Source organism: Zea mays, chromosome 4, assembly GCF_902167145.1.
Source record: "Zea mays cultivar B73 chromosome 4, Zm-B73-REFERENCE-NAM-5.0, whole genome shotgun sequence".
NCBI classification, from domain to species: Eukaryota; Viridiplantae; Streptophyta; class Magnoliopsida; order Poales; family Poaceae; genus Zea; species Zea mays.
The window spans coordinates 158,054,636-158,126,724 of NC_050099.1; the positions used below are offsets into that span (position 1 = coordinate 158,054,636).

At 45.5% G+C, this 72,089-nt stretch overlaps 1 protein-coding gene across 1 annotated transcript; it reads left to right on the forward strand.

Annotated features, from left to right (window-relative positions):
• Positions 1-35,966: 35,966 nt before the first annotated feature.
• LOC100285829 (cys2/His2 zinc-finger transcription factor) lies at positions 35,967-37,312 on the forward strand. The gene has a single exon (NM_001372337.1). The coding sequence runs from the start codon at positions 36,040-36,042 to the stop codon at positions 37,057-37,059; it is 1,020 nt and encodes a 339-aa protein (NP_001359266.1). The 5' UTR covers positions 35,967-36,039; the 3' UTR covers positions 37,060-37,312.
• Positions 37,313-72,089: the final 34,777 nt, after the last annotated feature.

The window sequence follows — 72,089 nt, forward strand, 5'->3', positions numbered from 1 at the left end:
CGAGGGCGACGTCCAACAAGCTTTGTGCAAGCGCGCTGGTGTCGTCCGCTTGCTCGAGATTGGCGTGTCGCGGGAAGACGGCGCTCGTCTTCGTCTCAAGCGCGGAGTCGATACCCGGTGCGCCCCCCGTTGGGGTGCCGACGCTGTCGACTCGCTCGACAGCCGACGAGGCGCTGCCTCCTGCTTGGCCTTGGTTGCCCTGCCTTCCCCTCCGCCGACGGGGAAGAAGGCGGGACGAGCTCGAAGGTTGTTCTTCCGCCACGCGGGGAAGACGTCGTCGATTCTGTCGCCGGCGGGTGGGCTGTCGGTCGCCATTGTCGTTGTCGCGCGGCGGTGGAAGGAGTATCATGTCGTAGCTGCCGTCGAAGGACATGAACTCAAGACTCCCGAAACGGAGCACCGTCCCGGGTTGGAGAGGTTGTCGGAGACTGCCCATCTGGAGCTTGACGGGAAGATGTTCGTCAACACGCAGCAGGCCCCTACCTGGCGCGCCAACTGTCGACGTTTTGAGACCGGGGGGTCCCTTGGGCCGACGAGTGAGTGTCGCCGCGTGCCCCAGCCCAGATGGGTCGAGCGAGGGCGAGCGCGAAGGGGGGAGAGCGAGGCGGCCGGAGACCGGCGTGAGAGAGGTGGGAATCCCGCGGCCTTCGTGTTCGTCCCGCGCCCAGGTCAGGTGCGCTTGCAGTAGGGGGTTACAAGCGTCCACGCGGGAGAGGGAGCGAGCGGCCCCAAGCGAGCGCCTGTCTCGTCCTCGTCCCCGCGCGGCCAACCCTCTCTAAGAGGGCCCTGGTCCTTCCTTTTATAGGCATAAGGAGAGGATCCAGGTGTACAATGGGGGGTGTAGCAGAGTGCTACGTGTCTAGCGGGGGAGAGCTAGTGCCCTAAGTACATGCCGTCGTGGCAGCCGGAGAGATTTTGGCACCCAGCTGGTGTGATGCCGTGGCCGTCGGAGGAGCGATGGAGCCTGACGGTGGGACAGCTGTCGGAGCGGTTGGGTCCTTGCTGACGTCCTCTTGCTTCCGTAAGGGGGCTGAGAGCCGCCGTTGTCACAGAGCATGCGGGGCGCCATCATTGCCTATCTGGCGGAGCTAGCCAGATGGGACGCCGGTCTTGTTCCCTGCGGCCCGAGTCAGCTCGGGGTAGGGTGATGATGGCGCCTCCTGTTGACGTGGCTGGCCTGCGCCCTAGGTTGGGCGACGTGGAGGCTCCTCCGAAGCCGAGGTCGAGTCTGTCTTCCGTGGCCGAGGTCGAGTCCGAGCCCCTGGGTCGGGCGAGGCGGAGGCCGTCGGCTGAGGCCGGGGCGGAGTCCGAGCCCTGGGGTCGGGCGAAGCGGAGTTCGTCGTCTTCTGGGGCTGAGCCCGAGTCCGAGCCCTGGGTCGGGCGGAGCGGAGTTCATCGTCTTCCGGGGCTTGGCCCGAGTCCGAGCCCTGGGTCGGGCGGAGCGGAGTTCGCCGTCTTCCGGGACTTAGCCCGAGTCCGAGCCCTGGGTCGGGGGGAGCGGAGTTCGCCGTCTTCCGGTACTTAGCCCGAGTCCGAGCCCTGGGTCGGGCGGAGCGGAGTTCGCCGTCTTCCGGGACTTAGCCCGAGTCCGAGCCCTGGGTCGGGCGGAGCGGAGTTCGCCGTCTTCCGGGACTTAGCCCGAGTCCGAGCCCTGGGTCGGGCGGAGCGGAGTTCGCCGTCTTCCGGGACTTAGCCCGAGTCCGAGCCCTGGGACGGGCGAATCGGAGCTTCGTATGGTGCCTTCGACCGGGCCTGACTGCCTGTCAGTCTCACTCTGTCAAGTGGCACCGCAGTCGGAGTGGCGCAAGCGGCGCTGTCCTTCTGTCAGGCCGGTCAGTGGAGCGGCGAAGTGACGGCGGTCACTTCGGCTCTGCCGGCTGGGGGGCGCGTGTCAGGATAAAGGTGTCAGGCCACCTTTGCATTAAATGCTCCTGCGATTTGGTCGGTTGGCGCGACGATTTGGTCAGGGTTGCTTCTTAGCGAAGGCAGGGCCTCGGGCGAGCCGGAAATATGTTCGCCGTTGGAGGGGGGCCTCGGGCGAGACGGCAATCCTCCGGGGTCGGCTGCCCTTGTCCGAGGCTAGGCTCGGGCGAGGCGTGATCGAGTCGCTCGAATGGACTGATCCCTGACTTAATCGCACTCATCAGGCCTTTGCAGCTTTATGCTGATGGGGGTTACCAGCTGAGAATTAGGAGCCTTGAGGGTACCCCTAATTATGGTCCCCGACAATAGCAATGCATGCAAGTAGCTTTTTATGTGGACGTCAAGGTCATGCAACATGTATGTGTATTTGTTTACACATGCATCCACAAGCGCCCTAGCTATTTAAACAAATCAGAACGCCTCTACAACGCGTCGGAGGCTACAAATTTCCCATAAATTCCGGTTGAATTAATAAACTTTGGCACGTTTTAATTTATATGCTTGTTCCATGTTATTTATTTTATTTTTTTCCTGTTGCAAATAATATATAGAATAAATCATGTTTTGATTTACAATTTCTATCATGATTAATTATTTCCTGTCGCAAATAATTAGTAGAAAATGCATGCATAAATAAGGGGAAATACATTTTATATCTCATGTGTTATGTGCATGCATTAATTTTATTGTTTACTTTTTTGCTTTTATTTCCCATAGTAGATATTTAGCAGAAAATTTATTAAAATGCATGTGAGAGTTATGTTACATATTTTGTATCGTTGTAAATATTTGTATTATATTGAGCTTTTGGACTCATATCAAGCGATTAAATTGTATAGTGGATACTTGGACGCACCGATGAGGTTGCGTTATTAATCGGCTGCGTTTTGGCATTGACTACACCCTGGCAACACGACGCAGTATTTGTGTTGTATGAACTTGGCAGCGTCATGTGATTGCTATGTCACACTCTCATTTAATCGGACCGCTCCCGTTGAGTCGGACCGCCATCACCGAGTCGCGTATTTTTCGCATGTCAGTAGGCATTGTCCATCCGCCGTGATCATCGAGTCACAATTGCGTCTGTTGCGCACATTGCGTGGACTTATCGTGTACCCCGATTACCGAGCCATAATTATGCCTGTTGCGCTTATTACGAAGGCTTGTTATGTTGTCGTCCGCCTGATGGCCACACACGCGTCGACACCGGTCACCGGACGCTAGAGCTTGTACTCGTGTGTGTGGATTGTGGTGGTTGTTCAAGCCCCTAAGTCACATTATGTGCAATCTTCATAAACAATTTTGTTTGGCTCTATATCTTGTTTGATTGTATTGTGTGGCATCATATATTTATATATATCGCCAAGTGGCCATAACAACTATATCAAATCTAGAAAATTAAATTGAAATATAATTAAACACAGATAAATTAATTTTATACTCTCTCCTCATGCATAAAGTTTTACCCGAAGTAACCCGAAGATATATATATATATATAATGCATGAAAATCTTTTTGGCGTAAAAGACTTCACAAAATGGGATTCTATTAGTAAGCAAAAAAGACCTTACCAAATGAATAAAGGCTAGAAATCTCAGTCATATGCTCAACTAGATGTTCGCACATTGATATTTACCGCTGAACAACATAAAGCGAACTTCGAGATAAATGACTAGTACCCTAGCAACACGAAGTTGCGAGTACATTGAAAAGTTACTCTGAGAAAAATTTCACTATGTTGGTGTGAAAAACCATTGTGTGTTCCCATTGAACCACATTACTCGTCCAGTCTAGGACCCCTATGCTTGTGTTGCATACATCTCTTAGAATTGTAAATACTTATAGTCGCTGAATTGGCTTGGTATAGTCCTTGATTGGTATGGTATACTTTTAGGCCAAATGGTAAAGGTCAGTCCTGAATGGACATATACCTAGAGTTTATGTAACAAAACTACATTGAAGTCCACCTTTTTAAATGCTTACCATAATCTATCTCAGATATACCAGGAGTAAGGAGAGTAGAAAATAGCCATGAAAGCTCACATCACCACAGAGCTTGAAGCGAAATTGGGCATTCTGTCATTGGTCCTTGGCACCAAAAGATCCATAATTCTTGACCACTAAGCTGTCGGTGATGATAATTTGTGATAGAAAATTAAGATCTTATGGAGACCAATTGTATTCTCCCTAGTCCTGATGACTCCTTCATATGAGAGTAGTACTATCCGTTGTTGAAGACTAGTCCCAGACGGGTATTGGTTTTTTGCTCTTGCCTAGCAGTTATCACCATTTTCTTAGTCTTAGGAATCGTGTAGTTTTTCTCAGATAAAATGAATTATTAGCCTTGTATGTTCTATTCCAAAGCTTCTCTTTTTGCTGAACAATGAAGAGATTGAAATAATGCTTTATAGAACAAATTTGTGTATAATATGAGGAGAAAAGTTTGCCCTGTTGGCAGCTTACACAACAAATATTTGACCGTTGTTATAAGTTCTCTCTCAAAATTATAATACCTAAAAATATTGCATAGATCGATACCCAATTTCAAAACGGTATGAGTAATTGGGTAAACCATAGGCAATGATAAAAACGAGCTGGACTATACATCTCTGTATATAGAAATCTCTGCTTGGCAGCATTGGCCTGATGCCATGCACTTTAGCACCATTATCTACGCACATATTCTCCTATGTGCTTAAAAGCACAATGCAACCAGTGACTGTCCTTGTGAGCGCTAGACCCTGATTGTCATTTTACTTGTTGATATGAAGTCAACTACTAACTCCAAACGACGAATGATATGCATGAGCCCTTGAAGGGCCCTTATGGATAACATAGTGTTGCGCATATCAGTCTAAATTTTATTGATTGACTGTGTATTTGGTAATAATAACAGTAAGTTTGCAGAATTATAGCCACAAAGCAACTTTTTGTTGCGTGTCTTACTAAAAGTTGAGACTAATCCTTCATGTTGAAGGACAAATATGTAGTATTCATGCCACTACATTAATCTAAGTCCAAAACTCACTTCATAAAACCCATATATGTAATGTGCGTAAGATTTCCCAAATAAATCACCACAATAGCATACATTGGCCACAATTGGATGATTGTGGTTGAGGATTTTATATGTATGCTTTTAGAACATCTCGGCATTAGGGGGAGGAATGCCCATCTAGTGTAATGCCTCAATATTCTATAAACGCACAAAAGCCAAACTAAACCTGTCGTTCAGTGTGTACTCCTGTGTATATGGAGTTTGCCAAAAATTGTTGAGGAGTAACCAAATATGTTTGAATGCTTCTACCTGATGTAGATGTGGATATACCCGAAATTAATATCATACCCACATTTGACTTATTGGCATTTGATCTATTCCGCAGGGGACGCCTGCGAATATGATCCATCGGCCTTAGTCAAAGCATATGTTCTGATTGCATATTCATGTGGTCTGTAATATGCAAGCGCGGGGTAGCAACAGACAGACGCAACATTTGGATGGGGTCTTGAGCTGAGACCGAGTGTTCCTTGGGGGATGCCTGTTATGAAGGTCTTCAAATTAATGAAGTTTCAGGTACGATAAAGTGATCTTCGTTACGACGGTCTTTTACAGATAGTAGTTTCGATGTCGAAGCTCATGCGAAGTACCTACCTCAGGATGTCCGAAGCATGCGACCGTGAGACAAAGGTGGAATCAAACGGTGTGTGCAGCATGGCACCAGAAGGAAAGGTCCATAATACCCTTGCTATGGTCAATAGACTACATGTATATGGTATACTGTCTCCAACCACGTTTTCTATATCCATCCTCTATATCTGTCTTTTACAGTTTTCTCTAAAAGATTCCATCCCCTATATCTCCTTCCTCTCCAACAATGTCCTCTAGATCAAGACCTTTATACGCAAATACGTATATTAGAGACTGTCGGAGAGGAAATTCTCCGGCCAGGTGGCAGAATGCACCCGCCCTAAATCCTAAGATGAGGAGGGGCCTAAGCGTTTTGCTTGTTAGGTAGAAACGGGAAGAACACAAGAACACACAAGGATTTAGAGTGATTCGGGCCACCGAAGCGTAATACCCTACTCCACTGTGTGATGTATTGAGCTTGTATGAACTTATGAGTGAGTGTAAGTGTCCTTGAGTTGTAACGTTGCGTGCCTCCCCTTTTATAGCTCAAGGGGGCACACACAAGGGTGCTGAGCCCCGACATGCGGGCCCAGGAATATAACAGATGTAATACTTGGAGCAACTAATGCTCGTCGCCAGTGCAATCTCCTTGCGCCCTAATATCCGCGGTCTGTGCAGCATTGGCGTGCAGCAGAAGCTTCCATGGAAACGTACGAGTGATGATGAGCACACCATATGCCGTAGCACGGGCGTACTGCCTGCCACCGGAGTGGACGGGCACGCCACCTGCAGGATGGCCTGGTTGCCGCCCGTCAGCAGAGTGGACATGACTCATTTAATGCTGAGGCGGCACATCGCTTGTCAGCAGAGTAGATAGGGTGCATTTAATGTTGAGGCGGCACATCACCTGCCAGTTTGATAGGCGGCGCGCTTCGTCCGCAATAAATGCGGAAGACACGCGGCCCAGAGGCCTTATGTCAGGCTCCGCCCGTTGGCTTACGTCACGAGCAGCTGGCTACGTGGCAGCATCGGGTCTCCGCCTGAGCGGGGAGCAGTGGCGTACTCGATATGGTCCGGACACGTGTCGGCTCCGGACCCTCGCCTGGCCTTGGTCAAGGCCTGGGTATTCTTTGTCCCGGAATCCCGGGACCTTTCTGTGAGTGGCCCGGACCCTACACAGGGGGTCCAAGCACGCCCGTGGAGGTTCTGGACCTTGCCCGGAGGTCCGGTCCGTACGTCCAGTGGTCCGGTACTTTCCCATGGGGGTCCAGACCCTCTGTTGATATCCTGGAATATATCGTCTTATCAGGCCACGTGGCGGCCCTGGAGCTGTCCACGTGGTGGGGTCGAGTGCTGTTCACCACGCGACTAGAGATAGCCGCACGTGCACCGTGTCTTCATACTGTAGTAAGGGGTACCCCTGATTCAGGGTACCAACAGTGGCCCCCGGGCCCGCCTCAGGGGAGGAAACGAGCCTGCAGGTGGGGCTAAAGCTTGATTGGTGATTGGCGCGCTGCTTCTGTGTGCTTGCTGACGTAATTACTGCCAGTCCACCTACGGTCACGCCAACTGTGACGCCTGTCCCCGTAGCTGTCTGACCTGTGGCCTCCGCACTTGATGGTTTGGCTGGGCCACGCAGGGTGCCTCGATACCGCTGCATTGGTTTTGAAAATTCACCTTCTCTGTCTTCTGTCGCGGCCCCGATGAGACGCGGTACTGGCACGAGCGGTGGTTCGACTTCTCTACACCCAGAAACCGACACCCAGGGAGGATTGAAAGGGAAATGTGCCTTTGGGCCATTTCTAAGTATTTTGGTGATTGAGTGCAAACACAAGTGCTTAAATGTGAAAATATGCCCATGGATGAACAAAGTGCAAATCACAAAGTAAGGTATGTTTCTAAGCCTTAGTACATTGGTTTTGTGTACTAATATTCTTGTCTAAGTGTTAGAAACAGAAAGAAGAAGAGAAGAGAAGACTTGGCTGTGTACAGTCAAGAGGCTGTTTCGGTCTGGGGCACCGGACTGTCCGGTGGTGCACCGGACAGTGTCCGGTGGTGCACCGGACAGTGTCCGGTGCGCCAGGCTGCCCCAGCCGAAGAGGCCGCTCTCGGGTTTGTCTCCGGCGACTTCGGCTAAAATTCACCGGACTGTCCGGTGTGCACCGGACTGTCCGGTGAGCCAACGGTCGGCCGGGCCAACGGTCGGCCGCGCGATCGGCGCGCGACACATGGCCGAGCCAACGGTCGGAAGGAAGCACCGGACTGTCCGGTGTGCACCGGACTGTCCGGTGCGCCAGATCTGCAACGGTCGGCAACGGTCGGCTTCGCTTTTTATGGAAAGAAATCGGGCACCGGACAGTGTCCGGTGTGCACCGGACTGTCCGGTGCGCCCGACGACAGAAGGCAAGATCAGCCTTCCAGATTTGCTCTCAACGGCTCCTAGCTGCCTTGGGGCTATAAAAGGGACCCCTAGGCGCATGGAGGAGTCACCCAAGCAACACCAAGCATTCCTACAACCTTTCTAAGCACCAAGACATTGATCTAGCGCATTCGATTCATTGTGATAGCATATAGAGCTCTTGTGGAGTTGTGTACTCTTTGAGTTGTGTTGCGAGCTCTTATTGCTGCTTGTGTGCGTGTTGCTCTGATCTTTTGAAGTCTTGTGTGCGTGGCTCATTCCCTCCCTTGCTCCGTGATTCTCTGTGAACATCTTTTGTAAGGGCGAGAGGCTCCAAGTTGTGGAGATTCCTCGCAAACGGGATTGAGAAAAGAAAAGCAAGAACACCGTGGTATTCAAGTTGATCATTGGATCACTTGAGAGGAGTTGAGTGCAACTCTCGTCCGTTGGGACGCCACAACGTGGAAGTAGGCAAGTTTTGTACTTGGCCGAACCACGGGATAAATCTCTGTGTCTTCTCTGTGATTGTCATATTGTGCAAGATCTCCTCTCTAGCCACTTGGCCATAATTGTGCTAACACTTAACAAGTTTTTGTGGCTTAAGTTTTGAAGTTTTACAGGATCACCTATTCACCCCCCCCTCCCCCCTCTAGGTGCTCTCAATTGGTATCAGAGCCAGGTTGGCCCAGTGCATTCTCAAGACAAATCTCGGCTCACAATGTGTGAGGGGGAGATTGTTGGGAATAGTCCCACATTGTCTGGTGAGAGTGTGAAAGCATGGTTTATAAGGTTGAGGGTGCAACCCCTATAAGGCTAGCTTTTTGGGGGGAGTGTTGGCCCAAGAGACCTAAAAGCCCGCTGCTATACGTGCGGGCGCGTGTGTCGCGGCCCGACAGCCTGGGTGGGCGCGCCGTTTGTGCGGGCGGCCCCGACGGACACGCCGTGTGTCGGCGGTCCGGTTCCAACAAGGATGACTTGTGGGCCCGGGCCCCCGTGTCAGAGACTGGGCTGTTGGTTTTGGCGGAGGTGAAGGGACGTACTACCGCGGGCGGCGGCTTGCTCCTCCGTGGCGATTCGCCTTCTTTGCACTCGGAGGCCGACACCCCAGGAGTATGACTCGTGGGCCCGGGCCCCCATGTCAGGGGCTGGCCCGTTGCTTTCGACGGAGATGAAGAGGCGCAGCAGTTCACTCCTCACGTGGCGGTTCGCCTTCTTCGCACACGGAGACCGACGCCCAAGGGGCATGACTCGTGGGCCCGGGCCCCGTGCCAGAGGCTGGGTCACCTTGGCGTGCGTCGGGCGAGATCTTCTGCGGCGTCTCAGGGCGTCAGTGGGGGAATATTTCTTTAAAAAGGGATTCCCCCGAGCGCGGTAGCCATTCTCATTACTCGCAACACCCTTTCGCCCTCGAGTTCTCCGCGCTCTTCTGCCGCCGCAGCCGCCATGGCCTTGCTAGACCCTCCCGAGTGCTTCCAGCCCGGGGTGGCACTCAACTTGGTGCGCAACCTGCTCGGATGGGGTGTGCCGGCGTTCACCGGAAGGATCTGTGTCAGTGCCTCTTCCCCCGACAATCTCCCCATCTGGGAGCTCGTGCTCTTCGTCTCCAACCTCCCCTGCGGGTTGGCGTTGCCGATCTCGTCTTTCTTCTTGCTGCTGCTGGAGGAGTTCGGCCTCCAACCTCAGCACTTCACGCCCTACTTCATCTTTCAGGCGGCCATCATCGCCTACCTCTGCAAGATGTCTGTGGGGGCGACGCTTCTTCCTCCAGCATTCGGTTTCAAGGATGTTCATCTGCCTTGCGGAGGTGGAGAGCGATCTGAGCTATGGCTCCATCTTTCGCGTGAGCTTCACCAGCATCCATTGTACACCACCATGATCTGGTCTAGCTCCAACTCCATGGGGTGGGAAGCAAGTCGAGTTGTGGCTCCATCTCTTTAGCTTTAATGGCCGGGGTGCTGCCTGCAACGGTGACTGCCGGCCCGGCTGCTGAAGACGTCGCCCGGGAGGACGTACTAGATGTCGTGGAGACGGCGGCCGTGCGCTTCTAGCGCGACCCTACTGGTGTCGAGTAGGTCATACCTGTAGACATAAGACTAGGGCCCCGGTTGAAGGCGGATGTAATAACTTTGTTTTTGTAAGATACTTTTGGGAACTATCAATTAAATAGCTCTTATTTGCATACTATTTATCCCTGTTGTGTGTGGCGTTGCCGACTCCTCCCTGGTACCTGGCCCCCCTGGGATGTAGGCTCGACGTGTCGAGGCTGGATACCAGCATACCTAAAAGAGTTGGCAACGGCCCCCAGGAGGCAGCCTCGACTGGAACCTGGACCTGAACACAGCTTCAGCTACTGAGCGTTAGTAGCACACCCATAGGACCCATCGCCTAATACTAGCCATCCTTTGATACAGGCACGGGACCTGCAAGATTTAGTCTGGGAAGCCAAGTTGTGTGTCCGAACCATCTGGACCGCGGTTCTAGATACTAGGACACCCGTCGCAGAGTGGTGGAGTGTGCAGGCTTACGATACGGGACTAGGCTAAGCGGCTACACGGCTTCGGACCACCCCAGGAGACAAGCGTCCATTCTCTAGAACCGGACCCTAGGTTACCGGACCCACAGGACTATAGCTCCAAATACTAGGGTACCCGTCACAGAGTGGTGGAGTGTGTAGGCCTAGGGTACGGAACCGGGCTAAGCGGCTACGCAGCTCCGGACCACTCCATGGAACGAGCTCCCGTTCTCCAGAGCCGGCCCCCAAGCTGTCGGACCCTCTCGCTTTCGCAGAGGGGTCCTAAACTGCAAGCCTGGCTACTCAATTCGGATGTCATCATACCAGCAAGGGTGGGAGACCGTATGGGTGGGTTAGGTAAAAAATAATAATATCTGGAATCTGCAGCAGAATAAAACCATCACAGGAGCACATCTGAGGGGGTAGATGCTTTCCTTATAACTTGACATGCATGAGTGCAGACCAACAGGCTGGGCTTATGAGGGCGGACCCCACCGGGCTGGCGTACACGTATGCACAACCTAGTTACAAGAAGAAATCATAACCCCTCGGACTTGCTTCCGTGGGTAGGACTTACAGGAATGCTCTATGTTCCAGGGATTGGGAAGAGGCACTCCATCTGTAGCAAGGTGGTTTCCCTCGGGTCGATATATTTCCGTCACCTTGAAGGGTCCTTCCCAACTGGGGGAGAGATTGCGGACCCCTCCTTGGTTCTGTACTCGCCGTAGGACTAGGTCCCGACCCAGAGCTCCCTACTATGCACGAACCATTGGTGGTAACGCCTGAGCGCCTGGTTGCAATGTGCATTTCGGGTCACCACCTGCTAATTGCGTTCGTCGATAGGGTCCACGTCCTCACGCCACAGCTATTCCTGCATAGACTCGTTAAAATACTAGACCCGTGAGGAGCCCATAAGGGTTTTCACGGGAAGGCAGGCTTCAGCCCCGTAGACCAGGAAGGATGGGGTCTCCCCGATGGCCTGACTAGTTGTCATCATCGGAGTTGGAGTCTCTGGTGAAAACGTCCTTCAGGACCACCTCGGGTGACTGATACCCGAGGTCCGGTTCTCCCGCGGCCACCTCGCCGTTGTCGACCCTTTCCTTGCCAGGCCGGCGACGAGGAGGGGAGCCGTCATTGGAGGTCTGCTCGCGCCGTTCGCTGACGCGCTTCGCGAGTTCGATGATCTCGCGACACTCCGCGGCGCTATGGCGACTGTTGGGGTGTACAGGGCATGAGCCACTGTTACCCCTCTGCGGCTGTGGGCGCTTGCGCTCGTTTCGGCCCCTAGTCGCAGCTGTGACGACCGAAGCAGCAGACGGCGGCCTCTCAGAGCCGCGGTTCTTCTTCTTCTTCTTTTTGCCGTCCTGAGTGATGGCACTCGAGCCACCCGTTTGGGCAACCCCGGTCTGTGGTGCCGAGTGCCATGCACGGCCCTCGGCAGCCCTGGCGCACTTGTCTGCCATAGTGAAGAGTGTGGTGACAGTTTCCACGTCATGTGTGGCTAACTTCTCCAGCATTTTTTCATCACGCATCCCCTGGCAGAAGGCGGTGATGATGGAAGCATCAGAGATACGGGGTATAGTCCCTCATACCCTGGTGAAGCGGGAGATGAAGGTCCTGAGAGTTTCCTCGGGCTCCTGCCTCACTGCATGGAGGTGAGCCTCCATGCCATGCCGCTGATAAGCACTGGCGAAGTTCGCTGCGAACCGCGCACAGAGCTCTTTCCAAGAGTATATTGATCCTGGGGTAAGGTTCATGAGCCAAGTCCGGGCAGGCCCAGACAAGGCAACATGAAAATATGTTGCCATTACGGCGGTGTCTCCACCTGCTGCCGTAATGGCGGTGACGTACACCTGCAAGAATTATGACGGGTTGGACGTACCGTCGTACTTTTTCGACAGGTGCGATCGGAACTTGGATGGCAAGGTCGCCGCGCGGAGATGATCCGTGAGTGCGGCACAGCCCACGCCGGCCAAAGGGACACCCGCCTGGAACCGGGCGCCTATTGGGGTTTGCGGTGCTACCACAGCAAAGTCTTGATCGAGGCTGCGATCCTCGATGTTTAGCCGGCGCTCACGCGCCCTCTCTAGAGAGACTCAAGCGTCTTCGTGACCCTCGAAGTTTTGTTGGCGCTCCCGCGCCCTCTCCAGAGAGACCCGGGCATCCTCTCCCGCACGCCTGCAGTTGAGCTCTGCCCTGAGGTCGCCGGTCTGTGCACCCCTCACCGAGGGTGAGCGCACAGACGTCGTCGCCTCATGTTGGCGCCGGGATGACCGTGGCCTAGACCTGGTCGAGCCGGAGTGCGCCATGCCGAGCAGTCGGTCGACGTCATCACGCCACTGCTTCATGGCCCCTGGTGAGGCCGTGGAGCTTGGGGGTGGCGCAGCAACTCCTTGGCCGCAGACAACGCCCCCGGAGCAGCCCTCGATGGAGTCTAGGATGTCTGCGCAGTTGTATGCTGTTGTGCAGCGTGCACAGCAGCAGTGCCCGGCACTGGGCGGTTGGGAACCTGCGGTGTAGAAGAAGCAGCTTCCTCCTTCACCAGTAAATCCACCGAAGTCTCGGCGCGGTGCTCCACGATTTGCACCATCATGCTGAGCAAGAAAACAAGCAAAAACCTAAAGCCTACCCCCTACCTGGCGTGCCAAATGTCGGAGAGGAAATTCTCCGGCCGGGTGACGGAATGCCCCCGCCCTAAATCCTAAGATGAGGAGGGGTCTAAGCGTTTTGCCTGTTAGGTAGAAACGGGAAGAACACAAGAACACACAAGGATTTAGAGTGGTTCGGGCCGCTGGAGCGTAATACCCTACTCCACTGTATGATATATTGAGCTTGTATGAACTTGTGAGTGAGTGTAAGTGTCCTTGAGTTGTAACGTTGTGTGCCTCCCCTTTTATAGCTCAAGGGAGGCACACACAAGGGTGCTAAGCCCCGACATGCGGGCCCAGGAACATAACGGATGTAATACTTGGAGCAACTAATGTTCGTCGCCAGTGCAATCTCCTTGCGCGCTGATATCTGCGGTCTGCGCAGCATTGGCGTGCAGCGGGAGCTTCCCTGGCAACGTACGAGTGATGATGAGCACAACGTATGCTGCAGCACGGGCGTACTGCCTGCCACTGGAGTGGACGGGCACGCCACCTGCAGGATGACCTGGTCGCCGCCCGTCAGCAGAGTGGACAGGGCTCATTTAATGCTGAGGTGGCACATCGCTTGTCAGCGGAGTAGACAGGGCACATTTAATGCTGAGGCGGCACATCACCTGCCAGTTTGACAGGCGGCGCGCTTCGTCCGTAATAAATGCGGAGGACACGCGGCCCAGAGGCCTTACGTCAGGCACCGCCCGTTGGCTTATGTCACGAGCAGCTGGCTACGTGGCAGCAACGGGTCTCCGCCTGAGCGGGGAGCAGTGGCATACTCGATATGGTCCGGACACGTGTCGGCTCCGGACCCCGCCCGGCCTTGGTCAAGGCCTGGGTATTATTTGTCCCGGAATCTCGGGACCTTGCTGTGAGTGGCCCGAACCCTGCATAGGGGGGTCCGGGACTCGTCCCAAGGGTCCGGGCACGCCCGTGGAGGTTCTGGACCTTGCCCGGAGGTCCAGTCCGTACATACAGGGGTCCGGTACTTTCTCATGAGGGTCCGGACCCTCTGTTGATATTCTGGAATATATCGTCTTATCTGGCCACGTGGCGGCCCTAGAGCTGTCCACGTGGTGGGGTCGGGTGCTGTTCACCACGCGACTAGAGATAGCTACGCGGGCACCGTGTCTTCATACTGTAGTAAGGGGTACCCCTGATTCAGGATACCGACAGAGACATTTTTAATTTTATACATACGTATTTGTCATACTCTCAGATGTATTATACATATTTTATTTTTTGCTAAACCGGTTGTTTAAAATATTCAAATGGATAGAAGACCGTTTAGAGAAACTCTATATATAGAGAATCCAGCAGTGTTCTTTAAATTTAGAGGACCGTTTGGTTGAGCTGTGGCTGTGGAAAAAGCTGTTGTGGGCTGTGAGCTGTGGAAAAAGCTGTTGTGCGCTGTGAGCTGTTAAAAAGCTAAAAACTATTTTATGAAAACCAATAAAAACCGTTAAAAGTTTTTCGATGTGTGTTTTCATAGTTCACCCGAAAAGCCACTAAAAGCATGTCCATGGGTGCTTTAAATTTTGCACTGCGAGAAAGTCGGTTTTTCGAAAAAACTGTTTCCTGGATCCAGTCCTTTGGTTTGGCTTTTGCTTTTAGGGGGTAAAAGTCAAAGCCAAAAACCAAACCAAACACACCCTTAGAGTACAGGACCCTTTAGAAGTCTTTGTTGGAGCTAGTTTAAGAATGAAAGGCAGTCTCCAGCAGCTATCTTATTGTATTCCCATCTCATCCTCTATTTAAAACTCCGCTCTACAAATATTGTAACCTACACTTCAAATCTCCTATTGTACACGATCGATTGCGGACAACTTAAATGTAATTTTATACGAAGTTGTATGTCGCATCACCACAATAAATAACGACACGGTGTCCATGCATGGGACAATTTTTGACATTACCGGATCACTTGGCGTCTGAAGTTATAATATTTGCACGCTATTGATTCACCTTCAAACTCTCCAAAGGTATTTTTATAATCATTTAGTTGTGGGGCTAAATAGGTGTGGCTTGACGGCACGCTAAGACTGTCTTCAGCGACCTCTCTATCATCACATCTTCTATTCCAAACTCTACACTCTATAAGTAAATTGTACAGTCTAGTATAAAATAATAGTTCATACCATATACACGTTCTTGTAAGCACGCGGATGTAAGAGTGGTACTTGCAGTTTTGGCTTAGGACCTATTCGTTTGGCCCGAAATTCATCCCAGAATTATTTTAGCTAATCAAATGTTATATAAATTAGCTAACTAATCCGGCTAGAAATAGTTTCGGGTGGCTAATCCCAGGAACCGAACGGGCCCTTCGCGAGCGCGAGGCGATCCAGGTGCAGCCAGTCGGCCAGCCGTTCATCTGTCCACGCACGACGTAAGCGAGGACGACGCACGCGTGTGACGCGTCCCGTTTGGGCGTTTGCGGTTTGCCCACAACCACCTACCTACTCCTGCGTAGCCGACGGGACGGGAACACCACCACCTGCGCTGCGCTGTGCAGTACTCGATCGGCCTGCCTCGCTTCGCTTCCCAGTTCAGCTGCCATGCCACGGACGGACGGACCCACCTAGGCCGGCGTTGCGGTGTACCGCTGCCATCCTGTCATTCTGCGCGCCGGAGTAGTACGAGTACCTGTAGAGTATGGCTGCTGCAGGGCTGTGCTGGCATGGCAGGCAGGTACTCACTGGAGGGACTGGCAGGAAAAAGAGCACCGAACTCGTGCTCTATCAATCCCGTCGTCCGCACTCGGCAGTCGGCACCCAACCCCCCACCCCCAGGCCCCAGCTATAGCTCCCTCCGCAGCCGCAGCACAGGCCAATGCAGGCAGGTTGACGCTTTGACTGAGCTGAGCAAAGCAAAGCGAAACTGAAACTGAAACCGAAACGAATGGAGTTCCGCCCACAGTACTACTAAGCGACCGGCCGTAGTGCCACGACAGCCGAATCAATTATTTACTACCCAACTGTTGTATTTTGTTGAAGTACAGTGGTAACGAGACACAGATAATGACAGTTGCAAGTCTTTATTGCAGTGGAACATTGATTATATACATATTGCAGGGGTACTTTCCCAAGGGGTGCGACCCTTCGGCAGTAACCCATCGGATGGGTTTGATCACATGTTCATGTTTCGTAACACTCCCCCTTGATCAACCCAAATCCATTTGATCATCTGCAAGTCGTCTTCCAATGTACCATCTCCTCAAAAACCCTGTGGGAAAAATAAGGAGTACACAATGTCTTTTGGATTATGAGTAAAACTCATATTGAACTCCAAAAGAAAAATATGCTTGTAATCATCGTGCATAAAAACCTCTGTGGGGAAAAAGTTAATGATGAAGCATATAGCTTAGTTGATATTACCTCGTTAAAAACTTTGGATGAGAAAACCTTAACAAGGCAAAACTCATACAAAGAAAAGAGTGTAATATGATGGTATAAAACAGGTCGAATATCACAGAGAATTACTCCCCCTGATCTTGCAAACACTTGAGTCTTCTCATACCAATCACCTCAACACATTTCTAAAAATGTTGAGTATGGTAGAGATTTTGTGAATAGATCAGCAAGATTATCACAAGACTTTGTTTGCAAGATGTTAATATTTCCATTTTCCTGTTTCCATCTGAACAACACAAGCTGAATTATCCTTATAGATAATTGTCGGTGGTTCAATTGAACCATGGTATGCCATTGTTCTTCCATGGACCTCTAGCCCAAAGAACAATAATATGTCTATAGTCATCATCTCAAAAACCCCCGTGGGGAAAATAAATGATGAGACATATAACTCAGGCTAATATTTCTTCAAGATAATCTAGTCAGAAAATCTGAGAAATTAACATATCAACCGAGTCTCCTTAAAAACCCAACGGGAAAAATAAGGAGAGTAGTCATACTCTATTGTTGATCCATTTGAACTCTAGGGATATAAACTCATATCCTAGTTCAAATACAACAATAACTATGTCATAATGTATCATCCTTGAAAACCTCTACGGGAAAAATAAATGATACGACATAGACCTTGTGTTGATGTTGCCTCATTAAAAACTTTGAATGAGAAACCCAAACAGGGAAAAACTCATGCAAAGAAAAGAGTACAACATGATGTAGAAACAAGTTCTTCCGATCAAGAGAAAACTCCCTCTGATCTTTGCAAAACACTAAGTCTTCCCATACCTACTCTCAAACACACTTAAAATGTGGAGTAAGGTATAGACTTAGTTCTTAACTTGTTTTTCATCTAAACAACACAAAGTAATATTATCTCCATAGATAATAAGGTCAATGATATAAAATCATGACCACTACATACCCTAGTATGTAGTATATCATTCTGTACAATCCCACGAAGTGTGCTACAGAATGATTAGTGTAAGTGACCATTATTCTCTGTTGATTGACATTTATCAAACAGTAGGTCCAACTTACCAGAAGTATGTCATTGATCTTGTACCTGAGAGCACCTAGAGGGGGGGGGTGAATAGGTGATCCTGTAAAACTTAAACTTATAGCCACAAAGACTTGTTAAGTGTTAGCACAATTATTGCCAAGTGGCTAGAGAGAAGTCTCAACAAAACACAATACCACAAAAGATCAATCACAGAGATGACACAGTGGTTTATCCCGTGGTTCGGCCAAGACCAACGCTTGCCTACTCCACGTTGTGGCGTCCCTACGGACGAGGGTTGCAATCAACCCCTCTCAAGCGGTCCAAAGACCCACTTGAATACCACGGTGTTTTGCTTGCTTTTTCTCAATCCCGTTTGCGAGGAATCTCCACAACTTGGAGCCTCTCGCCCTTACAATTGAAGTTCACAAAGAAACACAGAGCAAGGGTGGGAATTAGCAACGCACACAAGACTTCAAAAGATCAGAGCAACAACACGCACACAAGCAGCAACAAGAGCTCGCAACACAACTCAAAGAGTTCACAACTCTACAAGAGCTCTATATGCTATCACAATGAAACGAATGCGTGAGATCGATGTCTTGGTGCTTAAGAATGTTGTAGGAATGCTTGGTGTTCTCCTCCATGCGCCTAGGGGTCCCTTTTATAGCCCCAAGGCAGCTAGGAGCCGTTGAGAACAAATCTGGAAGGCCATCCTTGCCTTCTGTCGTCGGGCGCACCGGACAGTCCGGTGCACACCGGACACTGTCCGGTGCCCGATTTCTTTCCTTAACAGGCGCAGCCGACCGTTGCCGACCGTTGCAGATCTGGCGCACCGGACAGTCCGGTGCACACCGGACAGTCCGGTGCCTCCTTCCGACCGTTGGCCAGACCACGTGTCGCGCGCAGATTCCGCGGCCGACCGTTGGCTCGGCCGACCGTTGGCTCACCGGACAGTCCGGTGAATTTTAGCCGTACGCCGTCGGCAAATTCCCGAGAGCGGCGTCTTCAGGTCGAGGCAGCCTGGCGCACCGGACACTGTCCGGTGCACCACCGGACAGTCCGGTGCCCCAGACCGAAACAGCCTGTTGGCTGTACACAGTCAACAATCTCCTTTTCTTCTTCTCTCTGTTTCTAACACTTAGACAAATATATTAGTACACAAAACCAATGTACTAAGGCTTAGAAACATACCTTTACTTGTGATTTGCACTTTGTTCATTCATGGGCATGGATTCACATTTAAGCACTTGTGTTTGCACTCAATCACCAAAATACTTAGAAATGGCCCAAAGGCACATTTCCCTTTCAATCTCCCCCTTTTTGGTGATTTATGCCAACACAACATAAAGCAACTAGAACAAGTGCAAAATCACTTCAAATAGAATAAATTTGAGTTTTATTCAATTTTGGCATATATGGATCATTCTTTGCCACCACTTGGTTTGTTTTTGCAAATCAAACTCAAATCTCTATCTCTAAGTCAAACACACATGTTGAAGCATAAAGAGAGTCATTCCAAAAGAGATTGATCAAAGATTTCAAAAACTCCCCCTATTTCCCATAGTCAAAACTTCTCCCCACAAGAGGCCAACTTTCGACAAAAGAGACAATGCAAGAGTTTTGACAAACCAAAAGCTCTAATCTACTATTTTCAAAATTTCTCAAGTGGTAGCTGATCCATTTATCACTTTGGCCTTTATTTTCTCCCCCTTTGGCATCAAGCACCAAAACGGGATCAATCTTGGCCCTTTAACCTCATTGCCTCACCAAATTCTTCAATTAAGAGCAAAATAGGCAATAAGAGTTTAAAGATGAACTTGGAAAAGTTACTCTTTTCATCGGAGTGCAGTGGAAGTCTTGCATGGTCCAAGTCCACCTTTTCCCTTTCAATCCTTCTTTAAGACTAAAGCATCAAACTCAAGCACAGGGTTAGTCTCAAAGGGTCAAGTTGTAACACATCTCCCCCTAAACATGTGCATCACTTTGCAACGGACTTGTGAGGTCCAGGGAGTGTTTGTACAACTTGAGCACCATTATTAAGCAACAAAATGCATAAGGAATATGATCAAAGGCATAAACACATGTATGCTACAAATCAATCCAAGTTCCGCGAATCTAAGACATTTAGCTCACTACGCAGCCTGCAAAAGGTCTTCTCATCTAGAGGCTTGGTAAAGATATCGGCTAGCTGGTTCTCGGTGCTAACATGAAACACTTCGATATCTCCCTTTTGCTGGTGATCTCTCAAAAAGTGATGCCGGATGTCTATGTGCTTTGTGCGGCTGTGCTCAACAGGATTTTCTGCCATGCGGATAGCACTCTCATTATCACATAGGAGTGGGACTTTGCTCAGATTGTAGCCAAGGTCCCTGAGGGTTTGCCTCATCCAAAGTAGTTGCGCGCAACACTGTCCTGCGGCAACATACTCGGCCTCAGCGGTGGATAGGGCAACAGAGGTTTGTTTCTTAGAATTCCATGACACCAGGGACCTTCCTAAGAATTGGCACGTCCCCGATGTACTCTTCCTATCGACCTTACATCCAGCATAGTCGGAATCTGAATATCCGATTAAGTCAAAGGTAGACCCCTTTGGATACCAGATCCCGAAACAGGGCGTAGCAACTAAATATCTAAGGATTCGCTTCACCGCCACTAATTGACACTCCTTAGGATCGGATTGAAATCTAGCACACATGCATACGCTAAGCATAATATCCGGTCTACTAGCACATAAGTAAAGTAATGACCCTATCATTGACCGGTATGCCTTTTGATCAACGGACTTACCTCCTTTGTTGAGGTCAGTGTGTCCGTCGGTCCCCATCGGAGTCTTTGCGGGCTTGGCGTCCTTCATCCCAAACCGCTTTAGCAGATCTTGCGTGTACTTCGTTTGAGAGATGAAGGTCCCGTCCTTGAGTTGCTTCACTTGGAACCCAAGGAAGTAGTTCAACTCGCCCATCATCGACATCTCGAATTTCTGCGTCATCACCCTGCTAAACTCTTCACAAGACTTTTGATTAGTAGAACCAAATATTATGTCATCGACATAAATTTGGCACACAAACAAATCACCATCACACGTCTTAGTGAACAGAGTTGGATCGGCTTTCCCAACCTTGAAAGCATTAGCAAGTAGAAAGTCTCTAAGGCATTCATACCATGCTCTTGGGGCTTGCTTAAGTCCATAGAGCGCCTTAGAGAGCTTACACACATGGTCGGGGTACCGTTCATCCTCGAAGCCAGGGGGTTGCTCCACGTACACCTCCTCCTTGATTGGCCCGTTGAGGAAAGCGCTCTTCACATCCATTTGAAACAACCTGAAAGAATGGTGAGCGGCATATGCTAGCAAGATACGAATTGATTCTAGCCTAGCCACAGGAGCAAATGTCTCCTCAAAGTCCAAACCTGCGACTTGGGCATAACCTTTTGCCACAAGTCGAGCCTTGTTCCTCGTCACCACCCCGTGCTCGTCCTGTTTGTTGCGGAACACCCACTTGGTTCCCACAACATTTTGCTTGGGACGAGGCACCAGTGTCCAAACTTCATTTCGCTTGAAGTTGTTGAGTTCCTCCTGCATGGCCAATACCCAATCCGGATCTAGCAAGGCCTCCTCTACCCTGAAAGGCTCAATAGAAGAGACAAAGGAGTAATGCTCACAAAAATTAACTAATCGAGATCGAGTAGTTACTCCCTTGCTAATGTCACCCAAAATTTGGTCGATGGGATGATCCCTTTGAATCACCGCTCGAACTTGGGTTGGAGGTGCCGGTTGTGCTTCTTCCTCCATTACTTGATCATCTTGTGCTCCCCCTTGATCACACGCCTCCTTTTGATGAACCTGTTCATCGTCTTGAGTTGGGGGATGCACCGTTGTTGAAGAAGGTTGATCACGTTCATCTTGTTCATGTGGCCGTACTTCTCCAATCGCCATGGTTCGTATAGCGGCCGTCGGAACATCTTCTTCATCTACATCATCACAATCAACAACTTGCTCTCTTGGAGAGCCATTAGTCTCATCAAATACAACGTCGCTAGAGACTTCAACCAAACCCGATGATTTGTTGAAAACTCTATACGCCTTTGTATTTGAGTCATAACCTAACAAAAACCCTTCTACAGCTTTGGGAGCAAATTTAGAATTTCTACCCTTCTTCACTAGAATGTAGCATTTGCTCCCAAATACACGAAAGTAAGATACATTGGGTTTGTTACCGGTTAGTAGCTCATACGATGTCTTCTTGAGGAGGCGATGTAGGTAGACCCTGTTGATGGCGTGGCAAGCCGTGTTCACGGCTTCCGACCAGAAACACTCGGGGGTCTTGAATTCTCCAAGCATCGTCCTCGCCATATCGATTAGCGTCCTGTTCTTCCTCTCTACTACACCATTTTGTTGTGGTGTGTAGGGAGCGGAGAACTCGTGCTTGATCCCTTCCTCCTCAAGGAATTCTTCCACTTGAAGATTCTTGAACTCGGACCCGTTGTCGCTCCTTATCTTCTTCACCTTGAGCTCAAACTCATTTTGAGCTCTCCTTAGGAAGCGCTTGAGGGTCCCTTGGGTTTCAGACTTATCCTGCAAAAAGAACACCCAAGTGAAGCGGGAAAAGTCATCAACAGTAACTAGACCATACTTACTCCCTCCTATGCTCAGATAGGCGACGGGTCCGAAGAGGTCCATATGCAGCAGCTCCAAGGGTCTTGAAGTGGTCATCACATTCTTGCTGTGATGCGCTCCTCCCACCTGTTTACCTGCTTGACAAGCTAGCCCTTTTACCTTGCCTTGATTCCCATCACCGAATATAATTGAATCTTGGGAATCCTTATTCTTGACGTAGGAGGTGAACATCTTCTTCTCCCCCGTCATATGGTTTGTGCATCCGCTGTCGATAATCCAGCTTGAACCCCCGGATGCATAAACCTGCAAGGCAAATTTAGGCTTGGGACTTAGGTACCCAACTCTTGTTGGGTCCTACAAGGTTAGTCACAATTGTCTTAGGGACCCAAATGCAAGTTTTATCACCCTTGCATTTTGCCCCTAACTTCCTAGCAATCACCTTTCTATCCTTTCTACAAATTGCAAAGGAAGCATTCAAAGCATGATATATTGTAGAAGGCTCATTAACTTTTCTAGGAATATTAACAACATTTCTCCTAGGCATATTATGAACAATATTCCTTCTACCAACATTTTTATCATGCACATATGAAGAACTAGAAGCAAACATAGCATGAGAAAAATCATCGTAAGCATTATAACTCCTATAAGCATTTCTAGTTTGTCTCCTATCATGATACAAAAAGGCATGATTCTTTTTAGCACTAGTATCCATAGGGGCCTTCCCTTTCTCCTTAGCGGGAATGGGAGCCTTATGGCTTGTTAAGTTCTTGGCTTCCCTCTTGAAGCCAAGTCCATCCTTAATTGAGGGGTGTCTACCGATCGTGTAGGCATCCCTTGCAAATTTTAGTTTATCAAATTCATTCTTGCTAGTCTTAAGTTGGGCATTAAGACTAGCCAATTCCTCAGTTAGTTTGGAAATTGAAACTAAATGATTACTACAGGCATCAACATCGAAATCTTTACACCTAGTGCAAATCTCAACATGTTCTACACAAGATGTTGATTTACTAGATTTTTCTAGTTTAGCATTTAAATCATCATTTTTGCTCTTTAAACTAGCAATTGAACCATGACATGTAGACAACTCACAAGAAAGCATTTCATTTCTCTTAATCTCTAATGCAAGTGATTTTTGTGCTTCTACAAATTTGTCATGTTCTTCATACAACAAATCCTCTTGCTTTTCTAAAAGCCTATTCTTATCATTCAAGGCATCAATCAATTCATTTATTTTATCTACCTTGGTTCTATCTAGGCCCTTAAATAAGTATGAATAGTCTATGTCATCATCATCACTAGACTCATCCTCACTAGAAGAAGCATAAGTAGAGTTTCGAGTACTTACTTTCTTCTCCCTTGCCATGAGGCAAGTGTGACGCTCGTTGGGGAAGAGAGATGACTTGTTGAAGGCGGTGGCGGCGAGTCCTTCATTGTCGGAGTCGGAGGAGCAATCCGAATCCCACTCCTTTCCGATATGTGCCTCGCCCTTGGCCTTCTTGTAATTCTTCTTCTTTTCCCTCTTGTTCCCCTGTTCCTGGTCACTATCGTTATCGGGGCAGTTAGCGATAAAATGACCAATCTTACCGCACTTGAAGCATGAGCGCTTCCCCTTTGTCTTGGTCTTGCTTGGCTGCCCCTTGTGACCTTTTAGCACCGTCTTGAAGCGTTTGATGATGAGAGCCATCTCTTCATCATTAAGTCCGGTCGCCTCAATTTGTGCCACCTTGCTAGGTAGCGCCTCCTTGCTTCTTGTTGCTTTGAGAGCAAGAGGTTGCGGCTCGTTGATCGGTCCATTCAAGGCGTCGTCCACGTACCTTGCTTCCTTAATCATCATTCGCCCGCTGACGAATTTTCCTAGGACTTCTTCGGGCGACATTTTGGTGTACCTGGGATTCTCACGAATATTATTCACCAAATAAGGATCAAGAATGGTAAAGGACCTTAGTAATAGTCGGACGACGTCATGGTCCGTCCATCGCGTGCTTCCATAACTCCTTATTTTGTTGATAAGGGTCTTGAGCCGGTTGTATGTTTGGGTTGGCTCCTCGCCCCTTATCATTGCAAACCTTCCAAGCTTGCCCTCCACCAACTCCATTTTAGTGAGCATGGTGATGTCGTTCCCCTCGTGAGAAATCTTGAGGGTGTCCCATATCTGCTTGGCATTGTCCAAGCCGCTCACCTTATTGTACTCGTCCCTGCACAAAGAGGCTAGCAACACAGTAGTAGCTTGTGCATTTTTATGAATTTGTTCATTAATAAACATAGGGCTATCCGAGCTATCAAATTTCATTCCATTCTCTACAATCTCCCATATGCTTGGATGGAGAGAGAATAAATGACTACGCATTTTGTGACTCCAAAATCCGTAGTCCTCCCCATCAAAGTGTGGAGGTTTGCCAAGAGGAATGGAAAGCAAATGTGAATTCGAACTATGTGGAATACGAGAATAATCAAATGAAAAGTTCGAATTGACCGTCTTCCTATAGTCGTTGTCGTCGTCCTTTTGGGAAGAAGAGGATTCGTCGCTGTCGTAGTAGACGATCTCCTTGATGCGCCTTGTCTTCTTCTTCTTCCCATCTTTGCGCTTGTGACTTGAGCCCAAGTCGGTAGACTTGTCATTCTTCGGCTCGTTGAAGATAGACTCCTTCTCGTTGTTGTCGACCACCATCCCCTTTCCCTTAGGATCCATCTCTTCGGGTGATTAGTCCCTTCTTGAAGAGAACGGCTCTGATACCAATTGAGAGCACCTAGAGGGGGGGGTGAATAGGTGATCCTGTAAAACTTAAACTTATAGCCACAAAGACTTGTTAAGTGTTAGCACAATTATTGCCAAGTGGCTAGAGAGAAGTCTCAACAAAACACAATACCACAAAAGATCAATCACAGAGATGACACAGTGGTTTATCCCGTGGTTCGGCCAAGACCAACGCTTGCCTACTCCACGTTGTGGCGTCCCTACGGACGAGGGTTGCAATCAACCCCTCTCAAGCGGTCCAAAGACCCACTTGAATACCACGGTGTTTTGCTTGCTTTTTCTCAATCCCGTTTGCGAGGAATCTCCACAACTTGGAGCCTCTCGCCCTTACAATTGAAGTTCACAAAGAAACACAGAGTAAGGGTGGGAATTAGCAACACACACAAGACTTCAAAAGATCAGAGCAACAACACGCACACAAGCAGCAACAAGAGCTCGCAACATAACTCAAAGAGTTCACAACTCTACAAGAGCTCTATATGCTATCACAATGAAACGAATGCGTGAGATTGATGTCTTGGTGCTTAAGAATGTTGTAGGAATGCTTGGTGTTCTCCTCCATGCGCCTAGGGGTCCCTTTTATAGCCCCAAGGCAGCTAGGAGCCGTTGAGAACAAATCTGGAAGGCCATCCTTGCCTTCTGTCGTCGGGCGCACCGGACAGTCCGGTGCACACCGGACACTGTCCGGTGCCCGATTTCTTTCCTTAACAGGCGCAGCCGACCGTTGCCGACCGTTGCAGATCTGGCGCACCGGACAGTCCGGTGCACACCGGACAGTCCGGTGCCTCCTTCCGACCGTTGGCCAGACCACGTGTCGCGCGCAGATTCCGCGGCCGACCGTTGGCTCGGCCGACCGTTGGCTCACCGGACAGTCCGGTGCACACCGGACAGTCCGGTGCACACCGGACAGTCCGGTGAATTTTAGCCGTACGCCGTCGGCAAATTCCCGAGAGCGGCGTCTTCAGGTCGAGGCAGCCTGGCGCACCGGACACTGTCCGGTGCACCACCGGACAGTCCGGTGCCCCAGACCGAAACAGCCTGTTGGCTGTACACAGCCAACAATCTCCTTTTCTTCTTCTCTCTGTTTCTAACACTTAGACAAATATATTAGTACACAAAACCAATGTACTAAGGCTTAGAAACATACCTTTACTTGTGATTTGCACTTTGTTCATTCATGGGCATGGATTCACATTTAAGCACTTGTGTTTGCACTCAATCACCAAAATACTTAGAAATGGCCCAAAGGCACATTTCCCTTTCAGTACCTGGGGATCTTCTATAGATATCCAAGATCAGTATATCCAAACATAAGGAGAGCATGAGTACATCTAGAGATCATAACTCGATCTCATGTGCTGTTAGCTAGCAAATCATTGCAAAGCAATATCCGTCCGGATGCTCTTGCAAGATACAATAACACATCTCATGATCGGAAAGAATCAAATAACAATGATTCTCTCATATTGAATTTCTTCAATATATGTTGGATATAGACAATTTTGTATCCAAGATACTCAAGATAGTTTACTTTGAATTGAAAATCTCTTTCAATTCATATCCTCTATCTTGAACTCCGTCGATAAGTAATGTATGTTTAAAATATGCTGCACACATTTACATTGAACATACCGTACTTTGTGTATCCTTTCAGAAGGAAGGATTCACTAGGTCGAATGTACCATATTTGACCAGGATGCTCTAAGTCACAAAGACTTTCCAAGCATTGTAAATTTGTGATTGGTGATTATGTATTTTGAATCCTTCAAGACTCCACAAATACCATAATCTAGTGACCACATATGCACATGTTGTCACTACATCTATCAACTGCACAGATAGATGATTTACTGCCAATATGATTGTATCGGAATTTAACTACTCATAGTAGAGGAGAATTTATAGCAATAAAATAATGCTTGGGTTTGCGTATAAACCCAGTTGCTACTAGCCATGCTTTCTCACCACCTCATTGTTTCCAAGTCCATGAAAACAAACTTGTATCCACAGTAAGATACCTTGAAGTGAAAATAAGTTAACACTTCTTTCTGGTGAGCAAGGTTATCTCTGCAACATTGTAACACTCAATAAGATCCAGTTTGAGCATACTCGTGCTCTGCTATGGCCATAGTCTTTTGGATCACTCGGAGTGCATATACAATTGCTGAGATGTATGTGTCGACACTTGTAGCTTTCAAATAACACAATTCTCCAATTGACATAAAGTCATTTTTATGTACCCTTATGATTCTTCGTGAAATCCCAAAACGAGAATCAAGGGCTTCCGATAACCTAGCCTCATCAGTGCGCACTGAGCTAGGTTGTGAATGTCTTGCATTCACAGGATAATACATATCCTCTAGGTGTCTACCAACACTAGGTTGGTTACCAACGAATAGTTGGTCTGCATTTACTATCTCAGAAGGTCTTGCCTTCAGCTGCTTGCAAGCATCTTAATCCCAATTTGTGACCATACTTCTCCCCCTCTTATTTACAACATCATTGTAATAGGGAGTTTAGTGGTGTTCCATTTAACCACTCTTTCTGGCACTTCCACATAGGATTAATTTGAGTGACACCTCATAGTAAATGCACATGGCAGTCAATTTGCAACTTCTTGCAAATCATTCGAACCCAAAGGTTCAGTTTTAGTACGTGATCCTGAGCCTGAATGCTTACTGCATTCATTATAATTTCCTGGCATTCATTTTGGTACTCGAAATCTCCCCCTAATGCCTGGAAAAGCTCATGATTCAAGCAAGCGTACGGGCCGTAAATAGATTCTCATGAAGAGATTCTGAAACTTAATGATCGACGGAGAATGAATTCTCATATAGATCCCCAGTTTTCTGTGTGCCCATACATGTACGCTGCGGTGGTGAGATTGGGAACATCCTAATGTACGCATGGGAAATCTTTCATGGATTCCCACGTACTAAAACCATAGGGGAACTTGTACATGCAGTACATGCAGTTCATCACAAGTCAGGAGCGTGCAAAACTTCCTGACTCCAACCATAACTAGTTGGAAATGACAATTCATTACTGATGGTCATTAATGATCTGAAATTTTCGAATCTATCACAGATTCATCATATCCCTTATGGATATCATTCTGAATACCAAGACAAACAATCACCATTGTAAGCACATTTGGTAAATTCAGTAGTGTGGAGGCTAATGTGCTCAAGCTTGGGACATTATTACTTAATGGTCATGTGTTGTCCGAAGGACACACTTGAGGTCATCATATAGATGCACCAAAGAACCATATAAAGCCTTCAATGTCCATACAATCTCTGTAATGGACCACACTTCTTTCTTTGAAACAGTTCAAAGAACTTAACCAATTCAGATCAGATTTTAAGATAAGAGGGACTTAAAATCTCATTTCCGATGATACTCATCAAGTCTCATCTTATGGGAAAAACATGACCAATAGAATTGTTCATAACTTTTTATTTCATCCCAACAATGGGATGACCAATTCAATCTTACCCGCATGGTAAGTAACATCACATGAAAAGTTTAACAAATGCAACACATTGTACGAGAGGATGTATATAGAATACAATCCATAAGAAATGTTTCCGAGAAACACATGCAATATCCATCACTATCACTTTGTGTTTCCACATGATAGAAATTTTATGGATATCTCTATAATTTGGTAAGATCAAATTAGGATATACCAACACATCCTTGATACTTCCATTACCAAAAGGGGACTAGATATTAACATATCATGATATCGCGCGAAGCGGTTGTTAAAATATTCTTTCCTCTTTCCAAAGAAATATGAGAATATTTTATTTCCCCAGAGTTTGTGGCTCAATTCTCCACATTGCATTTTTCTTCCTCAATTGGAAGAATCCCTGTACAAGTTTGCATAACTCAAATCAATGAGTCTTCAACTCCCTTGATGAGTTGGTTCAACTCTAATCGATGAGTTTGTTCAACTCAAATCACATGAGTGATCAACTCCAATCGATGAGTTTGTTTAACTCAAATTCATATGAGTTTTTACACTCAAATCACATGAGTGTGTTCAACTCACATCGCATGAGTTGAATCTATCACAACATCAATTATGAGATTATACCAAATCTCATGCATCATTTATATAGTACTCAAAAGCGAATCATCTAACAAAGTGGTCTTCTCTTAGAAAAAGAAGTGTTGTTACATGATTAGTCCAAATCATGAATTACACAACTAACCACTGTTATCATGTCAGATGGAAGATTGAAGTACCCTTCATATCTTAGCTTTCATGAGTAGTTTGTATATATTGGGATTTCATATACAAGATTAGATGCTTAGGCATACAACACTATATCACGTATAGTGTAATGACAAATGAGTTTGTCATACTCATTGCCCTTCTCTTTTTAATGTGCTTGTATATTTGCTTTCAAGCAAAATATATGAATACAAAGTGTTAGTCTACAACATAATGTAGACACATACTCATAAGTCCACAAATCTTATGATTTTCTTTGCTATTCATTTTGGGCTTGCACATCAAGCCACAAAAGCACATTAGTTCTTTTTATAAGAACCACAAGAGAAAGGGAGCCCATTAGGCGAGTTCATCAAACTCTATTAAATAATTATCCTTCAAATGGCATAACCATTTTCGTTTGCTGTTGCAACTTTGCCGCAAAATATAACATATCTTTATATGTTGGAGAATTCCAGGTATCACATAAAGTGTACCAAAGATTTTTGAAAATTTGGTGTACACAACATAGATAATCTCCATGTAATGAAACAATGGAGTAGATCTCCTAGTAGTGGGCAAAACTTTTGCTGCCTGAAAGCATGGTCTCTAGGCTGATATATTCAAGGAACATACCGCAGCCAATGCTTAGGACTCCACTACCCTGTGCTTGACCAAAATTTCAAAAATAAAATGGAAATCACCATAAAGATGAATAACCAACATCACATCTCCAACATATCTACTTGGAAGAACACATAGGTAATCATCATAACCATATGATGTAGACCTCTTACTGATGGGCAAATAACATTTTGTTGTCTAAAAGCTTGGTCTCAGGGCAAATAAATTCCAAGAACTTATTGCAGCCAAAGCCTAGATCTCCATCATGTGTTGAATAATCCCAAGTTCAAGATATGTGTCATATTTTGCAAGAATTCATCATTTAATTAAGTAGAACTTATAACGTGTTGAAGTACAGTGGTAACGAGACACAGATAATGACAGTTGTAAGTCTTTATTGCAGTGGAACATTGATTATATACAGACTGCAGGGTACTTCCCCAAGGGGTGCGACCCTTCGGCAGTAACCCATCGGATGGGTTTGATCACATGTTCATGTTTCGTAACATATTTCACGTCCTTTTTTTTGATCTAGTCCCGGTGAGGGGTAAACGAGAGCTCGGCTCAGCTCGCTCGTGCAACGAGCCGGCTTGCCCATCTGGCGCGCTTGGAAAATCGGCTCTGCTCGCTCACGGCTCACCGAGCCTACAAGTCTAGCCATAAACGTGAATTTACTCTCTAAACTATAATATAAAATTTTAAAAAATAGTTAACATATTTTAAATTAGTAAAATAGTATTACTAATGTAATATAAAAAATAGATTAATTTTGTATAGCAATTTCAAATAAAAAAATTAATTGTCTACTCAGTACGAATATTATATGTTAATTAAGATTTTATGTAACAAATTGTTGTCGGGTTTTACCACGAGTCAGCTCACGAGCTGAGCCGAGCTGGCTCGCTCTTTTCACGAGCCACAAAAACAAGCACGGTTCAGACTTATTCTAAGTGTCGAGCCGGTCTAAGCCGAGCCAAACTACCGCGATCCCGAGTCAGCTTATTGAGCTTGAGCTTTTTTTAATTAGTCCCGATCCCTACGGCTTCATTTCCGGACCTCCTCCCTCCCATTATTCTCTATTCAAATGGCTACTTGCGTTGCGTATTGATATCGGCAGTTTTAGTAACTGATACGTTCGTATTTAATTATAGATTATTTTAACCTTTTTATATACATAGTTTTTACTAAATAATAAAATATAATTTATATCTACAAAAGTTAATTGATATTTGTGTCTAAAAAACAGATTAACTAAAATTTTAAAATAAAAGGAAGCGCTGCTTATTAGTCAAATCAAATTGCAAGAGATAAGAAAAATAAAGAATTCGGGGGCGGTCTATAACAATGTAACATCTAAAAAACATATAGTTTTTCCGTTGTTTATATTACGCGGTCCCATGACTCGGCTCTCTGAAGAGTTTGGGTTTTTTATTTACATGGTATAAGATGGTTAGAATACACACAAACTTAAGGCATGTTTAGTTTGTTGTCTAACTTGCCGTATTTTATCTAACTTTTCTACTTAAGAGCAACTCTAAGAGATTAGCTAAAAAGACTAGCCAAATTTACTCATTTAGCTACTCTCTAAAATAGATTTTACAGAAAAAGTGTAGCCTAATCTAACAGACTCAGTAAACCTACGGACTGAATAGAGAGTGGAGGAGGCTATCCAAAAATGGAGAGCAAAGGTGGAGGGAAAGAGAGCCACTAAATTTGAAGAGTCGTTTACAGAGTTTATTGGATACAATTTTCTTCTAATATTAGCTAAATTTACCTTTACAAAACTATATATCTAGTCTCTTGGAATTACTCGGGCCCGTTTGTTTCGTTGGAATTGAATTCCATTTTAATAATTATAATTTAGACAAAACTAATTAAGTTTATATATTTATATATGTAATATATTTGTATATTATCCTAAATCATATGAGAGAGATAGTTATATAGTATATTTATGTTATAGAGGCGCAAGTAGAAGAGTGTGCTATAAGTTGTACATCGGAAAATTAGCATGTAAATCTATAGAATCAATTTCCATCTCTCACCACATGAATTTGAGATAGACTTATATGATAACTTTGGAAAGTGGTGGAATGTCATATTCTAAAAAAATAGCCCATTCCATTAGTAAGACTCCAATTCCTCGAAATGAAAGGAAACAAACGGGGCCTAAGGTTAGTTCTTCAATTCGAACGACTAACCTTAAGCAAAGTGTGGCACAGTTAGCCACAAACCAATCACATGTACATGTTTCAATATTATTGATGAAGTTATTATATATTTAAACGTATGTACATCTTTTGATGTTGATGAAGTTATTATATATATCTTTCTATTGATGAAAACATCGTGCACAACCCGTTGAGTCCCTGATTAGTCACTCCCAAGAGTTAAACATAGGACCCCAACCGAGTTGCTACTGAGACTCTTACAAGCACTAAGATATTCTTTGGTGTTTTTGGATTCGAACTTGGTACCTTAGCCAATCGAGCTATGGGCCTCATTGTTTCGGATTCTGACCGTCATAATCGGTTTCTGGTAGCTAAACATTTCCTTCTCAGTTTGTTTTATATGAGAATTGTTTCTGTGGAAATCCTTCGAATCAACGTGAATGTAGAATCCATCGAATCACCGTGACGGGAAATATACATCGCTTCCTGAAACCCTAAATCGTGTATACCCCCTTCATCTTACTCCGCACAAAAGTCCCGTGATATCCAGATCCTCGTGACAACTAGATTTATTCAGGAATCCAGAATCTTAGAAAATCTCTTAGGGAAAAAATTGTGCCTATATCCATTCACTCCTAAAACTTTTTATGTGTCTGTGTGTGTTTGGGAGCGGGGAGGTGCGAGCGCAACGAGTGACTACGATGCAACAAAGGAAAATCCATGGATGGTTTTTTCATCCATGATTCTCGTAATAAAACTTTCCTTATATCGAAGCATTGTTGGCGCATTCTCGTAATAAAATCCATGGTATAATTTTATAGTTTTTAAGAGAGCTTATTTGGAATGCTATATTTTTTCTCATTTATTGCAGTTTTTCTATAAAAATAAATTGATGTCTATGAAATTTCTATATGCTTTCTATGAAATTCCAGTGCTCCAAATAGACTTATGAGTAATGATATTGTGTTCATTCTTAGAGCACCTAGGCAGGAGTTGATCCAATAGTTATAGATACTCAAATGAGTGGTCCAGCTCGTCACGACACGACCCATTTAGGACATGGGTCTTTATGTCCCGCTAGCTAATTGAGGCATGTTAGGCCAGCCCACGTGTTATGGCCTAGGCACGATATGTCGACCTGTTAATCGTGTTGGGCTTGCGTGTTAACACGCATGGGTCAAGTGAATAAACCGCAAAAATAGAAATTCTTGTGCTTCAAATAGACTTATGATACTTAGATATTGTTCGTGCTTAGAGCACCTCTACAAGAGTAGATCCGTCACTATAGACGGTCGAAATGGCGGCTCGGTCCGATATGGCACAGCCGCACAGGCCCACCATGGTACATCCTGCATGCCGCGGCCAAGCACAACATGTCGACCTGTTAAATGTTTCAGGCTAGTAGCATGTGCGATCCAAGTGAATAAATTGCGGAAATAGGCAACAAGTGAAGTAGGAATCAAACCACGACCGGCTTGAGTAAATGGCCTAACTGCACTCTTCTAACCAATGCAACTCAATTTTATTTATGTTATATGAAGGATTAATATCACAAATATATATAATATTTAAAATTTTAAAATATAATAGTGCCGGGCCAACAACATGGGTCGAGGAGACGGCCTAGACACGACGTGACTCTCCTGTCGGGTCAATATGGGCCCATTTTAAATCGAGCTGGACCAGGCCACGATAATATTAAATAGGGCGTGTCTTGGTCCGGCCCAGCATGGACGACCTATTTAGCCATTTATATCTGGCATCAGAGCGAAGTGGGGTCAAGCCCCCCCACTACCATAGTACCATTGCTCGGTCCATGGAGCCCCTTCTATAATTGAACATATATTTAGGTCATATTTGGACCCTAGAGCCGATAGTTAGCTAGCTAGCTAACAATTTGTTAGTTGGATTGAGCCAGCTAATAAACAAATTATTAGATGTGAGTTAGCTAACACTTAGTTAGGGTACTAGCTAGGAATGTTTCAGATCTCTATAACTAATTTTAGCAGTTAATTATTAGCTCTAAAAGTTTTGAATAGACCATAGACTACATATGAAAGGTTCAAGATAACTTATCTCACATAAGTTTATGCAGTTTTTTGCCAACGCCTGGGGTCATGGTTAAGACCATACTAGATGTTTTTATTTTAATGCATCCTTCTTGCTCTCAGATATGCAAGACATCCAATCAAAGGCCTATTTGGAAACATGATATTTTCTTAGTTCTAAGACAATACTATGGCATTTGAGCATACCATGGTATTTTTACACCAAAAGACGTTTGGGACTATATACAAAAACTATGTATTTTAAACCATGGTTTTGCCAATACCACGACATTTATGTGGTAAAAAACATAGTTTTTTGCTTGCACGCAGCTACAACCTTCTCTTCTCATATACTATGACTAAAATACTATGCCTCCAAACAGATGTTGGATTTAACTGATGTAAAATATCACATAGTTATGTCATGGCATTCATTAAACTGTGGTTTTTGAGAAGCAAAGTTTCCAAACAGGCCCCAAATGTTAGGCCAACGCTCCAACGTCGAGCAACTAATATTGTCAAGCTGTTTCACAGTTTAGCTCCCTGCATTTTGCATGGCTAGTGATGGACCTTCTGTTTGCTACAAAGCAGCCAAATTGGTTGTGGCCGCGTTGGCCCAATTTGTTTCCAGGCCCAAGAACCAAAGCATCTTTTTGGTCTGAGATAGGGATGGCAATGGCCTCCGATCCTCGATTCCCGACAGTGAATTCATTCATTAGAAGATAGTGATAGGGTTTCTTCCCCCACGAGGATGTAAACAGGGAAAAATCTTTTCCTGACGGGTAAACGGGGATGTGAACGAGAAAGCATTTTCTATGCCCATTCCCTGCGGGACTCGTTAAAATTGTATGTGATGATATTTTTGTGTACTAGCTAATGATAAAATAAATAATTACTTTGTCAAGAGATCAATTTTTGTACAAATATGTTCATTTTGATGTACACATAATGATTTTCTTACATCTAACAATATGTATAAGTGCAAATGTTTTGTATTAATAAAACATGATGTATGTCTTAATTATAATTTAAATGGGGACGAGGATTCTCGTCGTGGATTTATCCCCACGAGGACAGGGATGGGGAAGAAACGTCCCTCGCAAGTGTTCGTGGGATCTCTGTGAGATTTTTTTGTCATGGGCACGACTACGAGGAGATATTCTTCGATGGGGAATTTCTCATTGTCATCCCTAGTGTGAGAGAAATGTGTGGCGTGCTAATACTAGCTAGTTTGTCGATTCTCTCCTTCCATGTAATTTAGCTGGCTAGATAGCTGGCTCATTGGAGACGTTATAGGGCTATTTGGTTTATTTCCCTAGCTAGCCTGGCTCGCATATGGAAACCAGGCTGCACAGAGCCAAGTCGAGGAAGTGTATATACGCTTGTTTAGTTCACTTTTCTAGCTAGCTTGGTTATGTTGTTTGGTTGCTTTGTATGAGTGGTTGCTTCAGATTAAAGCCATCTGTTTGCACTACCGTAGCTGCAAAACATAGCGACAAAACACTGTAAAAACAATATAAGACTATACGGATTAAAACCAAACAAACATACTAGTGTGAGAGGTCAATAGCATGAACGAATATAACTTAATTTGGCTATGCATTCCCCTCTTTCTCGCAGATAGAGGGGGATTTCACTATTTGCATCCATTTAATAATGAGATCGGTGAAAGACTGAAAACAAAACCACAAATTGCATTTATGATTGTTTGGAAGAGCATCAAAACTGATTTTTGTATAGCATCTTTGGTGCAAATAGGTGATAATTCCATATCAACACAGGAGCAGATGCGTCCTGAAAATCGGAAAGCAGTTCAAGCCGTCAAAGCAGCAAAAATATCTCTGCTTCGATTTGCATGAGCCAAGCGATAACAACGCTATCACCGCGATTCAAGGTGTAACGAGGAAAGAAAGATAAATTTTGAAGAAAGGAAAAATCCTGAGAAGAAAATAAATAGGAGAGAGAGAGAAGCTCTCTGTTCCACTCTTTTCTAACTTCCCCGTAGCTCTCTCTCTCGCTCCCTCACGCTCTCTCTCCTCACCATTTTTGCTCCTGCCGAGAGCTCGCCAAGCTCCGAAAGGCGCAAGTTTTCTTGCCATGGGGAAGAACACATGCAAGCTCTGCTCCCGCCGCTTCGCCAGTCCCCGCGCCCTCGCCGGGCACATGCGCTCTCATTACATGGCCGCAGCTAAGGAGACGGCGGCGACGGCGACGGCGGCGGCGGCGGCGGCCGCAGCAGCGGCGAAGCAGCAGATCTCTTCGGCATCATCCGCGTCGACCTCCATCGCCGCCGCCGACGAGGAAGTCGGCTTGATGATGACCGCTTCCACCAACGGGCTCCGGGAGAATCCGAAGCGCAGCCTTGGCGTGGCGGATGTCGGTTTCTCGGATCGCGAGAGCGAGACCGAGTCGACCCCGCCGCAGGCCAAGCGCGTGAACGCCGCCGGCATCTGGGGCGAACCCGAGGCGTCGAGCTCGCTGTCAGAGGTCGCAACGCCGGAGGACGTGGCGCTATCCCTCATGATGCTCTCTCGTGACTCGTGGCCGTCGGGTGTACTCGCCGAGAAGGACGGCTCCGACGACAGAAGCGACGACGGCTACGCGCCGCCCGCCCCACCCCGGCGGGCCCCGGCGCCGGTGGTGGAGAAGCGGACGCAGTTCCAGTGCGTCGCGTGCAAGAAGGTCTTCCGCTCCTACCAGGCGCTTGGCGGACACCGCGCCAGCAACGTGCGCGGCGGCAGAGGCGGCTGCTGCGCGCCTCCCGTGGCTCCTCCGGCCCCACCCCCGCAGCCCCAGCCGCCGCTGTCGCCATTGCCGGAGCACCGTGACGGAGGCGAGGACGAGGACATGAACGCCAAGCAGCAGCCGCGCGAGTGCCCCCACTGCGGCCGCGTGTTCTCGGGGCAGGCTCTCGGGGAGCACATGCGGTTCCATGTGTGCGCCTCGTCGCCGCTTGCCGGCACCGGCACCGGCACCGCCACCGCCTCCACCACCTCAGCCGCCACTCCTGCGTCCCCGACCAACAGTCCCTCCATGATCGATCTGAACGTGGCGCCGCAGTCCGAGGAGGTGGAGCACTCTGCCGTGTCAGATCCCCGCTTCAATCCAGGTGCCTGAAGCTGAAGCAGGCAGATCAGCGCCGATAAAGGTAAAAAAAAATAATCAAGAAAACAGATTTGAAGCTAAGAAGCATCTTTTGTAGGTTATAAATGTAGCTTCCTTAAGTTTTCCAATTCCATTGATCAGTGATTACAATGTTCTGCCGTTGCTGTTAATTTCGTTTTCTGTTCGAAGCGACTGGATTATATGGAATACATATATTATATAGATTGTTAGTACGAGCAGCTGGCAAAGCTGGCTCCGGTTCTTGGAAACAAATCAGCAATGGGGGAAAGGGGTAGCTTAACCATAGCTTTCTGTTGCATTCTCGGAGCCATCCATCCTGACCAGAGTCCCATGGAATATCCATGGCATACGCTGCATTGAACGCTAAGTCGCTAGCATCAGCAGAAGCAAAAAGCTCCGTGGATTATAGCAATGTAGACGAAGAGGAGGAGCAAACAGCTAGCTGCTTGCTTTTCCACTGAGAGAGCCGTGCACAAAGCCACACACCCCGGCAGCGCCTAGAGCACTGCTCACTGCTGCAACTTTGTTTTGTTCTGCTGCTTCCTTTTTTTCTCCCTTTTTGCCTTCTGGCTTGGCAGCAGCAGCAGCCTCCTGCGTGCGCCGTCCCTTCCACTGCTGGTATGAACAGCTCCTCGTGCCGTGCCGTGCCCCCTGCCACTGCCTTCTTCCATTGCAGCCCTGCTCGCTTCCTGTTCGCACTCTTTTGTCTCTCTCTACAAGTCGGTCCGGATCACGGTCGCTTAGTATCCTGTACGTATTATTGGACAGCTTTACCATTGAAGCTTTTGATCATGAAAAAAATGAATTTATATCTCGGATTTACTCCTGGTGGATCTGAAATATACCGTGTTTGGATTGAAAAAAAAAATCTATTTTATTATTGCAATGGACTCCATGTGTCAGTGCCATCCTTTCTTCCTCCTCTAAATTTGTTCAAAGAAGAAGAAAAAAACACGCGGAGCTCGGGTGGTCGACGAAGGGTGCATGCATGGTTGGTCAGCGTGGCTGGCTGGACACCGTGAGAGGCTGAGAGCACACAACGAGCATGAGCACGGCCAAGGGCCAACACATGTGTCTCATAGGGGAGGGGCGTGGCGTGGCGGCTGGTGCGGAACCTGGGCGCGTGGCCGCCAGGGAAGGGAAACGCACGAGCACGAGTAGGGCTCGGCCGGTCAAGGAGACAAGACGGGGCACGGTGGGGAAGAATGCCCAGTGCAGTGGGAAAGAAGAGAAAAAAGAAAGGAGTGAACCAGGACGTGAGGGTTTATGAGAAATGATAATGGTAGTTATTTTTTTTACTAACTTCATCAATTTGAGTTAGGTGGAACACCTCTTAAAGAGCTCTATCAGTATGATTGATGAATCTAACCCTTAGATCTACCACTAGTACAATAATATCCATGTGTTGCGACGCCGTATCAATCATATTTGATGGTACAGTGTAACAATTATACCATACGCGAGGTCCAGTGCCAAACGAGTGTGATGGACCCTCTCCGCAAAAAAAATATATTTAAAATTAAAGTGGATCTTCCCCATAAAAAACCAAAATTAAAATGGACCTTCCTCACAAAATAAATTCAAAATTAATGTGGGCATATAGCCTAAATATTAGATATTAAACTATAGATACTACATTTTATCTTAGCCGAAAAAACCGAGAAATGTATGAGTTGAAAATAAGACTTACCCTTTTTTATAGCTAGCTGGACCACTTGTCCTTCAGCTAGCGAGTTGGTACTATCTGGGAACGTGCGCTGTGTGTGGCTTCATATCGTGTTGAATTTGTGTGTTTTTTTTTACAACCCATCCGTGGACCGTTAGATAACGACCTAGTTAGATTCGAAAGAAATATAAGTTTTTTTTTGGAAAAGGTACGACGATGAAAACTAGAAAATCGATGCTTATATGAGTAGAGATTTTGGTAAGACCAATTTTGATGAGGTCTAGACTACTCGGCTAACTTTTCATTCGATTGAAACCGTCTCTGATAAACCTACAGCCGATGAAACTATCTCAAATAAGCTCTATAAATAATATGTAATTCTGCTAGAAGTAATATTCGTGTACGACCACGGCCATTTGTGGCCATGGTTTTGCGTCGAACGGCACACGGTTTTGTAGGACTCGCCCTACACGTTTGGAAGCTTTCCATTCCCCCACTTTGTATTGTACTCCTGCGGGCGGAATTTGGCAGGTCGGGAGGGTCATTATCTCGCTGGATTTATTACTCCTATTCCTCATCACAACTCACAAGAGAGTGGTTTACCGGGCGCGCAGCATGCTGACGCTCGCTCGTGGGCCCGCCGCGCCTGCCTTCCTGTTCCTCTGGGGATTCTGGGGAAGCTGGAGGGGCGCGCGCCCCGAGGCGGATCGAGCGGGCGGAACGGTTGGTTGTGCACGACTGCACGACCAGTTCGTGGGGATGGGCGGATGACGACCGGGCCCGGTCCGCGCCAGGTGGACCACTGGCCAGTGGGCACGGCCGTCGTAACGCCGAGACGGATGGGAGGGACGTGGTGGGGCCGCAGTAAAGTGCGGTAGTGGGGCCGCGGGAGTGCGGTGGGGCGCGCGTGACGTGGAGGCACCGCCGTGGCCGTCAGATCCTGATTGGACGAACCCTGATGGCGACGCGAGTCCTGGACTCCTGGGCTTTTGAGGCCGCGTCCCTGTCAACCGTCAAGTCACCGTCATCATCGACGATCTGTGTACTCGTACTGCCGCGGTTGCTCTTCGACAGCATTGCCGCACGTTCTACCAGAGGAGGCTAAGAGCCTAAGACTATCTCTAGCGATAACTCCTAAATTTCGTCCTTTAAAAGAATATTCTCTGTCCTTTACCTGTCCTTTGCAGTATCCTCTAAAAAATTATGTTCTCTATATTTTCTTCATCTCCAGCAATAACCTCTAAATTTGGTCCTCTAAATCTACAGTGGTACCTACAGAACTGATGTTGTACCGTCAAAAAATCATTGTCAACCACCTGAAGCGGCACAACAAGTATAAAATAGTAGTGATACTGCTCGATCGTACGTTTGTAGAGGATGTGTCAGGTTTCGCCACATTTAGAGGGTGATCGACGTGCGGTAAAATTTAGAGACTCATTTACAGGATATTGTTGGACGTGTACAGAACACCATCGATCTCTAAATCTAGCGGAGAGGAGCACATACCGGACGTTGTTGGGGGATAGCCTAAGAGCAAGATTGATAACAGAGAAGTCGTTTGCTGCTCCATATCAGCAGCCGTGGCTACTGTTCGCTTGAGCTATTGCAGTATGTTTAATATAGAGGCCCCATTGCAGTATGTTTAATGTAGAGTTTTTTGAGGTGTTTAAAGAGAGTATTTGCAAAAAAAAATCGTAGAGTCGTCTCTGCGCGAAGAGACGTCGCTGGCTCGTAACCCAAGTAGCAACAGACGTCTCACTCCCCACTGTATAAATTCGAAACATTCGATACTGTATAAACGTATTTACTTTTGTATTTATTAATAGACTACATTTATACACACTCCATTGTATAATAGAGTATCTTAGTTGTCTCTTGTGTTTGGAAAACCATTTTGGTGTCTCTTTGCTATACATGCCCTAAGTATCCTTGCAATATATTATGTAGTCCAGTGGTTAGCTGTTCAATATTAATGTAGCACATCACATCTATTTTTCACAAAGCTTCTTGGTTTTTGTGTAGAAGCCAAATGCACGCTTGTCCTCTCTCTCCTCTTCTCTCTCATCCACCTCAGCATTTAACCAGTTTATAGACTCTTATTATACTTGCTCTAATAGTTTGCTAGTTTGCTGGCTATAAGCCACTGATTTTTAGAAGAAGCTGACATCCCGAGCACCTCTAAGAATTGTACCATATACGTAGTAGTAGTGCTAGTGCGGGTCACGGTCTATGGCAGGAAGGAACGACGAGTAAAGTAATCAACGGTTTCACTTCTGCTCCGCCGTGTCTAGCAGCAAGTGCTCTAGCAGTGGTGCAACTGCTATGCGCGCTCCTGCATGTCCTGTCCTGGCCAGGCGCAATTTCTGCGACACGGCGGTCGGTGGAGATCCCCGTGGTCGTGGTCGTGGTCGTGGTCGTGGTCGTGGTCGTGGAGGGCCGGACCGGAGAATTCTTGCGCTCGAATATTGCACTATAGTACTGTGTGTAGTCACGTCACGTCTAACGAAAGTAGTACACTACACGTACGGGTTGGCCAGGCCTGGTATATAGAGCTAACGACTAGCAACCTAGCTATCACCACATATTGATTACTGGAGTCGTCTAATCGTTCTTCATCAGATGATAATGCGTGTGTATTCTTTTTTTTCCTGCAAGAAAAGAGAGCATCCCAATAGCACGCAGCCGACAGTACGCCTACTGCCTACTGGAGTACAACTGCACAACGATTCAAGTTTCAAGAGGGGCTTACGCCTACGCTGGTAGTAATTCATAGCGAGCCAGGCTAGGATGTGATGGACAGGCCGGCTTCCTCCGTCCGTGTGATGGATCCAGAAGGTCTGGACTCTGGACAAGAGGAGCTGGAGCACAGCACAGTGTCCTGTTCCTGCCCTGCCCTGCCCACGCGCTCCGGCTCCGCTCACATGGTTGGCGCGGCCTCTGCACGACGAGAAGGCTACGGGGCCGGACGATAGAGATGGCAATGGGTAACCGAAATCCGAAACCCGATAGATTTTTACCTTATTAGGGTACGGATTTGGGTCAATTTTCATACTCATGAGTTCGTTAATGGACATAAATGTATACCCGACGGGTTCATGAGTACGGGTTTGTTCCTATAGTACCCAAACTCGTGAACCCGTGGGTTTTTTAAACCCGACCAAACCTAGTGTAAATTGTAATTTTATTTTATAAACGAACAACAAACTTGTTATCTACCTATTTACTTTCTAATTTTTGTCAAATAGTGAATGTATAAGTAGTTGGTGATAGTGTTGCTTGCTTGCTATTATAGTTATTACTAGCGTTATATATGTGGTGGATGTATAACTTATTGCAAGGTAACTTGATTATATAACTTATTATTTTTATTTAATTCTCTCTACTAATATTTTTTATACCAAATCATGAACTCGTTTTTCATTACATAAATTTTGGACCATGATCTCATTAATCATTACGATACTTATTTATTATAAAAAGAATAAGTATATTGGAGATAAAAACCCGCGGGTAACCGTGGGTACCCGCAAACCCGATGGGTACGGGTTTGGGCAAAATTTCAAACCCGTCATGGATACGGGTTTTTAATGGGTGTAAATATTTTTCACGGGTACGGGTTTGAGATAGCAAAACCCGGCGGGTTTGTACCCGTTGCCATCTCTACGCCGGAGGCAAAGGAGCACTGTATCAGCGATCACTTCACCACGTTGTCACCCTCTCGCTAGTGGCGGACGCAGGACAAAATTTTAGATGGGGCGATAACGTAGAAGATAAATTAATATACTAGACCATTTAATAAAAATAGTTCCATGATAATAATATGGAGATTAAGTAATAATATGAGTAGTGTTCTAAAACAATATGAATATCGAAACTTCATTTTGGCCACCCTAAAGGAGAGTTGGAGAGAACAAAGGAGAGGACTAGCGAGGACTGGACGTTAGGACGAAGCGGGCGCATCGCACGTCGATGTGGAGAGTCAGCGACTCCACCGCAAAATGACGACGGTGAGGCGACAATAGGCGTGGGATAGCGAGGGCAGGCGACGATGCGACGGTAGATGGCGACGACGAGGCGAAAGGCGGTGGCAGCAAGCGACAGCCATTGTCGCGTTGCGACGGCGCAACGGGACCCTTCTGAGATAGCCAGGGTGGGTGGTGCTATGATGCCAAGGTAGAATCCCACTAATAGCCTACCTATCCGTCGGTGTGGATTAGAAGGCAAAGTAGTAGTGCGTGCAAGATCCCGATGTGGCGACGAGCACAACGACTCGGGTGGGGAGTGAGTTGAGTAGTGAAACACCGAGAAAAAGTTAGATCAAAGTTTAGTTTTCATTAAATTTAGTTCAACCTACTATATAAAAGTTTATTTATTTTATTATATATCTAAGTGTATATAAAAATTTATTTATTTATTTATATATCTAAGTCTATGTATAAGAGTTTATAAAAATTAAGGTGGAGCCGTGGCCCCCGTTGCCCACCCCTTGCGTCCGCCACTGCCTCTCGTCGTCGTTGTCGCCAGGCACACCACGCACGACCGTCCGTAGCTAGGTCCACAGGGACACGCGCGCACTTGCTAGTGCTGTCCATGGATGACCAAATAGATAGGCTCAATTTTTCATCGACCCTCTCGGCATAATTTACTCGTTCTAAAAAAATTTGTTAAACAACTTTAAAAAAATATATTTCTCAATCTAAGGTCTTCAATATCCACCTAGCCAAAACCTATACAGGAAAGTAATGCATGTATCTAGATATGCAGTTATGGTTTTTCTCACATGTGTTGCTATCTTTAGCACAAAAGACTTTTGCAACTTAGGCCCCCCCTCCAAGAACAATATGGATGTGCAAGCACTATGTGGTAAAACATATGCAAACCTCACTAAACACAAGGTATAAACCTAGAGGAATCGCATAAGCGCTGGTCTAACTAGCCTAAACACTACACAAAAACCCCTACACTAATCATCATGTGTATCATTAAGCACTATGCAAGTAGAGAGCTCTAGAATGAAATAACAACTCCTTTGATATGTTCCCTAAGCTCTCGCATACTTCAAATAACAGGTTCGAATGGTATTCATTGGCTATAAGTCCAAAAATAGTCATTGCCAAAAGCTACAACAATATGTGGATGCATCGGATATCACACCAAACTTTTGACAATACAACAACATCTGACATGTCTAGTGGTTTAATAAAAATCACTATTATATCTTGTGTGCACCGGACAGGAGCACCAACCATGTGTGGTGTTTTTAAGTCTAATATTCTTTCATATTTTGGACATAACTTTTATCTCTAAACTCTAGTTTTGATGATTTTGGACTTTTTAGAAAGCTAATAAAAAAACTCTATAGTTTAGAACTAAAGTCGTACCATTATGAGCGGATCTAAATTATGAGACAATTTCGATCCAGTCACATGTTTATCTTAATTTTGATGGCTTCACTTTTATTTATGCCTTTGTGTTCAGAATTCTACTTTGTTGATGTCTTAGACTCTTGGCATGTCTTGCAAGTCTTTAACCTGACTTTTAATATCTTTTTTAAGGTGTTGATCATTCAGACCATTAATTTGGCTAAGTCGAAGGCTCCTCTACATCCACATGAACTATACCTTATATACTAGCAAACAACATTAGTCTATATTATCTTATTGTTCATCAAATACCAAAAATCTAAACTTAAAATGGCCCATAGGATCCATTTTTACAGAATTTTTTATAATTGTAAACCTAAAAATTTTCTGCAGGCCCTACTTCGAGGAAGTTGTTGACTTCATCATTGGAGTCAATTACAACGTTGTGATGACAAGAAAGAACACACCATGTTTGCTTACCGCGCACAATGAAATCTGCATCAATGGCCTTCTTCGTCTTATTTGGGTGACTTAAGTCTTTTGGCTTACAAACTATATGAGACTGATATTGTTTCAAGCATTTGTGTTCTCTAATAACTTTGATCTGATTCCTAACTTGTGAGGATGAATTCAGATGTTCTTGCATTATCTAAAAGATTTATCATTGTTGGATATTCTTAACTTTGAAATCAAGATCAGGTAGTATGTAGCATCCCAAAAATTCAAATCTTGAAATTTTCTCAAACTTGCTCTAAATTCAAAATGAATTTCAAATTTCATTTCAAAATGTTTGTTTGCAAGTTGATATCAGCAAATAAAATATAGTGGTCTATATTCTCTCCAAAATCCTCCTCAAATATCCTACAAATATTTCTCCAGTGACCCCCTCAAATTCTTTCCAGAAATACTACCCAGATATTTCCCAGTGACCCCCCTCAAATTCTTTCCAGAAATACTGCCCAAATATTACACCGATATATCTCCAGATATTTTCCTATTGAGAAATACCTTCCGAATCATTTTTGAAGTCCCCACAAATATTTTCTTCATAACTTTTCTCATGCTCATACGTATACGTATGCCTCCAGTATCATACGGTGAGCTCTACAAGCAAATCTCACTTATACAAGACAAATCCATGCTAATCTCCCACTAATCCTCTCATCCTCCCACTAATCCTCTCATCCCTCCCCCTAATCCCCCACCATGGCTATAAATAGAGGGGCAAGGGCCTCCTCTCATCCCACCCCAAGCCATTTCATGGCAACTCTCTCCCCCCCACACACACACCCACTCCATGTTCCACACAAGCACAAGGATCGTTCGGTCGTTCTTCGATCGTTCGTCCCCCTGTTCTTAGTTTGTTCGTTCGTTCGTCTGATCGTTCGATCGTTCGTCCGATCGTTCATGGTTCGTTCGTCCGATCGTTCGATCGTTCGTTCGTCCAAATAATCTTTTTCCTGTCGTTATGCTGCCGAAATTCCGATCGTTCGTTCGTTCGATCATTCGATCTTTCATCGTTCGCTCATAGTTCCTATTCATCGTCCATCGTTCGTTCATAGTCCCTATTCATTGTTCTTCCAGATAATCTTTGTCCTACCGTTATGCAACCGAAATTCCGATCGTTCGTTCGTCCGATCATTCGATCGTTCGTCCAAATAATCTTTTCCATGCCGTTATGCTGCCAAAATTCCGATCGTTCGTTCGTTCGATCATTCGATTGTTCATCGTTCGTTCATAGTCCCTATTCATCGTTCTTCCAGATAATCTTTGTCCTGCCGTTATGCTGCTGAAATTTCGATCGTTCGTTCGTCCGATCATTCGATCGTTCGTCCGTTCGTTCATAATTCCTATTCATCGTTCATCGTTCGTTCATCATCACTATTCATCGTTCGTTCATACGAACTATTCACCATTACTATTCACCATTACTATTTGCCGTTACTATTCATCATTGTTACTATTCATTGACGCTATTTACCATCGTTACTATTTATCGTTACTATTCATCGGTCATCCGATCACCCCAAATTTCAACTGCTCATCCATCATGCTGTGCAGTCCACCTAAGACCAATCAGACCCATATTCCAGTCATACGAACTCCGGTGACTGATTTTCCTTCCAGTGGGAACTTCCCATCTGGTCACCCATCCCAGGTTTCTCCAAGTTGAGCACGCTTAACTTTGAGATTTCCTTCGAACTAGGCTCCCAAACTCAGATTCCAATAATTCTTGTTTCTAAATTCTTATCAAACTATTCCCTATCCAACCATGTCATCCCTTAAGCCTGGTCCATATTCCAGAAAAACTCCCAAAATACTCTTGTCCTATATTCTGCCTATAACTCTCCTGTTCATACTAAGTCAGACGATTCATTCGTCACTATTCTCACCAACAGTGAACTTCACTGTGCTACACCACATACACTCAGCTATAAATACACCCAGCTACCCTCTCCCTCTCCACACACACTCAACACCCTCAGCCAAGGCAAACACCCCACCCACTTAGTTACTCTGCTCTGCTGGCTACACTCATAGTGTCGCTTCGCCTCCAGTCCACCCTCCTGGTAAGCACCTCCGCTCCACCACCAGTAATATCACAACACCACATGACACAGATTCTACTCAAGACTCTACCCATCCATATATCGCTATTCTGACCACTATACTAAATATTTGTTGGTATACTTGCTGGTTTGTATGTTTGCTTGTTCATGTTGCATAGTTATTGGAGCGTTCGTGTCGTCCCGTGGAGGCCAGATCTGCAAGTCTACGCCAGGTGGTGGAGCCAGAAGCCAGTTCTGCGAGCTCTCCTCCCCCCTTCGCCGGATAAGCACGGCAAGCTCACTGGATCCCTTTGATGCATAAATTACCTATGATTTTTCAACCACAACCCTCAGACTGTTATTTTATGCATGATATGATTTTGAGACAAGTTATTATGGCCACCCAAGCCGCTTGCCGCAATCAATCCTTAATATATTTGTTACAAATGATTGGAGAAAAGGTGTGAGTTTTTCAAAAGAAAATGCTTTTCAAAATGTGTATGATGAAGGGTTTTCACCCTTATCACCTTTGAGTAGGGATGATCAGGGACTCCCTGGTTTAGGGGAGGGCCTAAGGTGATGGCTCAGCTGGTTTAGGCGTGAGCAGAAGGATTGTCCCCTCGTATAAGGACCAGCTTGTCATCTTTCACTACCTGTACTCATGATAAGTACAACCACTCGAGACTGTGTGGGCAGTCACTCAATCTGAACTCGTACGGTCCAACCCCAGGGTTATGAAGGCTGGGGAGCACCGGGAGGATAAGGAGGGGGAATGTTTTGTCCGGTTTGGACATGGTGGTGGCCTGACTCCTTCCGGTATAACCATTAAGGTTAGGACGTGCGGGGAAAGAAAGAGATTCAAATTCGGATCTCATTGATCATGAGATCACAGAGCCGGACTAGTGGGTAAAGTGTACACCTCTGCGCAGAGTTTGAAAACCTATTCGAATAGTCTGTGTCCACAAGAATGGACGAGTCTGGTGTGGTATGGCAATTAGTGTTTTGTTTCAAAAAAAGGTGTGTTTGAGAAAAGTGGTTTTTTTAAAAGGTCCGGCGGTTGAGCCGTGAGCTATGGTGGACGGGAAGTCCAGTAGCTGTTTTTGAAAATGAAAACCAGTGGGAAACTGCTGAGATACCTGGATGGTTTAGTCCAGGGGATTTTGTTCTAATATTGAAAAACTTCCTGCTCCTTTGGGAGAGGATGCACTTTGAAAAATACAAAATGTTTACAAAACAACCCTGCATAAAATATTGTTGTTTCTGCAAAATATCCTGAGCTCCACATATTCCATGCATTATATCTGATTTCCCCATTCCGCGGGTGAAGGTGGGCTGCTGAGTACGTTTGTACTCACCCTTGCTTATTTGTTGTTTTTCAGAGAAAGGAGATCGGGTAAGAGTTACGACTGTTCCCAACCTTGCATGTGGGTGTTGGACCGCTGTTTTGCTTCGCTGCGTATATCGGGCTGCTTCAGCCCCACTCTGATGATATGTCCCAAGTTGTGGACCAACTCTTAAAGTTGATCGCCACCTTTGTAGGCTTGTCTCGTTTAAGCAGATCTGTAATCATCTGATGTATAAATGTGTTTACTAGCCTCCTGAGACTAGTAATTGTATCACATTTGAGTCCCAGAGGATCGGGGCGCTTCAGGTGGTATCAGAGCTGTTAGGTTGGCCGGAGGACGTAACCCTTAGCCCGATCAAAAGTTTTTGAGTCAAAACTATTTTCTTAAAAAAATTCTTGCTCTCATCCCTTCATTTCAAAAATGCTTTCCCCCTTTCCTTATCTCAGAAGTCAGATGGAGGTTCATTGCCAAACCAGCTTTTGCCAGAATGAAGATGGTTTCCCCAAGTTGCTGAGAGCATGCACAGTTCGCCTCGGAATCAGGAGTCAGCCAGAGTATGATGGTCGTGAATTCGTCGAGCATGGCATAGAGAAGTGTGTCGTGACTGTATACATTGGATCCAGTCTGCACCATGTGGAATGGAGTGTCACTGCTGCTGGGCACAGATTCAGAGACACCTGCCAAGTCATCACCCGCAAGGCATTGAGGACCTTGTGTTAGATCTATGAAGAAGAAGTGGCCGACACCACGCTCAGATTCTTTCCGCCCTATCAGAGAGACCGTCCCATTTGGATGGCCAGGATGCGTGCATTGGAAGGCCAGCAGTTGCTTGAGGATAACCCCTCAGTCGTGTACCTCACTGCATACCTTCTCACCCTGGATGCACAGTATGATTTCTTGGCTCGGCACCACCGTCAGATGATTGCCCGAGCAGAAGATGCAGAGAAGCGCAACCGTCAGCTCCATGTGGATCTCACCATAGCTCAAGCCCGTGTAGCTGCCTTGGAAAGTCGTGAAGCCATTGCTGTTGAAGCCCTAAAGCAAGCCAAGGATGAGCACATCCAGAAGTTGATGGAGGCCTACTTGGTAACCCATAACCAACATAGAGCCATGCGGATCCAAGAGCCCGCTTCATCCAACCCAGTTCAACCCAGAAGAGCTAAAGATCCCTAGATTCTTGAAGGTCACCCGGTCTCTATCATAGGAGAGAAGAAGGCTTGGGAACTCCCGAAAGGAGCCATAGTCTTGGAAGGAATTCCAGTCTTCCCTCAGGCTATGAATAAGCAAGAGCACCCTGAGTCCTCCCAAGATCCCCCGCCAGAGTTGTTTGAGCCCCTCACCATGAAGAAGATTCCAGCACCATCCCTTGAAGTCAAGGAAGAAGCTGCAAGCACCCCGCCAGCACCGCCGCCCTCTGAGGAGCTACAAGAGCCAGTCACGCTTGAAGAAGAGTTTGACCCCGTCTTGCCACCTCAGTCACCGCCAGAAGAAGTCATCAACATCAGCTCCCTCTTGACCCATCCAGGAGATGTCTCAGATTGAAGTTGTGTGCAAGCCTTGCCAGAAGAGAAGCTTCCTGGTCTGAAGTTAGTTATGCCCAGTCCTCTGCATGCATTGGGTAGTGAAGTTTTTCTTCACTTTGGCCAGAGCCCTGCATGTATGAGAGGTAATCATGTAGACTCGTGTTTTGCAAAACTCTAATTGTGTGGCCCCCTAGGGCATTTCAAAATGAATTTTGCTTGATGTTTTCTCCCCTTTCGTGTGCATATGTGATGCCTTAACGTCAGTGCTTATAAGTCGCATTTAGCATAGTTCTCAGTTCAGGAGCCGAGCAATAGTAGTTATGCTTAGCCCCCGAATCTGAGTAGTCCGTGCTTTGGAAAAACTCTATTCTTCCCCTATTCAAAATATTTGATTTGTTTGTGCTTATCATTGCTGAACTTATGTGTTTTCTTTCTTTTTAAGAAAGGTTTTCTCTAAAAACATAAATCACAAATTAGATCTAATCCTCACCTTATGCTTCCATTCTCATCTTCACCCATCTCAAGAGAAAAGTGCCTTACCCAAGAAGATACCGGGAAGCTTACCCTTGAAGCCTGGAATAAGCTACAGAAGCAACCAGTCCAGCCGCTCAGTCAAAAGGACCGGCCGTGAGAATCAAAGCACTGCCCCTGAGTCAAAGTAAACAGGAAAAGAGGATAGAAGAAGTTATTACCATACAGAGAGGCAAAGATTCTTGGAACTAGAGACCACAAACATCAGGGTCATTGACCCCACCACTCACCAGTGCCCCCCGCACTCGTGCCTGCCTCCATGCGCACTACCACCGCCGCCCCCGCCTCCATGCGCACTACCACCACCCCATGCCCCCTTTGCTGCGCACCCACCGCCACCATTGTCGCCGGCAACACCATGCCCCATTTCCCCTCTGTCGCATCTGCTGCCACGTGGCACCTGCTCCATCACCACCACTCTGCACCCGAGCACCACCTCGCATACCGCTCGCCTATAAAACTTCCGCACCAGCTCCCTTAGTTCCCATCCCAAGCAAAACACTCCCGATAAAATACCCTCTGCCAAATAGCAAGCAACTCCATTTTCCACTCCCTCGCCCCTAAGATCACAATGCTTGGTGATTCTTGGGTTGAAGACTGTTATACATGGTTGATAGTCTTTGGTTTCCTCCAGTGTATGATAGTAATACTCTTTGAAAGAATCCTCCAGTGGGAAGAGCAAAGAGAAAGAAAGAGGTAGTGAAAAGTGAGAAGAGAAAAGAAGATAGTGAAGAGAAGATAAGAAGAAGGTTATCCCAAAATCAACCCAGTGTCAGTCATCTCTTCGCAGCCTGTTCAAGCAGCAGCAACAGAAGAAGACCCCATAACACCCTTGTTATGAGGTACTTCAAGGAGTTCAAATCCCCAAGATTCAAGAGTTCTACCCTCATCCTTTTTAAGTGGGGTAGTGTACAATAAGGTTCCTGCTATGGAGAAAAAGAAGAAGGCTTGTAGCAAGCTTGTGGAGGACCAGATCATCAAAGCATATAAAGTTTCTGGATGAGAAGTGGTCACCCAAGTTCCGTTGATGAAGCACCAGAAGACTAATCAAGGAAGGAATCCATGTGGGAGTTCGCAAGAGAAAGATTTGTGTGTTGGCATCGATGCTTCCTCAATAAGCTAGCTGCCAAGTGAAACCTAGAAGCCTGAAGATGATCTTGGAGTAGCCAGAATCAGCGTTTACAATCGGCAACCAGATGCTCCGCAAAGGCCAGATTTTGTTGAAGTTCCATCTCCTCGAAGAGTCTGCAAAGTGAAGATATGTAGCTGAAGTAAAGCTATACCCATAACCCTTCTGAGCCGAATCTCGAGGACGAGATTCATTTTAAGTGGGGTAGATTTGTAGCATCCCAAAAAATTCAATCTTGAAATTTTCTCAAACTTGCTCTAAATTCAAAATGAATTTCAAATTTCATTTCAAAATGTTTGTTTGCAAGTTGATATCAGCAAATAAAATATAGTGGTCTATATTCTCTCCAAAATCCTCCTCAAATATCCTACAAATATTTCTCCAGTGACCCCCTCAAATTCTTTCCAGAAATACTACCCAGATATTTCCCCAGTGACCCCCCCTCTCAAATTCTTTCCAGAAATACTGCCCAAATATTACACTGATATATCTCCAGATATTTTCCTCTTGAGAATACCTTCCGAATCATTTTTGAAGTCCCCACAAATATTTTCCTCATAACTTTTCTCATGCTCATACGTATACGTATGCCTCCAGTATCATACGGTGAGCTCTACAAGCAAATCTCACTTATACAAGACAAATCCATGCTAATCTCCCACTAATCCTCTCATCCCTCCCCCTAATCCCCCCACCATCGCTATAAATAGAGGGGCAAGGGCCTCCTCTCATCCCACCCCAAGCCATTTCATGGCAACTCTCTCCCCCCCACACACACCCACTCCATGTTCCACACAAGCACACACTAGCACAAGGATCGTTCGGTCGTTCTTCGATCGTTCGTCCCCATGTTCTTAGTTTGTTCGTTCATTCGTCCGATCGTTCGATCGTTCGTCCGATCGTTCATGGTTCGTTCGTCCGTTCGTCCGATCGTTCGATCGTTCGTCCGTTCGTTCGTCCAAATAATCTTTTTCCTGCCGTTATGCTGCCGAAATTCCGATTGTTCGTTCGTTCGATCATTCGATCGTTCATCGTTCGTTCATAGTTTCTATTCATCGTCCATCGTTCGTTCATAGTCCCTATTCATCGTTCTTCCAGATAATCTTTGTCCTGCCGTTATGCTGCCGAAATTCCGATCATTCGATCGTTCGTCCAAATAATCTTTTCCCTACCGTTATGCTGCCAAAATTCCGATTGTTCGTTCGTTCGATCATTCGATCGTTCATTCATAGTTCCTATTCATCGTTCATCGTTCGTACATAGTCCCTATTCATCGTTCTTCCAGATAATCTTTGTCCTGTCGTTATGCTGCCAAAATTTTGATCGTTCGTTCATCCGATCATTCGATCGTTCGTCCGTTCGTTTATAGTTCCTATTCATCGTTCGTTCATCATCACTATTCATCGTTCATCGTTCGTTCATACGACTATTCACCATCACTATTCACCATTACTATTCATTGTTACTATTCATCATCGTTACTATTCATCATTGTTACTATTCATCGACACTATTTACCATCGTTACTATTTGTCGTTACTATTCATCGGTCATCCGATCACCCCAAATTTCAACTACTCATCCATCATGTTGTGCAGTCCACCTAAGACCAGCCAGACCCATATTCCAGTCATACGAACTCCGGTGACTGATTTTCCTTCCAGTGGGAACTTCCCATCTGGTCACCCATCCCAGGTTTCTCCAAGTTGAGCACGCTTAACTTTGAGATTCCTTCGAACCAGGCTCCCAAACTCAGATTCCAATAATTCTTGTTTCTAAATTCTTATCAAACTATTCCCTATCCAACCATGTCATCCCTTAAGCCTGGTCCATATTCTAGAAAAACTCCCAAAATACTCTTGTCCTATATTCTGCCTATAACTCTCCTGTTCATACTAAGTCAGACGATTCATTCGTCACTATTCTCACCAACAGTGAACTTCACTGTGCTACACCACATACACTCAGCTATAAATACACCCAGCTACCCTCTCCCTCTCCACACACACTCAACACCCTCAGCCAAGGCAAACACCCCACCCACTCAGTTACTCTGCTCTGCCGGCTACACGCATAGTGTCGCTTCGCCTCCAGTCCACCCTCCTGGTAAGCACCTCCGCTCCACCACCACTAATATCACAACACCACATGACATAGATTCTACTCAAGACTCTACCCATCCATATATCGTTATTCTGACCACTATACTAAATATTTGTTGGTATACTTGCTGGTTTGTATGTTTGCTTGTTCATGTTGCATAGTTATCGGAGCGTTCGTGTCGTCCCGTGGAGGCCAGATCTGCAAGTCTACGCCAGGTGGTGGAGCCAGAAGCTAGTTCTGCGAGCTCTCCTTCCCCCTTCGCCGGATAAGCACGGCAAGCTCACTGGATCCCTTTGATGCATAAATTACCTATGATTTTTGAAAAGGAATTAGACTTACACCTATTTTCTAATTGATTTTTGGTGGTTGAATTGCCCAACACAAATAATTGGACTAACTAGTTTGCTCTAGTCTATAAGTTATACATGTACCAAAGGTTCACACTAAGCCAATAAAAAGACCAAGAAATGGGTTCAACAAAGAGAGCAAAGGATAACCGAAGGCTGCCCTGGTCTGCACACCGGACTGTCCGGTGTGCCACTGGACAGTGTCCGGTGCACCAGGGGACTCCAAGCCAAACTCTTCACCTTCGGGAATTCTGAGAGGCGCTTCGCTATAATTCACCGGACTGTCCGGTGTACCACCGGACAGTGTTCGGTGCCCCAAGGGAGAGCGACTCTGAACTCGCCAGCTTCGGGAATCCGCTCCGCTATAATTCACCGGACATGTCCGGTGCACACCGGACTGTCCGGTGAACCAGCGGAGCAACGACTACTTCGCGCGCAACGGTCGACTGCAATGCATTTAATGCGCGCCTGCGCGCGCAGAGGACAGAGCACGCGCGGGTGGCACACCGGACAGTCTACAGGACTTGTCCGGTGCACCACCGGACAGCCAGGCGGGCCCACAAGTCAGAGCTCCAACGGTCGGAACCCAACGGCCTGGTGACGTGGCTGGCGCACCGGACAGTGTCTGGTGGCACACCGGACTGTCCGGTGCGCCATGCGACAGCAGCCTCCACCAAACGACTAGTTTGGTGGTTGGGGCTATAAATACCCCCAACCACCCCACATTCAAGTCATCCAAGTTTTCCACCTTCCAACTACTTACAAGAGCTCTAGCATTCAATTCTAGACACACCCAAGTGATCAAATCCTCTCCCAATTCCACACAAAGCATTAGTGATTAGTGAGAGAGACTTGTTGTGTTCTTTTGAGCTCTTGCGCTTGGATTGCTTTCTTTCTCATTCCTTCTTGAGATAAAACTCACTTGTAATTGAGGCAAGAGACACCAATCGCGTGGTGGTCCTTGTGGGAACTTTGTGTTCCAATTGATTGAGAAGAAAAGCTCACTCGGTCCGAGAGACCGTTTGAGAGAGGGAAAGGGTTGAAAGAGACCCGGTCTTTGTGACCACCTCAACGGGGAGTAGGTTTGCGAGAATCGAACCTCGGTAAAACAAATCCGCGTGTCACACTCTTTATTCGCTTGCGATTTGTTTTGCACCCTCTCTCTTGGACTCGTTTATATTTCTAACGCTAACCCGGCTTGTAGTTGTGATTAAGTTTGTAAATTTCAGATTCGCCCTATTCACCCCCCTCTAGGCGACTTTCAATTGGTATCAGAGCCGGTGCTTCATTAGAGCCTAACCGCTCGAAGTGATGTCGGGAGATCACGCCAAGAAGGAGATGGAAACCGGCGACAAGCCCACTACAAGCCACGGGAAGGCTTCGTCAGAAGAGTCCCGCAACAAAGGGAAGGGGAAGGAAAAGAAATCCTCTTCCCACAAGTCGCATCAGAGTGGCGACAAGAAAAAGAAGATGAGGAAGGTGGTCTACTACGAGACCGACACTTCATCACCTTCCACCTCCGGCTCCGACGCGCCATCCATTACTTCTAAGCGCCATGAGCGCAAGAAGTTTAGTAAGATCCCCTTATGCTATCCTCGCATTCCTAAACATACGCCTTTACTTTCCGTCCCATTAGGCAAACCACCAAATTTTGATGGTGAAGATTATGCAAGGTGGAGTGATTTAATGCGATTTCATCTAACCTCACTCCACAAAAGTATATGGGATGTCGTTGAGTTTGGTGTACAGGTACCATCCGTAGGGGATGAAGATTATGATGAGGACGAAGTGGCCCAAATCGAGCACTTCAACTCCCAAGCCACAACCATACTCCTCGCCTCTCTAAGTAGAGAGGAGTACAACAAGGTGCAAGGATTAAAAAGCGCCAAGGAAGTTTGGGACGTGCTCAAGACCGTGCACGAGGGAGATGAGCTAACCAAGATCACCAAGCGGGAGACGATCGAGGGGAGCTCGGTCGCTTCCGTCTTCGCCAAGGGGAGGAGCCACAAGACATGTACAACCGGCTCAAAACCTTGGTGAATCAAGTGCGCAACCTCGGGAGCAAAAAATGGGATGACCACGAAATGGTTAAGGTTATTCTAAGATCACTTATTTTCCTTAACCCTACTCAAGTTCAATTAATTCGTGGCAATCCTAGATATACACTAATGACTCCCGAGGAAGTAATCGGGAATTTTGTGAGCTTTGAGTTCATGATCAAGGGCTCAAAGAAGATCAACGAGCTTGACGGCCCCTCCACGTCCGAAGCACAACCGGTCGCATTTAAAGCGACGGAGGAGAAGAAGGAGGAGTCTACATCGAGTAGAACACCCATCGACGCCTCAAAGCTCGACAATGAGGAGATGGCGCTCGTCATCAAGAGCTTCCGCCAAATCCTCAAGCAAAGGAGGGGGAAGGACTACAAATCCCGCTCCAAGAAAGTTTGCTACATGTGTGGTAAGCCCGGTCACTTTATAGCAAAATGTCCTATCTCTAGTGACAGTGATAGGGGCGACGACAAGAAGGGGAGAAGAAAGGAGAAGAAGAAGTACTACAAGAAGAAAGGTGACGATGCCCATGTTTGCCGGGAGTGGGACTCCGACGAGAGCTCCACCGACTCCTCCTCCGACGAGGACGCCACAAACATCACCGTCACCAAGGGTCTTCTCTTCCCCAACGTCGGCCACAAGTGCCTCATGGCAAAGGACGGCAAAAGGAAGAAGGTAAAATCAAGATCCTCCACTAAATATGAAACCTCTAGTGATGAGGATAATGCTAGCAATGAGGAGGATAACTTGCGTACTCTTTTTGCCAACCTAAACATGCAACAAAAAGAAAAATTAAATGAATTGATTAGTGCTATCCATGAGAAGGATGATCTCTTGGACACCCAAGAGGACTTCCTTATTAAAGAAAATAAGAAGCATGTTAAGGTTAAAAATGCTTAAGCTCTAGAAGAAGAGAAATGTGAAAAACTTTCTAGTGAGCTAAGCACTTGCCATGAGACTATTGACAACCTTAGAAATGAGAATGCCAAATTAATTGCTAAGGTTGATTTAAATTCTTGTGATGTTTCTATTCCCAATCTTAGAAATGATAATGATGATTTGCTTGCTAAGATTGAAGAATTAAACATTTCTCTTGCTAGCCTTAGGATTGAGAATGAAAAATTGCTTGCTAAGGCTAAAGAACTAGATGTTTGCAATATTACAATTTCCGATCTTAGAGATAAAAATGATATATTGCGTGCTAAGATTGTTGAACTTAATTCTTGCAAACCCTCTACATCTACCACTGAGCATGTCACTATTTGCACTAGATGTAGAGATGTTGATATTAATGCTATTCATGATCACATGGCTTTAATTAAACAACAAAATGATCATATAGCTAAATTAGATGCTAAAATTGCCAAGCATGAACTAGAAAATGAAAAATTTAAGTTTGCTCTTAGTATGCTTTATAATGGGAGACGCCCTGACATTAAGGATGGCATTGGCTTCCAAAAGGGAGACAATGTCAAACTTAATGCTCCTCCTAAGAAATTGTCCAACTTTGTTAAGGGCAAGACTCCCATGCCTCAGGATAACGAGGGTTACATTTTGTACCCTGCCGGTTATCCCGAGAGCAAAATTAGGAGAATTCATTCTAGTAAGTCTCACTCTGGTCCTAACCATGCTTTTATGTATAAGGGTGAGACATCTAGTTCTAGGCAACCAACCCGTGCCAAGTTGCCTAAGAAAAAAACTCCTAGTGCATCAAATGAACATAGTGTTTCATTTAAAACTTTTGGTGCATCTTATGTGTTAACTAACAAATCCGGCAAGGTAGTTGCCAAATATGTTGGGGGGCAAGCACAAGGGGTCAAAAACTTGTGTTTGGGTACCCAAAGTTCTTGTGTCTAATGCCAAAGGACCCAAAACCATTTGGGTACCTAAAGTCAAGAACTAAACTTGTTTTGTAGGTTTATGCATCCGGGGGGTCAAGCTGGGTAATCGACAGCGGGTGCACAAACCACATGACAGGGGAGAAGAAGATGTTCTCCTCCTACGAGAAAAACCAAGATCCCCAACAAGCTATCACATTCGGGGATAGAAATCAAGGTTTGGTCAAAGGATTGGGTAAAATTGCTATATCTCCTGACCATTCTATTTCTAATGTTTTTCTTGTAGATTCATTAGATTACAATTTGCTTTCCGTTTCTCAATTATGTAAAATGGGCTACAACTGTCTATTTACTGATGTAGGTGTCACTGTCTTTAGAAGAAGTGATGATTCAATAGCATTTAAGGGAGTGTTAGAGGGTCAGCTATACTTAGTAGATTTTGATAGAGCTGAACTCGACACTTGCTTAATTGCTAAGACTAACATGGGTTGGCTCTGGCACCGCCGACTAGCCCATGTTGGGATGAAGAATCTTTATAAGCTTCTAAAGGGAGAGCACATTTTAGGATTAACAAATGTTCATTTTGAGAAAGACAGGATTTGTAGCGCATGCCATGCAGGAAAGCAAGTTGGTGCTCATCATCCACACAAGAACATCATGACGACTGACAGGCCACTGGAGCTCCTACACATGGACCTATTCGGCCCAATAGCTTATATAAGCATCGGTGGGAGTAAGAACTGTCTAGTTATTGTGGATGATTATTCTCGCTTCACTTGGGTGTTCTTTTTGCAGGAAAAATCTCATACCCAAGATACTTTAAAGGGATTCTTGAGACGAGCTCAAAACGAGTTCGGCTTAAGGATCAAGAAAATTAGAAGCGACAATGGGACGGAGTTCAAGAACTCTCAAATTGAAGGCTTCCTTGAGGAGGGCATCAAGCATGAGTTCTCTTCTCCCTACACGCCACAACAAAATGGTGTAGTGGAGAGGAAGAATAGAACTCTATTGGACATGGCAAGAATCATGCTTGATGAGTACAAAACTTCGGATCGGTTTTGGGCCGAAGCGGTCAACACCGCCTGCTACGCCATCAACCGGTTGTATCTACACCGAATCCTCAAGAAGACATCATATGAACTCCTAATCGGTAAAAAGCCCAATATTTCATATTTTAGAGTCTTTGGTAGCAAATGCTTTATTCTTGTTAAAAGAGGTAGAAAATCTAAATTTGCTCCTAAGACTGTAGAAGGTTTTTTACTAGGATATGATTCAAACACAAGGGCATATAGAGTCTTTAACAAGTCCTCTGGACAAGTTGAAGTTTCTTGTGACGTTGTGTTTGATGAGACTAACGGCTCTCAAGTAGAGCAAGTTGACCTTGATGAGATAGGTGATGAAGAGGCTCCGTGCATCGCGCTAAGGAACATGTCCATTGGGGATGTGTGTCCTAAGGAATCCGAAGAGCCTCCAAATGCACAAGATCAACCATCCTCCTCCACGCAAGCATCTCCACCAACTCAAAATGAGGATGAGGCTCAAGTTGATGAAAGAGAAGATCAAGAAGATGAGCCACCTCAAGATGACGGCAATGATCAAGGGGGAGATGCAAATGATCAAGACAAGGAGGATGAAGAACCAAGGCCGCCACACCCAAGAGTCCATCAAGTAATCCAACGAGATCACCCCGTCGACACCATCCTCGGCGACATTCATAAGGGGGTAACCACTAGATCTCGTGTTGCTCATTTTTGTCAACATTACTCTTTTGTTTCCTCTATTGAGCCACACAGGGTAGAGGAAGCACTTCAAGATTCGGATTGGGTGGTGGCGATGCAAGAGGAGCTCAACAACTTCACTAGGAACGAGGCATGGCATTTGGTTCCACGTCCTAATCAAAATGTTGTAGAAACCAAATGGGTGTTTCGCAACAAGCAAGATGAGCATGGTGTGGTGACAAGGAACAAAGCTCGACTTGTGGCCAAGGGATACTCCCAAGTCGAAGGTTTGGATTTCGGTGAAACTTATGCACCCGTAGCTAGGCTTGAGTCAATTCGTATATTATTGGCCTACGCTACTTACCATGGCTTCAAACTTTATCAAATGGACGTGAAGAGTGCCTTCCTCAATGGACCAATCAAGGAAGAGGTCTATGTTGAGCAACCTCCTGGCTTTGAAGATAGTGAGTACCCTAACCATGTTTATAAACTCTCTAAGGCGCTTTATGGGCTCAAGCAAGCCCCAAGAGCATGGTATGAATGCCTTAGAGATTTTCTTATCACTAATGGATTCAAAGTCGAAAAGGCCGATCCTACACTCTTTACCAAAATACTGAAAATGATTTGTTTGTATGCCAAATTTATGTTGATGATATTATATTTGGGTCTACTAACGAATCTACATGTGAAGAGTTTAGTAGGATCATGACATAGAAATTCGAGATGTCTATGATGGGGGAGTTGAAGTACTTCTTGGGATTTCAAGTGAAGCAACTCCAAGAAGGCACCTTCCTAAGCCAAATGAATTATACTCAAGATATTCTAAGCAAGTTTGGGATGAAGGATGCCAAACCTATCAAGACACCCATGGGAACCAATGGGCATCTCGACCTCGACACGGAAGGTAAATCCGTCGATCAAAAGGTATACCGGTCGATGATAGGCTCTTTGCTATATTTATGTGCATCTCGACTGGATATTATGCTTTCCGTATGCATGTGTGCAAGATTCCAAGCCGACCCTAAGGAAGCTCACCTTACGGCCGTAAAACGAATCTTGAGATATTTAGTTTATACTCCTAAGTTTGGGCTTTGGTATCCTAGGGGATCCACATTTGATTTGATTGGTTATTCGGATGCCGATTGGGCGGGGTGTAAAATTAATAGAAAGAGCACATCGGGGACTTGCCAGTTCTTGGGAAGATCCTTGGTGTCTTGGGCTTCAAAGAAGCAAAATTCTGTAGCTCTTTCTACCGCCGAAGCCGAGTATATTGCCGCAGGTCATTGTTGCGCGCAACTACTTTGGATGAGGCGAACCCTTAGGGACTACGGTTACAAATTAACCAAAGTTCCTCTTCTATGTGATAATGAGAGTGCAATCCGCATGGCGGATAATCCCGTTGAACATAGTCGCACTAAACACATAGCCATTCGGTATCACTTCTTAAGGGATCACCAACAAAAGGGAGATATCGAGATTGCATATATTAACACTAAGGAACAATTAGCCGATATCTTTACCAAGCCTCTTGATGAACAAACTTTTAACAAACTTAGGCATGAACTAAATATTCTTGATTCTAGGAATTTCTTTTGATGTCTTGCACATATAGCTCATAAGTATACCTTTGATCATGTCTCTTTTATATATGCTATGACTAATGTGTTTTCAAGACTATTTCAAAACCAAGTCATAGGTGTATTAAAAGGGAATTGGAGTCTTCGGCAAAGACAAAGGCTTCCACTCCGTAACTCATCCTTCGCCGTCGCTCCGAGCAACTCTCCATCTTTGGTATAATCTTGACTCATGTTTTATTTGCCAAAGGGGAGAAAGTAGTTACAAGGGCTTATATCTCACTCAAATATCCGTTTTTGGTGATTCATGCCAAAGGGGGAGAAAGTATTAGCCCAAAGCAAAAGGACCGCACCACCACTAATTTTTAAAAAGAGTTTTTCAACTGGTATGATTTTCAAATTGGTATCTTATCATGTTCAAAAGGGGGAAAGTAGTATTTTCAAAAATGATATCTTAAAACCCTCTTGAACACTAAGAGGAGATTTCATTAAGGGGGAGTTTTGTTTAGTCAAAGGAAAAGCATTTGAAACAGGGGGAGAAAATTTCAAATCTTGAAAATGCTTCGCAAAATCTTATTCATTTACCTTTGACTATTTGCAAAAGGACTTTGAAAAGGATTTACAAAAGAATTTGCAAAAACAAAACATGTGGTGCAAGCGTAGTTCAAAATGTTAAAAATAAAGAAACAATTCTAAACAACCTTTGCACTTACATTATGCAAACTAATTAAATTATGCACTTCTATACTTGCTTTGGTTTGTGTTGGCATCAATCACCAAAAAGGGGGAGATTGAAAGGGAATTAGGCTTACACCTATTTCCTAATTGATTTTTGGTGGTTGAATTGCCCAACACAAATAATTGGACTAACTAGTTTCTCTAGTCTATAAGTTATACAGGTACCAAAGGTTCACACTAAGCCAATAAAAAGACCAAGAAATGGGTTCAACAAAGAGAGCAAAGGATAACCGAAGGCTGCCCTGGTCTGGCATACCGGACTGTCCGGTGTGCCACCGGACTGTGTCCGGTGCACCAGGGGACTCCAAGCCAAACTCTTCATCTTCGGTAATTCTCAGAGGCGCTTCGCTATAATTCACCGGACTGTCCGGTGTACCACCGGACAGTGTCCGGTGCCCTAAGGGAGAGCGACTCTGAACTCGCCAGCTTCGGGAATCCGCTCCTCTATAATTCACCGGACATGTCCGGTGCACACCAGACTGTCCGGTGAACCAGCGAAGCAACGACTACTTCACGCACAACGGTCGACTCTAACGCATTTAATGCGCGCCTGCGCGCGCAGAGGACAGAGCACGCGCGGGTGGCACACCGGACAGTTTACAGGACTTGTCCGGTGCACCACCGGACAGCCAGGCGGGCCCACAAGTCAGAGCTCCAACAGTCAGAACCCAACGGCCTGGTGACGTGGCTAGCGCACCGGACAGTGTCCGGTGGCGCACCGGACTGTCCGGTGCGCCATGCGACAGCAGCCTCCACCAAACGGCTAGTTTGGTGGTTGGGGCTATAAATACCCCCAACCACCCCACATTCAAGTCATCCAAGTTTTCCACCTTCCAACTACTTACAAGAGCTCTAGCATTCAATTCTAGACACACCCAAGTGATCAAATCCTCTCCCAATTCCACACAAAGCATTACTGATTAGTGAGAGAGACTTGTTGTGTTCTTTTAAGCTCTTGCGCTTGGATTGCTTTCTTTCTCATTCCTTCTTGAGATAAAACTCACTTGTAATTGAGGCAAGAGACACCAATCGTGTGGTGGTCCTTGTGGGAACTTTGTGTTCCATTTGATTGAGAAGAAAAGCTCACTCGGTCCGAGGGACCGTTTGAGAGAGGGAAAGGGTTGAAAGAGACCCGGTCTTTGTGACCACCTCAACGGGGAGTAGGTTTGCGAGAATCGAACCTCGGTAAAACAAATCCGCGTGTCACACTCTTTATTCGCTTGCGATTTGTTTTGCACCCTCTCTCTCGGACTCGTTTATATTTCTAACGCTAACTCGGCTTGTAGTTGTGATTAAGTTTGTAAATTTCAGATTCACCCTATTCACCCCCCCTAGGCGACTTTCAATTTTTCAACCACAACCCTCAGCCTGTTATTTTATGCATGATATGATTTTGAAACAAGTTATTATGGTCACCCAAGCCGCTTGCCGCAATCAATCCTTAATATATTTGTTACAAATGATTGGAGAAAAGGTGTGAGTTTTTCAAAAGAAAATGCTTTTTCAAAATGTGTATGATGAAGGGTTTTCACCCTTATCACCTTTGAGTAGGGATGATCAGGGACTCATGTCACACCCGGGTTTTAGGGCACCAAGACCCGGGCGCGAACATAATCACCAGGTGTGCTGGGACCAAGTCTCACACATATGATGAATCATGGCACAGGATCGAATGTCACATCTTTACTATATAATAGGAGTTCTATACAAAATAAATAATTAATTACATTATAAGGAGACAACGGTCCAGCAACCCAAAGTTGACTGGGAGACGACGGCCTAGACCTCTCACAAACTCGTCACAGCATCCTCCATGCGCCTCATCCTGTGGTACCTGTTCTTGACCTGTGGGGGGTGTGAGACAGCAAGATTGAGCTCACATACGTTCATTGCTCAACAAGTTGTGGGGAATAATGTGCATGAACTCGTCAAAGGTGGGAGCTCACGTGAAGTGTAAGGCTTACCAAAGAGGATGGTTAGAGCTGAGCATTGCTTTTAAAGTTGGTCAAATTTTATTAGCAGTTATACTAAGTATAAGTAAATACCAACCCAATTAAGAAAAGTAATAACATCACCTGCGATGCAATGCATATGACAAATTGAATTTAGTTCCATAAATTAATCATGTGAGGGTCCGAGCTGCTCATGACCGTGAGCACGGCTAGTATACCAGTTTTACACTCTGCAGAGGTTGCACATCTTTACCCACAAGTCATGTTACCCATCTGCCAAGGGATCGCGACTTCCCATACACCTCTACCGAGGAGGCGAGGCAAGGTAACACTACGAGGCCTTTACAAAGTTCCACTAGCTTCAGAAAACCCGCTACAGTTTATAGGAAGCTCCAATGCAGGGATCCCTCGCATGATCGCCATCGCAGCAAAATCATCCCAAGAACCTCCCTACACTGACCACTCCCCTACTGCCCTTGCCCCTTTCGGGTAAGGTAGTCTTCCACTAGCTTTCCTAATTAATCAGCCAATGGCGTCCATAAACCCTTGTGGTAGCACTGTTTTCCCGGGTGGTCGCTCCATGTTCCAATTAACATAATGATCTTATCATGAACAGTAAATAACAACGGATAACAAAAGTATAATCATGAATAATGTGTATCTCAATGCCCAAATCCACATAAAGCACTAGCAAGTACTAACCAGAAGTTTAGTGGTAAACAAGGCATAAAGATAGTCAAACTAGGGTGACCTATTGGGTCCCATCAAAATTAACCTATGCAGATCATTATGATTAATCAGAACATGAATGGGTAAAAAGAAGTGATCAAGGGCACAACTTGCCTGGCACTTGGGATTCCAGGTACCAACTTGCTCTTCAGATGACACGTGTCCTCACTTCTAAACGTAGCAATATAGACAAACGGTGTATAGGCAAAATTAACATTACACCAAACATATATGCAAAATATGTTAATAATCTACATATTGAAATAAGATCATAGGAACAAGAATTATTAATTTTGGATTTATAGATTTTAAGTTATGGATTTCCAAAGATTCTATGTGTTTTGTACAAGATTAATTAGCATATCAATTTTTATTGTGATATTCATGTCAAAACAGTGATACTAAATGATAAACAATAATATTACAAAATTATAGGAACTGGAATGGATCAATTTGGGCTTAATATGAATTTTCTATGAATTATACAAGTTTCTAGCATTTATTTTCTCATTAAAAATCATTTTCTAATTACTTTTACTGGATTTTCTAATTCTCTGGACTGGGCGCATAAATATCAGAAACTACAGGGTCTAACTAGGAATTGATCATAAGACTCAGGATTCCCCACAGTGTGGACTACAGGTTGAATAAATGAAACGATAGGGGCTCTTTAAGAAAATAGGCGCGGCGAAGGGGTACGCGCGAATCTCGGTCGTCCGATCAGATTTCATCGCGCCAGATTAAATCACCAAGCTGGAATGCCCCTATGCCATCCCAGTCACCCGCGGAAAGATCAACGGTCCACATTCAATGAAGACCCGCCTTGATCCTAGCCCTCCACGTCGGTCTTAACAGTTTAGATTGAGGCGTCGAACCGGCACGCGCAGATATGATCTTGCACGTTCATCACAATTTGGACGACCAGGGTTACTTCTTCTTCCCCCGGGCGACAGGGTGCGGTGCAGTGCCCATATCCGGCGGCGCCATGGTCAGGGCAATCCGCCCGCGTATTCTAGTGCCCGACTCTCAGAGACGATGGGTTTTACGCACAGGATGGAACAAGGCGATCGTCGTGGTAGGAAGCATACCTCGGATTGGAGCAGCAGGGGTCCTGCACATAGCACGCGGCGGACCGCGACGATGCCGACCCCAGGTGAGAAATTCAGGGCACACGGTGGTCCCTTTAACCACGGTGATGCTATCCCAACCTCCCCAGGGCACGGGCGAAGCTCCTCAACCCGACAGCAGGACCCCGACGAGGCAAGTAGCTTACAGATGAGATCCCCATGAGCTCTTTTCCCCGCGCTCATAATGCTGCCCATGGCGGCACGAGCACCGAAGGTGGCCGCGCCCAGCCAACACCCCAGCCCTCCGTTCGATTTGTTCACAGCGCTTGGCCGACCATTCAGATCGCACCGCAGAGCACCACGCGACCTGGGCAAAACCAGCGATGGGCTTCTTTCCCCCTCTCTCTTTCGTCTTGCGTGGCTAACTTGGGGCTGCTAATGGCTGGATTCAATAGGAGGCGCCAGGGCCGGCTATTTATGGTTCCGGGCGAGGGAGTCAGGGAAGCGCGACGTTGGTGGAGGAAATCCCGAACTCCATGGGGGGGTTTGTTGCGCCAACCGAGGGAAGTCCGCGGCGTTCGTTAGTTTGGCAACATCGAGCGAGGGAGGAAGAAACTGACGGGGATGGCCCACTGGAAGTGATTGCTTCTTACCTATGCGAATACTGGACCAAGGCTGGAATGCGGGGATGGGAGACAGACAAGTGGGACACACCTGTCGGTGCAGGGTCATGCAGGTTTGCAGGCCGAGTGGGCTATAAGTGATATTGGTCTAGGCGCGATCGTGAGGCTTTTCTTTATATATATATACTCTGTTTTATTTCCATTACTATTTTCCTTTCTCAAATTCTTTACTATATATATATATGTTTTGTAAATTGAGGTCAAATTAAGTCTTGATTCCTTTGTTCAAACAAAAATGCTCATCACAAAATCATCGGCATGAAATGCATATTTCTAAACTCATTTATTTGTTACCTGACCAATATAATTCCATTATTTGAATATGCACCAATATAAGGAGTTCAAATGATCTCCAAGGTTCCATAAATTCTCAAACACTAAGAATAATTATATTTATTTATTTATTTTCCTGATACAAATTTTGGGCTTTACAAATCCTACCCCCTTAACAGAAATCTCGTCCTCGAGATTTGTAAGAAAAGGGATACAATAGGTTTGGTCTAGAATTTTAGTTTCTCATTTAGTTTTGGGAATCAAGGTTTTGTTCATTTTTTTACATAACTGTTAGTAGATGATTTAGAAAATATGAATATTGTATGTCTAGCCATCTATTAGGTCAGATGAGGTACGGTTATGGCAAGTAGAGGTTGTGGCAAGGGTATAATAAGGAAAGACTTCATTCTAAACTCTGGATCTTGATTCCTCTCGTGATCCAACTTGATATTTGAAGACTTGAGTTGATGCTTATCCTCCTTTGACATGGTTGGTCTTCTTTGGCCTTCATCCTTAGAGTTTCCATCCGTGTTATGGACGTATGGTTAAGATAGTTGTCGGGTGCTTGGGCTGGGTAGGCCCAAAAAGGTTTACTTTGCTTTTGGGATAAATGGGTTGGACAACCTATAACATAGGCTAGGTTGTGGTGGTTCCACAGACGAGTTGGTCTAACACACCAATTTAGGTTTAGTACCCATCTATGTTACCAATATTAACTAACTTGTTTAAGTAACTCAATTTGGATTAGATCATGTTAGATTAGGTGGGATCTAGATCAGATTGGTATAACTAGATAAGATCTATTTATTTTAGGCTAGATCATGGTTGTTACTGTAGAGTGGGATAGGTATGCCAATTAGAACAAGATAAATCCTTAAGGATGAGGTAGAATCTTTTGGGGTTAGTTAGATCTATTAGGATAACATAAAATCTTTTCAAGATAAGACAAACTTACTAAGGTAATAGAGTATTATTTAAGATAAGATGGATCTATGTGTGTAGGATAGAATCTTTTCAGATGAGATAGATACGGAATACTAGTTACCTTTTTAATGGGTTATTCTAGATTGTCTAGTCATTTTATGAATATTATCCTTTATGCCTAGATGTATATGCAGATGTAATTGTGGACACTACTCCACAACTCATCACACTCAATCAAAGATCCAAATCAAACAAGTATCATAAGAACAAACATTCAAGTTCATAGATATCTATATAAAAATAGTTTTGTTTTTGTTCCTAAGAGTAGGTCTCTTATTACTAAAGGTCACTTTAGGCATAGGATTTCAAAGTGTGAAATCCACATTTGTCTTTAGAAAGAAAAGGTAAGATTAATCAGAGTAAAGCGAAAATAGATGAGAAAAGATTAAGAAAAGTTTAGATAAGAATCAGAGTAGCAAAGGTAAGTAGACAATGGTTGTCCAGTTCTATCTAGGTTTCGTCCTACAGTCAGCATTCCTCTGATACCACTTCTGTCACACCCGGGTTTTTGGGCACCAAGACCCGGGCGCGAACATAATCACCAGGTGTGCTGGGACCAAGTCTCACACATATGATGAATCATGGCACAGGATCGAATGTCACATCTTTACTATATAATAGGAGTTCTATACAAAATAAATAAATAATTGCATTATAAGGAGACAACGGTCCAGCAACCCAAAGTTGACTGGGAGACGACGGCCTAGACCTCTCACGAACTCGTCACAGCATCCTCCATGCGCCTCATCCTGTGGTACCTGTTCTTGACCTGTGGGGGGGTGTGAGACAGCAAGAGTGAGCTCACATACGTTCATCACTCAACAAGTTGTGGGGAATAATGTGCATGAACTCGCCAAAGGTGGGAGCTCACGTGAAGTGTAAGGCTTACCAAAGAGGATGGTTAGAGCTGAGCATTGCTTTTAAAGTTGGTCAAAATTTTATTAGCAGTTATACTAAGTATAAGTAAATACCAACCCAATTAGGAAAAGTAATAACATTACCTGCGATGCAATGCATATGACAAATTGAATTTAGTTCCATAAATTAATCATGTGACGGTCCGAGCTGCTCATGACCGTGAGCACGGCTAGTATACCAGTTTTACACTGTGTAGAGGTTGCGCATCTTTACCCACAAGTCATGTTACCCATCTGCCAAGGGATCGCGACTTCCCATACACCTCTACCGAGGAGGCGAGGCAAGGTAACACTACGAGGCCTTTACAAAGTTCCACTAGCTTCAGAAAACCCGCTACAGTTTATAGGAAGCTCCAATGCAGGGATCCCTCGCATGATCGCCATCGCAGCAAAATCATCCCAAGAACCTCCCTACACTGACCACTCCCCTACTGCCCTTGCCCCTTTCGGGTAAGGTAGTCTTCCACTAGCTTTCCTAATTAATCGGCGAAGGGCGTCCATAAACCCTTGTGGTAGCACTGTTTTCCCGGGTGGTCGCTCCATGTTCCAATTAACATAATGATCTTATCATGAACAGTAAATAACAACGGATAACAAAAGTGTGATCATGAATAATGTATCTTCATACCCAAAACCACATAAAGCACTAGCAAGTACTACCCAGAAGTTTAGTGGTAAACAAGGCATAAAGATAGTCAAACTAGGGTGACCTATTGGGTCCCATCAAAATTAACCTATGCAGATCATTATGATTAATCAGAACATGAATGGGTAAAAAGAAGTGATCAAGGGCACAACTTGCCTGGCACTTGAGATTCCAGGTACCAACTTGCTCTTCAGATGACACGTGTCCTCACTGCTAAACGTAACAATATAGACAAACGGTGTATAGGCAAAATTAACATTACACCAAACATATATGCAAAATATGTTAATAATCTACATATTGAAATAAGATCACAGGAACAAGAATTATTAATTTTGGATTTATAGATTTTAAGTTATGGATTTCCAAAGATTCTATGTGTTTTGTACAAGATTAATTAGCATATCAATTTTTATTGTGATATTCATGTCAAAACAGTGATACTAAATGATAAACAATAATATTAAAAAATTATAGGAACTGGAATGGATCAATTTGGGCTTAATATGAATTTTCTATGAATTATACAAGTTTCTAGCATTTATTTTCTCATTAAAAAATATTTTCTAATTACTTTTACTGGATTTTCTAATTCTCTGGACTGGGCGCATAAATATCAGAAACTACAGGGTCTAACTAGCAATTGATCATAAGACTCAGGATTCCCCACAGTGTGGACTGCGGGTTGAATAAATGAAACGGTAGGGACTCTTTAAGAAAATAGGCGCGACGAAGGGGTACGCGCGAATCTCGGTCGTCCGATCAGATTTCGTCGCGCCAGATTAAATCACAAGCTGGAATGCCCCTATGCCATCCCAGTCACCCGCGGAAAGATCAATGGTCCACATTCAATGAAGACCCGCCTTGATCCTAGCCCCCCACGTCGGTCTTAACAGTTTAGATTGAGGCGTCGAACCGGCACGCGTAGATATGATCTTGCACGTTCATCACAATTTGGACGACCAGGGTTACTTCTTCTTCCCCCGGGCGACAGGGTCGCGGTGCAGTGCCCATACCCGGCGGCGCCATGGTCAGGGCAATCCGCCCGCGTATTCTAGTGCCCGACTCTCAGAGACGATGGGTTTTACGCACAGGATGGAACAAGGCGATCGCCGTGGTAGGAAGCATACGTCGGATTGGAGCAGCAGGGGTCCTGCACACAGCACGCGGCGGACCGCGACGATGCCGACCCCAGGTGAGAAATTCAGGGCACACGGTGGTCCCTTCAACCACGGTGATGCTATCCCAACCTCCCCAGGGCACGGGCGAAGCTCCTCAACCCGACAGCAGGACCCCGACGAGGCAAGTAGCTTACAGATGAGATCCCCATGAGCTCTTTTCCCCGCGCTCACAATGCTGCCCATGGCGGCACGAGCACCGAAGGTGGCCGCGCCCAGCCAACACCCCAGCCCTCCGTTCGATTTGTTCACATCGCTTGGCCGACCATTCAGATCGCACCATAGAGCACCACGTGACCTGGGCAAAACCAGTGATGGGCTTCTTTCCCCCCCTCTCTCTTTCTTCTTGCGTGGCTAACTTGGGGCTGCTAATGGCTGGATTCAATAGGAGGCGCCAGGGCCGGCCATTTATGGTTCCGGGCGAGGGAGTCAGGGAAGCGTGACGTTGGTGGAGGAAATCCCGAACTCCATGGGGGTTTGTTGCGCCAACCGAGGGAAGTCTGTGGCATTCGTTAGTTTGGCAACATCGAACGAGGGAGGAAGAAACTGACGGGGATGGCCCACTGGAAGTGATTGCTTCTTACCCATGCGAATACTGGACCAAGGCTGGAATGCGGGGATGGGAGACAGACAAGTGGGACACACCTGTCGGTGCAGGGTCATGCAGGTTTGCAGGCCGAGTGGGCTATAAGTGATATTGGTCCAGGCGCGATGGTGAGGCTTTTCTTTATATATATATATACTCTGTTTTATTTCCATTACTATTTTTCCTTTCTCAAATTCTTTACTATATATATATATATGTTTTGTAAATTGAGGTCAAATTAAGTCTTGATTCCTTTGTTCAAACAAAAATGCTCATCACAAAATCATCGGCATGAAATGCATATTTCTAAACTCATTTATTTGTTACCTGACCAATATAATTCCATTATTTGAATATGCACCAATATAAGGAGTTCAAATGATCTCCAAGGTTCCATAAATTCTCAAACACTAAGAATAATTATATTTATTTATTTATTTTCCTGATACAAATTTTGGGCTTTACAAATCCTACCCCCCTTAACAGAAATCTCGTCCTCGAGGTTTGTAAGAAAAGGAATACAATAGGTTTGGTCTAGAATTTTAGTTTCTCATTTAGTTTTGGGAATCAAGGTTTTGTTCATTTTTTTACATAACTGTTAGTAGATGATTTAGAAAATATGAATATTGTATGTCTAGCCATCTATTAGGTCAGATGAGGTACAGTTATGGCAAGTAGAGGTTGTGGCAAGGGTATAATAAGGAAAGACTTCATTCTGAACTCTGGATCTTGATTCCTCTCGTGATCCAACTTGATATTTGAAGACTTGAGTTGATGCTTATCCTCCTTTGACATGGTTAGTCTTCTTTGGCCTTCATCCTTAGAGTTTCCATCCGTGTTATGGACGTATGGTTAAGATAGTTGTCGGGTGCTTGGGCTGGGTAGGCCCAACAAGGTTTACTTTGCTCTTGGGATAAATGGGTTGGGCAACCTATAACATAGGCTAGGTTGTGGTGGTTCCACAGACGAGTTGGTCTAACACACCAATTTAGGTTTAGTACCCATCTATGTTACCAATATTAACTAACTTGTTTAAGTAACTCAATTTGGATTAGATCATGTTAGATTAGGTGGGATCTAGATCAGATTGGTATAACTAGATAAGATCTATTTATTTTAGGCTAGATCATGGTTGTTACTGTAGAGTGGGGTAGGTATGCCAATTAGAACAAGATAAATCCATAAGGATGAGGTAGAATCTTTTGGGGTTAGTTAGATCTATTAGGATAACATAAAATCTTTTCAAGATAAGACAAACTTACTAAGGTAATAGAGTATTATTTAAGATAAGATGATTCTATGTGTGTAGGATAGAATCTTTTCAGATGAGATAGATACGGAATACTAGTTACCTTTTTAATGGGATATTCTAGATTGTCTAGTCATTTTATGAATACTATCCTTTATGCCTAGATGTATATGCAGATGTAACTGTGGACACTACTCCACAACTCATCACACTCAATCAAAGATCCAAATCAAACAAGTATCATAAGAACAAACATTCAAGTTCATAGATATCTATATAAAAAT

Bases quoted from the DNA above. Each gene is read 5' to 3' on its own strand.
- LOC100285829 (NM_001372337.1), top strand. From the start codon at position 36,040: ATGGGGAAGAACACATGCAAGCTCTGCTCCCGCCGCTTCGCCAGTCCC.